Raw genomic sequence first — 68678 nt, forward strand, 5'->3', positions numbered from 1 at the left:
GCAGGTGACACACCTGAGGGAGGGGATGGCATCCAGGGGGACCTGGACAAGCCAGAGAAATGGTCCCAGAGTGTGGAGAGAGAGATAAGGCTAAAAGTTAACATAGAATAGGAATTAGAGAGGAAAACCAGCTGCTGCTTCCCGGACAGCAAAGAGACTCCAGCTGCTGCTTCCCGGCTGGGATAAGGTCACGATGCCCCACAAAGCTCCCCAGGCACCCAGAAACAATTGTAGCACTTCTCATTAGAAACCATCAAACTCCTCCTAAACCTAAAGAAAGAGCATAAAAGAGAGTTGGAAATGGGGAAAGAATTGAGGGAGATTTCCATTGAACCTGCTGGGATCAACGGAGGGGTTGAACCTGCCTTCCTCCCCCTCAGGGACGCCTGTGCTGGGTGGGAAGTGTCAGCTTTGCATGTTAGTCACTGCTTGGAAGGACTAGAGCTGGCTTTTGCTTCCTAATGTATTTGTGGATTGGTTTGGTTTAGAGGTTGTGCTTTGCTTTGCTTTAACAACAATTTTGAGATTGTTCAAAGTGTGTTTTTGCAGCCAGACCCTGTCCCTGACCACCATGAACCTTTAACCTGTGCCAATTTGTATTAATAAAGAGTGTTATTCCTCAGACTGTTGGAGGGAGTAATTTACAAAGGTGCTGTCAGTTTTGTTGATGCTGGAGTAACTGGTGGAAATATCCACTGAGGGGTTTTCCTTTGGCTGTGACGTGTCAGTCCCCGAAAAAGGGCCCTGGAATTCCCCCCACCTGGTGGATCTGTTTGGTGGAGGGTTCCTGGGTGGAATATGGGACAGACTCGATGGGACTGACAGGGTTTTGTTTTTCCCTGGGGCACCAGCAGACAAACAAATCTCCAAGAGTCGGGTGAATTCCCCTTCCCCCCATTTCCCAGCACACACGGGAATCTGCTGAGGTTGGACAAGACCAAGGTGGTGCAGCCGGGTCAGGGCAACCCCCGGGATCGGTGCAGGCTGGGGGAGGAAGGGATGGAAGTCCCTGCTGGGAGAGGGCCCTGGGGGTGCTGGTGGGTCCAGCTCTGGCCTGGGGACAATTGGGATTGTTCAACTTGGAGAAGAGAAGGCTCCAGAGAGGCCTTAGAGCCCCTTCCAGTGCCTCGAGGGGCTCCCAGAGAGCTGCAGAGGGATTTTGGACAAGGACCTGTAGGGATGGGAGAAGGGGGAATGGCTTCCCACTGACAGAGGGCAGGCTTAGGGGGATATTGGGAAGAAAGTTTTCCCTGTGAGGGGGGAGGCCCTGGCACAGGTTGCCCTGAGAAGCTGTGACTGCCCCATCCTTGGAAGTGTCCAAGACCAGGCTGGACGGGGCTTGGAGCAACCTGGGCTAGTGGAAGGTGTCCCTGCCCATGGCAGGGCGTGGCACGGGATGAGTTTAAGGTCCCTTCCCACTCAAACCAGTCCATGATTCCAGGATTCTGTGCTGAGACAAGTCCCTGTTGTGGGCAGGGACTGTAAACCAGTCCATTATCCCAGTCAAAACCAGGACAACAGGACAGACACCTCCTGCTCAGTCTGGTCCCCCCCTCTCGTGCAGCTACTGAGGGACTCTGGGAAGTCGAGGGCACCAGGAAATTGGGAAGGGAGACGTAAATGTGGGGAGAACAGGGCCCCCTTTTCTCCTCTCCTTTCCCTCTGTGAGTCACCACAACACCTCCCTGCGGGTCACAGCCTGAGGAGAACAGCCAGGCCCAAAATCCATTTGGATCCAGAGAGTGGGAAAAATCCCACAGGAGGGACTCCAGGAACAAGAGGAATTTCCCCAGGTGCTCCCAGCCCTGCTCAGGGGGAAGGAAGGAGACAGTCCAGGGGGGATCAGCTGCACCTCAGGCACCCTGCTCACGACTCTCGTCCATCTCTCTCTCAAACACCAAAATGGGGACATTTCCCTCTTCCAATGAGCTGCTGATGCCACAGTTTGGATGGTCCAGAGTGGGACCTTTGGTGTTGAGGGACTGTAAATGCCTCCCTCTTGAGTGGCTTCACCTCCCCTGGGCCCCTCCTCAGTCAGTGTTCCTCAATTATCCAACAAAGGAGGCACGAAGCAGAAAAGGGCAAAAGGAAAATCTTCCAGGTCACTGCCGGCTCCTGGGGAAAATGCAAGGCAAATAGTCAAGTCATTGAGCTGAGATGTTTTCCCAGCTGGCCCACAATGGTCTCTTGTGTGTGGTCAGGGGCCCGTAAGGATGGAAGGTGTTGCGGAACTGTGGCCAAAGGTGAGTGGAGAATTGAGGCTGTGGCAGGTGCCGGGAGCCCCCGCTCAGTGCCTGTCCTTGATCTGTGCCCACGGGGGTCCCAGCCCAGAGGGGCCTGTGAGGCGGGTGGGGAGGGAGGGAGAGTGGGGCGGGAAGGTGCCATCCTGCTGAGGGCCAGCGCTGGGCCCAGGGCAGGGCAGGGCCATCCCTGGGGACAGGGGCACTGGGGCAGCTGTGTGCCAGGGCCAGCCCAGTGTGGAGCCAGAGCCCTGCTGGGCTGCCAGTGCCTGGCCCCCCCTGCCTGGGCCAGCTGAGCAGAACGGGGCCCGGCTGATGCGGGAGGACACGGTGTGCCCAGCTGGGACAGGGGCAGGGCCAGCAAAGGGCATCTGCCCCTCTGGGCTCTGCTCGGGGAGGCCGTGGCTGGGCCTGCACCACTTGGGGGCTGCAGTGCCCGCAAATGGGCTGGAGCCGGGCACTGCCACCACCCCAGCACTTCCCTGGGCCCAGCCCTTGTGTGCCAGGGCCAGCATTGCCCAGTGCTCCCCAGTGCCTGCCCAGACTGGAGATCCCAGTCACCCGCCTGTGCCCATTGCTTGTCAGCCCCTTTATCTCCCAGCTCCCTGTTTCCCTGATCCCGGGCTCCTGGTGCCCCAAGAAGGGGGGCAGTGCCAGCCCCAGGTTCAGTCAAAGAGCTGGAGTGGGAACAGGGACAATTGTGCTCAGACACGCCGGGTTTGGGGCTGGGCTGAGCACTGGGGTGTCCCAGAGGGAAAGCTCTGGGAAGGGATGGGCAGGAGGACATGGGTGGATCAGGCTTTGGGGGCCATTGGAGGATGGATTGTGTTGTGTGGGATTGTCCCCACAGGGTATGCAGCTGCTTTCAGCTCCCTGCCCACCCCCTTGGCACCCCCAGGGGCCTGGGCCCTTCCAGGGGCAGCTGCCCCGTGCAGGAAGCTGGAGGGATGCCGGGGAAGGTGGCTGGATGGGTGCCGCAGGCGGGATGGACTCTGTGCCAGGGCTGGGCTTGTGGCCAGGGCTGGGGGCTGTGCCCAGCCGGGCTTTGCCCCGGGGGCTCTCGGGGAGGGGGCAGGGAGGAGTCCCGGCAGGGATAAATGTGCTCCTGCCCTTGTGCAGCCTCAGCCAGCGCTGCCCAGGCCCAGAGGAAGATGAAGGTCGCTGTGCTCAGCGTGGCCCTGCTCTTCACCATCCTGCTGAGCCCCCCGGCAGATGCCAAGGTGAGGCCCCCATGCCACGGTCATGGGCTCAGGGATGGGCCCCTTCCCAATCCAGGGGCTCCCCCAGCACTCCCCAGCACCCCCAGCCCTGGGCCAGGCCACTTTCTTCTGGCCACAATTCCCTCTCTCCTTCCCCTCCCCACAATTCAACTCCTGCTGCTGCAGCTCCGCTTCCTCACGGGATGCTTGCACCCGGCTCCGTCCTGGCACAGTCCCAACGCTTCCTGCTCTTTCTAACCCCAAATCCCACCTTTTTGGGCCTCCCCATCCCATCCTCTTGGTCCCCTGGGGCATCTCCCCACCATCTCCTCTCTTTCCCAGCCAAGGCAAAGGCCCAACCCAAACTGGGTGGAACTGGGCCAAGCCCCACTGGAGTCCAAGGAGGACAAACAGGCCCAAGCTCCACCCTGGGCTCAAGTGGGACAAGGCCTGGCCAGGCTGAACTGGCACCAACTGGGAAATGCCCTGCCATGGCCCCTTCCCAGGGCCTTTCCTCCAGGCTTTGCCCTCAATGCCTTGCCTTTCCCCCTGCACTGGTGTCCCCAACTTGCCTGGGAGCCGCAATCCCAAAGAGCCCCGCTCAGCCCGGGGGGCAGCCGGGGCTGGAGGGGGTGGGGACACCCGTGTCGCCCCCAGCCCCACAAGGCCAAACCCAACCAAGCCTTTGCTCTCCTCCTGCAGCCCGTTCAGGCCGGCGGCGTCCAATGTGGGGAGGTAAGTCCGGGAGTTGGGGGGCACCCAATGTGGGAATTGGGGGGCACTTTGGGCCCCCATCCCTTCCTGGCACTGGGGACACCCCAGTGACCAGTGACGTCTCCTTGTCTCTCTACAGGCAGGCATCATCGGCGGCCCGGTGGGTACCAGGGCTTGTGCTGGGCCCAGACCCTCCCCTCTGGTGGCCACCACCCTCCAGGCCATCCCAGTGCTCCCCAGTCCACCCCAGTGTGCACCGGGGAGGTCCTTCCTCAGGGCCCCCACTCTATTCCCACACACCCCAGTACACCCCACCACACACACACAGGGCATCATTCCCACACCATTTCTTCCCTTCTTTCTCCTCTAATCCTTCCCCTTTCCCATTGCCCATGACACTCGTGTCCAGAAATCCCCTTCCTTGACCCCTCAGTCCCAAAGCCCCTCCCAATCCCTTCCAGTTCTCTCCCCTTCCCCATTTCTCCTGCCCCCACCCCTGCCCTGCTTCATTCCCTGGGTCCCTCAGCTGGAATCCCTTCCTCCTCACCCGCATCCCCCACAGTCCCATCCCTTCCACACCCCAATGCCCATCCTGTGGGATCCCCAATTCCCCCCACTTCACCCTCTTTGGGTCCCCTCCTTCTCCCCCCACCCTCCTGCAGGCCCTGAATTCCCCTGGCTCTCCATGTCTCCATCCCCACCCTGGGCCCTGCAGGAGCAGGGATCCCGGGGGAAACTGGGTGCAGTGGGGCTGGGGGGAGCAGAAGGGATTTTTCCCCTCAGACCAGGGGCCAACCATGGGCTGGGGGGTCTGGGGACACCTGTGTCCCTCCCCCAGCCCCACAGGGGCCAATCCTGCTCAAACCTTTGCTCTCCTTCCCCAGCCAATCTCGGGACAAGGCGGAGGTGGATGTGTTGGGGTAAGTCCTGGAGTTGGGATGTCCCCAGTGTGGGAAATGGGGGGAAATGTAGTCCCCCCATCCCTCCTGGGCCTGGGGACACCCCAGTGACACCTCCCGCTCTCTCTCCAGGGAGGCATGGATGTCCATCGAGTGAAGAGGTCTGAGGTGGGTACCTCGAGTTCTGCTGGGCCCAGACCCTCCCCTCTCATGGCCACGACCCTCCCTGGCATCCCAGTGTGTCCCAGTCCACCCTAGTGTGCCCCAGTATCCCAGTGTGTCCTAGTAATGCCCAGTGTGTCCCAGTACAGCCCAGTGTGTCCCAGAACCAGCCCAGTGTGTCTCTAACCCTGCCTTTGTCCCCAGCCCCCCGTGGCTGACCAGGTGGAGCTGATGCGCCAGTGACGCTCGGCTGCCTCTCTGCATGTCCAGGTGAGAAATATGGGAGGCTCCTCAGCCCCCCAAAGGAGCCTGGCAGGGCCCTGGGGGGTCCCTGAGCCCTCTGCAGTGGGCAGAGCTTGGGGACAGCAGAGGGACACACAGGGGGCTGTCCCTGCTCCGTGTCCCGGGGCAGCTGGACAGAGCTGCCCCCAAGCCTTGCCTTGCACTGGGGGCTCTGCAGACCCCCAGGCTCACCGGGAGGGCAGGGAGGGGCTCGGGGAGGTGTCAGAGCATCCCGGGCTCAGGGGCTCTGGGGCCACATGGATCTCAGCATCCAATTCCCTTCTCCTGCCCCAGCTCCCTGCAGACAGACGGGGTGGGGACAAGGCCCCTGCCATGTCCCTGTGGACACCGGGGGTGACGTTTGGGGCTCTGTCTTTCAGGACTGGAAGTGGTGGTGACACCCGTGTCCTGTCCCTCTCCAGCGGCATGAGGAGATGATCATCCCTGGAGGACCCCCCTGATCCCCTGGCTGCCCTGGCAATTTCCCTGCAAGAATCAATAAACCCCTGCAGCAAAACAAATGCTCTGTGTCTGTCTGGGTGGGTGTGTGTTCCCACATCCACGGGTGCCTTCCCGTGTCCATGTGTGTTCCCACGTCCCCTGGGCACCCGGTGGTTTGGGGGCACAGCGGGAAACAGGGTCTGACTGGGGCTGTCCAAGCACCGTCCCCAAGGAGCACAGCTTGGTGTCGGGGCAGGGGAGGGTCAGGGACAATCAGTCAAGGCCCCTCAGTCCTTCCCTGTTGTACCCGGACGAAGTTGGGATGTTATTTTTTGGCCTGTGTTTGGCCCTAGCCACCTGCAGTTAGTTTATATTTTCTCCTGCGAAGTCTACTGATAAAGCAGTGAACTTGGCCTTGGAGGGAGAGCTTCTGTGTAAACTGTTTTAATTGGTCCGTTGTGATTGGTCAATTGCTCGTCAGGGGCAGTTGGAGGACAAAGTGATGATGATGGTGCTGAAGGCCATCCCCCAGACTCAATTGGGAAGACCCCTCCCAAATCACTGAGCCTGCGCGGGGGACTTTCCAAGGTGCTCACGCAGGCGCAGGAGGGGTGCACTTACACAACAGAAGGGGTGGGGTTCAGAGCCCTGACGGGGCGGTGCTGGCCACACCTCTCCGGGGCAGGTGCTCTCAAAAAACTTTATAAAAGCAGAGACGCTTCTTGGGGGGGCTGGCTCTTCACGATGGGCCAAGTTGTTTTCAGCGGGGATGCCTGCTTGAAGTGGGAGCCTGCCACCCCCCATGAACCCGCAGCTGCTGCAGAGAGACTTCATTATTGGTTAGGATGGGTAAGACTTGTTTACAGGTGACACCTGGGTGAGTATGGGGGGGAAAGCCTTCTTCCTAGGGTCTTCTATGCACTTCTTCCTCCGCCCCAATCCTTTTCCCTCAGGCGCCTGTTTTGTTTTCTCCCTTTTCCTTGTTTGCCACCTTTTCCTAAAAAATAGCTATTATTTTTGCCAACTAGCAACGATGTTTGGTTTATTCACGTTCCAGAATCTCACGAACCTGTGTTTTTCCCTTTGGTTTAGTCCCTTCCCTGTTACACCTGTGCTCTGGGAGGGATGGGAGAGGGGATCAAAGGAGCCAGCGGGTGTCAAATGCCCCCAGATCTCAAGGGCCAGGCTTGGGGTTGAAGGGATGGAGAGCAGCCCTGCATCCAAGGCCATGGGATAGTGGGGGATGAAAAGCAGGATGGGAGCCAGCAATGGGAGCTCACAGCCCACAACCCCCTGTGTCCTGGGCTCATCCCACAGCGTGGGCAGCAGGGCAGGGGGGTTCTGCCCCTCTGCTCCGCTCAGCTGAGACCCCTCCTGCAGTGCTGCCTCCAGCTCTGGGCTCCTCTGGCTGTCTGCAACGCACCCGCCCGCAATGGCAATGGCTTGGGGGGATTCCCCTGCCAGCCCTGGCATCTCCTGCAGCTCCATGGGCTCCTCAGCACAGCAAAGACACGCACCTCTTGGGGCACTTCCAGAGGAGGCCACCAAGGGCATCCCAGGGCTGCAGCACCTCTCGCATGGAGACAGGCTGAGAGAGTGGGGACTCTTCAGCCTGCAGAAGAAAAGCCTGTGGGGAGATCTCCTTGGGGCCTTCCAGTACTTCAAGGCAGCTTTTTAGTGACATGTGGGCAAAGGGTTCAGTAGGGCCTGTCAGAGTAGGACAGGCAGTGAGGGAGTTAAACTAAAAGAGGGGAGGTTCAAACTAGAGAGAGGGAAGAAACATTTGATGATGAGACTGAAACACTGGAACACATTTGCAGGGAGGTGGTGGATGCCCCATCCCTGCAAACATTCAAGGCCAGGTTGGATGGGGCTCTGAGCAAGGTGATCTAGGAAAGATGTCTCTGCTCCCCCTCCAGGGGATCCCCCGCCCTGTGCTCTTGGCTACCAGAGTGATGGGCAGCTCTCAAAGGATGCAAGTGCCCAGAGAGCAGAGGGAACACACAGGACCTCTGTTAGCAGGGACATCTTCAGGTGAGATGGGAATAGTTTGGATCAACACGCTCAGGCTCCACTGTTTTTCACAGTACTTTTGGAAGTTCTGTGAAACTGTAGTTGCACACAATATTTGGGAGTCTGATAACCACGATGTCCCACAGTGTCACAGGGTCCCCTTGGTGACAGGAAGTCCTCAAGTGTCCCATGCACTTGTGGGGGTAGAGTTTTTGGAGGTGTTCTCTGACCCAATCTTCCTTAAGCAAGGCAAGATCTTCCTTCCAACATTCCTATAGCCTGGTCTCCCAGGCCAGAGATCCCTGAGGGCTGGTCTTGTCAGTGCAAAGGTGTTCGGTAACTCTGCCTTCTCTGCATCCTTGCCATGAGCAGAGCGGCTCAGGGGGCTCCTGTGGGGGTCTCTGCACACGAGATCCCCCTCACACTCTTAAGGGAACTTCCCAGGCTCACCATTCCCAAGACTCCCTGGCAGTCACTCTCCCACCAGCCCAGACTGGCACTGCTGACACTCAGGCCCCTTCCCAGCAGCAGCAGCTCCAGTGACCCGACGGGTCCCCTGTGACTCCCCACACCCCCCACTCTCACAGTCAGACCAGGTTTCCTCACTGCTTCCACCCCAGGTTTCCCATGGCAGAGTCTCATGTCTTAGAAACAATAAAACAATTTATTTCTTGTGAAGAAACACAGAAACAGCCCGAGCTGGTGCCTCAAGGAGGGACCCCCAAAAAAACCTCCATGGGGTTTTATCCCCTCACACTCCAAGCACACAAACTGCTCTTCCTGCTGAGTCCTGGGCTCCTGCCCTGTCTCCAAGTGTCTCTCCCTTGGCTGCTCCAGGGTCAGCAGCTCACGGCCTTTGGGCTGAGGCCCCTCACCCAGAGCTCATCCCACAGCTCCAACTGCAGCTGCTCCCTGAGCCACCTGCACCCACGGGATTCCTCAACCCTGGGCACCACGAGGCTCCTGACAGTGTCCCAGGGTCCCTTTGGTTCCATGAGCCCCCACAGTGTCCCAGGGTCCCTTTGGTTCCATGAGCCCCCACAGTGTCCCAGGGTCCCTTGGGTTCCATGAGCCCCCACAGTGTCCCAGGGTCCCTTTGGTTCCATGAGCCCCCACAGTGTCCCAGTGTCCCTTGGGTTCCATGAGGCCCTGTGGTGTCCCAGTGGCCCCTTGGTTCCATGAGGTTCCACAGTGTCCCAGGGCTCTAAACGGGACATGATGGGGGAGGGGCACAAGATCAGGCTTGTTCCGGGAAATCTGTGGGATAACATGAAAAACTTAGAGGGACAAGGTACCCGTGAGGGCCCCTCTGAGGTGACTCTGAGATGGAACAGCCACACTGGAGCACAGCTGATGTCTCACAGAGGTGAGCCAGGGACTCCTGGGAAAATGGAAGCCAACAGGGAACCATCAGAGAAATCCCCTCGTAGCAAAAGGAGGCTCAAGAGGGAACAAACACCTCAATCAAGAAATTTCCCACTTCAGTCAGCTTGGTGCCAAACTTGTTTTCACAGACAGTTACTGTCAGAGTTGATCATTAGACCACTGAAACTTTAAGTTTCAAACTTAAAAGCTTCAATGAAGAAATCCTGGGGGAAGTAAAATCTGGACACGTGGAATCCAGAATTTAGAGCCCTCCAAGGACATGTGAAGTAACCACAAGATAAAGAAGAGACTAACAAAGAAAATTCATCCTGTGCTGGAAACTTCCGGCCTGGTATAAGTAATAATAAGACTGTTCTTGCAAAACTTGTGCTACAGTCCTAATTGGTTTAGCAGTAGAGTAGAAAGTTACAGTTTATGCAGCCTTTGACCCCATTTTGAAGCAGCCTTTGACCCCCATTTTGAAGCATCTGTATAGTTTGCTGAGGAACAAGAGAACCCAGCAGCTGCAAGGGATAGGGAAGCCCCTGCTTTGAAGTTTGGTGATCAACTCCCTTCATTTGTGGCCAGAATGGGACAGTTCATCGGGTTCCTGAGACTGTCCAGAGACAGGCGAGAGGGGAAGAAAGGGTAAGGAAATGTCATAATCTGGAAAGGAGTCCACAGGGAAAGACTGAGGAATCTCATCAGTGAGTAAATGTGGGAACTGGGGGAAAGCAAAAGGAAAATGCCCAAGGGGGACAAAAGTTCAGTGCCCAAGAGGGGCAAAAATCCAGATAGGGGATGTGGTAAAAAGGGTGACAACTCTTATATTCCTCCAGATAGTCCCTGAGGTAAAACGTTGGAATTTTGTGGTGATGTGTGGTTCAAGCAAATTTCTTCCATAAAACTAGAGCATATGAAAGAAGGAGAGAACCAAAGCAAGAATAAATAGGAAATGAACTCAAAAGAGAGATTATAAGTCAGAATAACAATTTAATAAAATAATACAATAAGTACAATTATACAGACAAACAATTGGTTTTAACCCACAAACCCCAAATATATAACCCAGCACCTTGGGGCATGAACAGAGTGGTGTTCTTTGGGCCCCCTGAGTCCAAAGGAAAAGGTGAGGGGAAAACCTGTTGGTGAGAGTGCTGTTGCAGTCTGGTCAAGAGTGGTGATTGCAGTCCAGCTGAGGGTGGTGGTCTCAGGCTGGTTGAGAGCAATGAGCTGCAGTCTTCCTCTAGATCCCACGAGTGGTAAAAAAGGTTCCAAAACTCCAAGTTTATATATTCTCCAGTTCAGGCAGGAATGCTCAGTCCTTCCCTCAGAGCGGGTATTCCATAAAAGGGTGTGAGGACAGGAACATATTCCTATCTCGCAGGCCTCTTAATGCCTAGTTTATAGCCTGAGGAGTCAGGCTCTATGTGCAGATGGTGTAAATGCTCTATTGATAACAGTTTCTGGGAAATGGCATGGAAGGCTATAGAATACACAGTTTTGGGTTACACCCATCCAGTGATGAACTGGTCTCAGCTGTCCTAACTAGGACATCGGGACACTGCAGAAACTCCTGAAAACAGAGGAACCTGAGACTGTGCAGAACCTGAGGACAGAAAGGAGCCATCGGGACACTGCAAAACCTCGTGGAATGAAGGGGCCACTGCTTCACATCTGGGTCTCGTGGAATCAAAGGAAACCTGGGGCACTGGGGAAACTCATGGAAGCAGGGAGACCCTGGGACACTGTGGGGCCTCACGGAATCGAGGGGCCATGGGGACACTGCAGGACCTTGTGGGGCCAAAGGAACCCTGGGCTGCTGCAGAACCTCACGGAGCTGGGAAGCTGCTGTGTGGGGCCCCCCACGACGAGTGGCTGAGGCTGCTGAAGGAGAAGGTGAATGAAGCCAATTTGCAGAAGTGGAAGCCGTGGGCAACGGCACTGAGCCCCCTTGCCACGGTCAGTTACCATGGCAACCATCATATGTTCCCATCGTGTGCTGGGTTAAAAGTAAACCGGAGGGAGAAATGAACCCACCCGAGGGATTACAAGTCAGACTTACAATTTACTGAGAAGATTACAATAAATACAATGATACAGAGAAAACTGGTTTTAACCCCCAGAAATAGCTGTATAAGCCAGCAGCCTGGGACAAGAACAGAACAGTGCTGAGCACCACGTGGCCCCCAGGGTGCAAAGGACAAGGGAAAGCTGTTGGTGCAGATGATGGTGGCAGTTGTGTTGAGGTAATGATGGCAGTCCTGTGGAGAGTGCCAGTCCCAGTCCTGTTGGAGTTCTGGTCCTCCTCTCCATCCCACGAGTGGTAGCAGAAGTGCCCAAAGCCCAAGAGTAAATGTGCTCAGGTTCAGGTGGGGATGTCCAGCACCTCCCCCAGGGCAGGGAGTTTCACAATGGGCGATTTAACTCTGTGAGTCCCGGGGTATTTTTGGAGTGTGTGATGGTCTGGGTGTTGCAGCTGCCTGTTCTGCCAGTCCAAGGCGGCCCATTGGCAGAGATGACCCCTCAGGCTGGGGGTGAAGGTGCTAATGCCTCTCCGAGGGGAGTTATCCCAACTGAGTCCTGGGTGTGAAGACAAAGGAACACTCCTTGCACAGTTCTTTCCCAGCCAGCTGGTCGGCTGAGGTGTCAGGTGGTCCCTGGGCAGCTGCTGCAACGGATCCATTGTTAAGAGTCCATCAGAAATGCCACAGAGGGTGTAGAATACACAGTTTTGGTTGTAGCCACACAGTGATAAACTGGTCCCGGTTCTTGCAACTAGGAGAGATTGCTAGGGTCGGTTACCATGGCAACCATCATACACTCCCATTGCAATGGTCAGTTACCATGGCAACCATCAGACATTCTCATTGCTATGGTAAGTTACCATGGGAACCAGCACACATTCTCACTGCCACGGTCAGTTACAATGGCAACCATCATACATTCCCATTGCTGTGGTTGGTTACCATGGCAACCATCACACATTTCCATTGCTACAAACAGTTACCATGGCAACCATCATACATTCCGGTGCTATGGTTGGTTACCATGGCAACCCTCATACAGTGCCATTGCTACAGTCAGTTGCCATGGCAAACAGCAGAGATTTTCATTGCTATGGTCCGTTATAATGGCAACCATCACACATTCCCATTGCTACAGCCGGTTACCATGGCAACCATCATACATTCCCATTGCTAGGTCAGTATCCTTGGCAACCATCATACATTCCATTGCTATGGTCGGTTACCATGGCAACCATCATGCTTCCCACTGCTTCACTTTTTTACCATGATAACCATCACACATTCCCATTGCCTCAGTCATTTACCATGGCAACCATCAGACATTCCCATTGCTATGGCCGGTTACCATGGCAACCATCAGACAGTCCCATTGCTATGGCCGGTTACCATGGCAACCATCAGACAGTCCCATTGCTATGGCCGGTTACCATGGCAACCATCAGACAGTCCCATTGCTATGGCCGGTTACCATGGTAACCATCAGACATTCCCATTGCTAGGGTCGGTTACCATGGCAACCATCAGACATTCCCATTGCTAGGGTCGGTTACCATGGCAACCATCAGACAGTCCCATTGCTAGGGTCGGTTACCATGACAACCATCAGACATTCCCATTCCCATGGTCAGTCACCACCAGTGTCCTGGTTAGGGAGCAGAGGGGGCAGTTTAGCGCCTTGTGGGTGTCACCAAGTTATTTATCCTGTACCATCCATGCCATCCCTAGGGCTGTGCTTCCAGCAGGAAAAGCCGGGGCTCTGCACCACAACTGCTCCATCCTGCCCCGCTCTCTGCAGGGCAGGGACTGGCAGCATCACTCCTGCGCTCCCCGTCCTCTGCCCTGCTGCTCCCCCTCATGTTTTCCCCGGATTGGGACGATGGACCTTTGGTGCTGAAAGGGGAAACCACGACGGGCCGTGGTGCTGAACCAAAGCTCTGAGCAGGACGGGGCGGTTGGGGGGCAGCCTCAGCCCCCTCAGCCCTCGGGTTGGGAGGAGAAGAGAGGAGCCAGCGCGGGACTGAGCCCAGGGAGCGGCTGCGCCACACGGCCGGGACGACCCAGCTCCCGGGGCTTGGCTTGTCCTTGGTTCTCCTTGTTGTTGGGCTGAGGGGTTGGACACGTTACCCTTGGGAGCTCCCCCACCGCATTGCCTTTGTCCGCGGGCACCGCACGGACACGTCGCTCAGGGAGCACCCAGCATCTTCTCTGTGTGCCCGGTGGTGACCCCCTTTTGGGAGTGAAACACCTTCTATTTCTGGATACTTTTGCTGCTGATATTGCTGTTGTGACTGTGCGTGTCTTATTCCATTGCTCTGTGCTTTTAGTGAATTGTTATCTCCACCCAGAGTCTCTGATTTTTTGTCCCTCCCTCACCAGAAGGGCCGTGGGAAAGGGAGTGACTTATGTGAATTTTAATTTCCTGATGGTGCTAAAACCACCACACCTGCCATGCACCAGGAAAGATGGAATGATGCAGTGGGTGCTGGGACCTGCCAACATTGGGATGCACATTTAGCAAAGGCCACCTGGTCACTCAGCACTGGGGGATGTGCCAATCGGGCTGGCCCTGTCCAGTCCAAGTTTTTACGTGCCATGGAAAGGGATAAAGTTCCTGTAGTGCACATTAAAAACATGCTGGGAACACAGTCAGGGTTATTCCCGCTTCAGGCAAAGGGAAGTGCACCCGTGGGATTCACGTGTCTCAAGGACACGGATGCGCTTGGTGGGGAAGGAGGGAAAGATGGGAAATCCAGTGTGTGCCTCAAAGGGACTGGATTTTGGGTGAGAATAGCCAAGGAATTCAGTTGTGTTACAGTGGTAACTCTCTAACACTGCATTCTCACTGCTGTGGCAACTCTTTGCTGTGTCGGGGGTATTACAGTGAAAATCACTGAGAGAAATGAACAATGAGCTTGGAGGAGACCAGACAAGCACAGCGGTGATGGAACAAGAACTGGCTGCAAGAGGCAACAATCCCACAGCAGACAGCATTTTTCCTGCCCTGAAAGAGTATTTTGGCAGATGGAGCCTAAAATCCTGGACTAAATGAACTCAACAGACTTTCATAGACTAAGCAATGAGATCGGTGGGTTTATATCAAATGATAGGAAAGGTGATGGTGGAATGTATTGGAAAGTGTGGGATCTGACATGGTGTAAATGGTGTGGAATAAGGGGTGGACACCAGCCTTGTCTTGGCTGTTCTTCCTAGGAGATAGAGTTAATCTTCCTATAGATTAACTACAGATTAATTCTGAGACAGAGTTAATTTTCTTCCTAAGTAGAGAGTTAATTTTCTTCCTAGTACCTGGTGCAGGGCTGTGGTTTGGGTTCCATGGGAGAACAATGTTGATCACACACTGATGGTTTGGTTGTGCTTACCCTCATCAAGGACTTTCCAGCTTCCCGTGCTCTGCCGGGTGCACAAGAAGCTGGGAGGGAGCAGGGCCAGGACAGCCAACCTGGACATTCCAAAGGGATATTCCACACCACAGAACATCATTCCCAGTGGATCCATGAGGAGGGGTTGTGCAGGAGGGGCAGATCACTGCTTGGGGTGTGGGGCACTGGGCAGTGTGTGTGAGCAATCATGCTGAGCATCACTTGTTTCTCTGGGGTTTTATTCCTCTCTCTCTTTCTTTTGTCTCCCTTTTCAATACAGTTATTATCACAGTTACTACACTTACTGTTATTTTCATACTTTACTTTGTTTCAGTTATTACATTTTTCTTATCTCAACGCAGGGGTTTTGCCTTTTCTTGATTCTCCTCCCCCTGTCAGTGCAGGGGGAGGTCGGGGGACTGAGTGAGCAGTTCTGTGGCACTTGGCTGCTCACTGGGGTTAAACCACACAAAAAGGGAATGCACAGGAGTGGAGACCCTGCTGGGATGTGCTTTGTATTCAGGAACTGCCCAGCACCAGCTGGATAGAGAAGGGCCAGACCTTATGTCCCTGCAGGGCTGGGATTCACTCCCTGCCCCAAAGGCCCCCAATGTGTCTGAGGAGCCCTGGGTGGTGCCTGTCACACAACTGCTGGGAATGGGGATGGGGTCCCTGCACAGGCCCTGTGCTGTCCATGGCAGCTGCTGCACTTGTGCTGCAGAGCCCTGGCACCTCCCCTGGCACTACAGGCCCCTCTTTGGGTACTAAATTCAGGTTCAGCTGCCCTGAATTATGTTCAGCAAGGAAGGGATGTCCAGGAGACAACTGCCATTGTACTCTAAGGATGTGTAGAAAATACCCTGATAAAGAACAGGAGAGAGACCTCCCTCCCTGCATTTGGTCAGCTGAGCACCTCTGTGGGCTGCCCTGGACAGGAGGAACAGTGACAGGTTCCCCTGTCCTACATGTGGGCCCCTTCTGCCACTGAAGTTGGCCAAAGCAATGTCCCAGCAGCCTCCAAGAAGATCCCACAGCTGCTGCCCTGTGCCTAGGAACTGCTCCATTGGAGCCTGCAGTTCCCAGCAGGAATCTCGGTCACCTCTGGCCCCTCAGAAGTGACCAGGGATTTGTGTCCCAGCAGGTCACTTCTGGCTTTGGTCTTCATTCATTCCCACAGGAGATGGGACAAGGAGTCTAAGACAGTTTAAATAATTGCATGATCCACTTTGTGGGTACAAAGCTGAATCCTTTGTTTGACACAACTCTAGCTATATATAGGGTTCAGGGAAGGGGGGACACACATTGTATTCACATTTGAGGTTGAGGGTCCAGGAAGTGCAGGGAGATATTTTTCTTCAAACAGATAAACAGATATTTCTTTATCACAATTACAACAGGAGATGGGGTAAACAAGGTGGTAAAAGGATTTTCATGGAGACAGCAAGTCTGCTTAATTAAAAGATAGTATAAAAATATCAGGTGGTATATGTAAAGAAGCTTTCCTTGTCTGTCTTTCAATTCCATGGTTTCTGGCTAAGATAATTTCTTATCTCTGCAGTGTCATCTGCCCCAACAGGAGTCACCTGCAGGTGCCTGTTTTGGGCCCCCTGAACTGGGGCAGGAGGAATCCCACCCCATGGGAGCTGTGGAGGGAGCTGAGTGTCCTTCTGGCCCCAGGTCTGCAGAGCCACAAGGAGACACCTCTGTTGACTCAACTGAGTCCCTTCCCTCAGTGCCGCTGAAGGAGATCCCTCCTGGGCACTGTCTGGGTTTCCTGTCTAATGATGGGACATGAAAAGGGGACTCTTGAACTTAACTCAGTGTCTGTTTGGAGAAATGACCCTGCTGAAAGAAGTGTCTGTGCCCAGCTGAGAGAAGGATCATCATTATTTCCTTCAGCTGTGTCCCAGCAGGGTCCCCTGGAGCCCCAGGGACACTTGGAGGGATCCCTGAAGGGCAGAAGTGCTGCCTGGGGCTGTTGCTGTGCTGCTGAGCTGGGCCGGGCTCCTGGCACACAGGGAGCTCCTGGCAAGCTCTGCCCAGGAGCAGCTCCTCTGCACAGCCCAGCAGGGCTGAGGGCACTGCCTGCAGCACCCAGGGCACAGGAGAGAAGGCAGAGAGATGAGAGGCAGCCTGGGCTGGGAGGTGACTGAGCTCTCACTGTGGGAGAAACCTTCACGGGATTTGAATGATTATTTCTCTGGCTGCAGGAAAGTTCAACTTCCCTTCCTGAAAGCATCTCCTAAAGCTGTCACATCCCACAGCTTCTAGGATCTTTCAGCAGGACTCTCCCAGTTGCTGCAGTGCAGGGGAAGTGGCCATATGGCAGAGCAGGGCAGGAGCTGCAGGCAGCAAGGGCAGAGAGGAGAAGGGAGCAGGAGGTTCAAGAGATCCTGGGGTGGGAGGACAGGGCAGAGCTGCTCAGGGGAGGAACCTTCCCAGCCCTTTGCCATGATCAGGCCCTGGCTGCAGAGCAGTGCAGGTGAGTTCCTGCAAGTGCCTCTCCCAGCTGCCAAATGGCAGCAGTGCCAGGAGCTGCCAGGATGGCTCTGCTGGATTTCCTGGGGTGCAGCAGGAGAAGCTGCTGCAGAGCAGGAATTGCTGCTGCCCCCTCAGAGGCCCAGGGCAAGAAGGTTCCCTGTAGCAGGGCTGGCTGTGGGGTGGGAAGGTGGGGGTGCAGCCAGGGGTGCCCAGGGCTGTGGTGCAGAGCAGGGTCCTGCCCCCAGGGCTCTGTGTGCTGGGGCAGGGACTCTGCTGCCTGCCAGGGGCAGCTCTCAGCCCGGCCAAGGAGCTGCCACGGGGCTGGGGGAGAAGGGGTGGGTGGAAGGACTGACCCCTCAGGGCAGGGCTGGGCAGGGCAGGGCAGGGCCCTTCAGCTGCAGGCTCAGGGCTCCTCACAGCTTCAGCTCCACCTCCTCCATTTCCAGGGGCCCTTCTCAGGAAGCACATCCCCCCAGAACACCTCCCCCTTCCCAGCCACCGCAGGGGTCTGGGATCTGCTCTGCAGCCCCTGCCCAGGTAGAGCTGCCCCTGGGCACTGGGCTGGGGATGGCTCTGGCAGCACTGGCAGGGAGCTGAGCTGGGCACAGGCAGGGGCTGCTGGCAGGAACAGCTCCTCACCAGAGACAGGCAGGCAGGGAGAGGCAGCTGCTGCCACAAGTGCTGGGCAGGGGGATGTGGGCCCCTCCCTGCTGTCCCTGTGGCACAGACCCCTTCCCTGATGATATGGTTTGAAGCTGGCTCCCTGCCAAGTCTCCAAACGCTACCACAAGAGTTCCCGCCCCCCCCAACCCTCAGGGAGAAGAGGGAGAAAAACAACCAAGAAAAACCCGAAACGAGAGAGAGACAGCTCAAGTGAGATATATAAATATATTTACACCTATGTTACACTTATATACAATTAAAATATATACAATTTCCCAAGGGAAAGGGAAGGGGGAAGGGAAAAGGAACAAAACCAAAATAAAATATATATATATATATATCTCCCAATTAGTGGCCCGAGATCTAGTAACTAAAAGAGTTAGCAAGGAAATATCTCACACTTTCCTTGGGACAACGGAGAGTCACTCTGGACTGATCGCCAGCAACCTCCACCTCCCAAGGTCAACAAGGCCCAACCAGGCCTCGCTCCCCAACACGGCAGATCAACAGCAGGGAACCTGCACCTCCAGGCCGCCGGAACGAAAGAGAGCGAAGGCCTCTCCTCCTTTCTTCTTATAGTCTGGCTTACGTAAAAATCGTAGGGAATACTGGCTAAATCTGGACCCTTCCTTGGTTACAAACTGGTCACCAAGGAAGGCCTTGCCCAAACCACCACACCTGAGCAGCTCCTCCCTGGGCTCCTTTCCCAGCCTAAGCAGAGCCTGTGCCCTCAGGCCATGGCCCCTGGGCTGTGCATTGCCCTGCAGCAGCCAGAGCCCAGGCAAGGACAAGGCCCCCATTTCCATCTGTCTCTGTGTGTCCCTCCTCCCTTGGCAGCAGCATTGTGGCATTTCCCTGCCATCCCCTGTTGCCTGGGCTGTTCTTCTTCTCACCATTGGCTTTTCTCAGGCAGTGCAGGGGCTTTGGGGTGGCAGGTTCCTGTCCAGACACAAACCCTTTGGGTGCTGCTGTGGGGATGTCTGTGGGAGCAAAATGCCCAAGTGCCCTCCAGGCAACTTCAGGACATTCAGCTGCTTCCCCGGGTGTCCTGCAGGGTGTCCTCCAGAAGGGCACAGCTCTGCCATAGTATCTCTGTGCTGTCTGGGATCCCCATGGAGAGGACACCTCGATGGTAAGAGCCATAGAAATGCTCTGGGCAGCTGCAATGATCCCTCTGTGTAGCAGTCTGGGAGAAGAAAGAGGAGATCCTAATCAGGCACCCTGAGAAAAGACAAGCAGTCTGTCAATCTGCCCTTTGAGCCCAGATTCCTCTGCTCCCAGAAAGGCCCTGTCTCTTTTTAAGGGAGCTCCTTAGTGTGATCCTCCCTCAGCTCCAAGCTGCCAGCGAGGGGCGGCTGAGAACAGGAGTGATGGCCAGCGTAGTTCTTCTCTCTGCACTGAGACCATCCCTTTGCCTCCCAGGACCCACGAGATTTCACTTGGAGAACATCAGAAATGTCAGGGATTTCAGCCATCCAAATTAACTCCTAAATGTGGCAAGTGAAACTGTAACAAAACTACAGCAAATCCCCTCAGCTCTGCTCTGCAGTTGGGCAAACTGTGAACAGCAGGGCTGGAAACGCTTTGATGTGTCACAGGCACATTTAATCTCGGATCACCCCGTGTTCCGAGTTGCCTCTCACAGCAAGGAGGATTCCTCGGGAGCCTGTCACAGGGTCCCTGCTCTCAAAGCCCCCATCAGCCAGCAAAACCCAGAGCTCAGGGGAGGGGGATGCAGAGAGGTCTTCCTAAAAAGAGAGACACATTTTGCCAATAGAGTCTGACCTGACTCAGTCCTGCCTTTTCCTCCTCAACAGAAAACCACACCCTGAGGCAGCTCAGAGTTGGAGGCAGCACTGCAGGAGGGGTCTCAGCTGAGTGGAGCAGAGGGGCAGAACCCCCCTCCCCTGCTGCCCACGCTGTGGGATGAGCCCAGGACACGGGGGGTTGTGGGCTGTGAGCTCCCATTGCTGGCTCCCATCCTGCTTTTCATCCCCCACTATCCCCATGGCCTTGGATGCAGGGCTGCTCTCCATCCCTTCAGCCCCGAGCCTGGCCCTTGAGATCTGGGGGCATTTGACACCCGCTGGCTCCTTTGATCCCCTTTCCCATCCCTCCCAGAGCACAGGGGAGGTCCAGGTGCTCCAGGGGCTGCCCCGTGTGCCCCCTGCCTGTCCCAGCCCCCAGCAGGGACATTCCATGATGCCCCAACCTGCACTGCTCAGGATGCACATGGAGGGGGTGAAGGGGATCTCGTGTGCAGAGACCCCCAGAAGCCCCCTGAGCCTCTCTGCTCATGGCAGGGGAGCGGCCAGAGAGGCTCCGGGTGTGCAGGGGCTGGAGAAGGAGGGGACAGTGACACGGGAATGCAGGCACGGAGATGGGAACACACACATGGAGATGGAAACACACCCATGGAGATGGGAACACACACATGGAGATGGGAACACACACATGGAGATGGGAACACACACATGGAGATGGGAACACACACATGGAGTTGGGAACACACACATGGAGATGGGAACACACACACACAAGATCAAGCAGAGTAGCTTTGCTGAAGGGATTTATTGATCATTCAGGGGAAATGCCCCTGGGCTCTGAGGGAAATCAGGGGGTTCTTCCAGGGATGATCATCTCCTCATTCCGCTGGAGGGGGACAGGGCACGGGTGTCACCACCAGTCCTGAAAGACAGAGCCCCAAACGTCATCCCCAAAGTCCACTGCAACACGAGAGGGGCCTTGTCCTGACCCCTCTCCCTGCAGGCACTGCTCACCTCAGCCATCCAGGGATGCAGCCACGCCTTTCTCACCAACAAGACCCAGCACCTTCTCCACCACAGGGGGCTGGGGACAAAGACAGGCTCAGAGACACACTGGGTGCAGTGGGATGTACTGGGAGCCTGGGGGAAGAAATGGAATCCTTGGGAAGGTGCACTGGGGTATACTGGGGCAGACTGGGATGGTCAGAAGTGTCATGGCCATGTGAGGGGAGGACCCGACTCAGGCAGAACTCCTGGTACCCACCTGAGCCATCTTCAGGATCCCAACTTCCACTAAATCCACCTGGAGAGAGACCAGGAGCCCTGGCTGGTCACTGGGATGTCCCCGGTGCCAGCGAGGGATGGGGGGACCAAAGTGTCCCCCAGTTCCCAGACTGGATGCCCTCCAGTCCCCCCGGCCCACTCACCTGCAGATCATTTTGGGTTCCTGCCAAGAGTGCCTGGGCAAGGAGAGCAAAGGTTTAAGCAGGATTGGCCCCTGTGGGGCTGGGGGAGGGACACGGGTGTCCCCAGCCCCCCAGCCCAGGGCTGCCCCCGTCTGAGGGGGAAAATCCCTTCTGCTCCCCCCGCTCCCACTGCACCCAGTTTCACCTCCAACCCCTGTGCCTGCAGGGCCCAGGGTGGGGATGGAGACAAGGAGAGCCAGGGGAATTCAGGGCCTGCAGGAGGGTGGGGGGAGGTTGGGGGGGACCCAAAGATGCTGAACTGGGGGGGACTGGGAAGCCCACGGGACTGGGATTGGGGTGTTGAAGGGGCCCTGTGTGGGATGCAGGGGAGGGGAAAGGAATTCAAGTGTAGGGACATGGGGACTGCAAGGGAGAGGCTTGGTGGGGACAGGAGGAGGAGGATGGAGGAGGATAAAAATGAGGGGACTGGGAGAAGGTTGGGAGTGGAGAGGGAGGCAAGGAATGGTCTTGGGAGGTACCAGGGCAGTGGCCTGGGTGAAAGGCAAAGGTCTGGAAAGAAAAGCTTTGGGAATGATCAGTGGGAGGATGTTTGGGGACCCTGGGTAGGACACAGAGCAGATCCTGGGGAGGAGATGCCTGAGGGGACCAAAAAGGATGGGATGGGAGGCCCAAGGGGTGGGATTTGGGAGCACCATTAAAAGAAACAGGTGGGGGCCCTCCCAGCAATTGACAGTGGACCTCCCTTGTCAGGGATTGCTGAATGGCTTCCTGCTGTTGCATCTTTCATTTCTTATCCAAAATCACCCAAATAGTTTTCAAACAGTGCCTGCCAATGGAGCTTGAAGGCACTTGTTCCATCAAAGCCATACCTGTAATTCAGAGGCATAAATAGAGAATGTAGATTTGTCTCTTAAGGTGCTCTCTCATTTCTACTAGATGTCAATTAGTACCATGTAAAACATGATCATTAAAATTGAAAACTCTTACCCTTCTATTTCCCTTTGAAAAATAATTCTGCTCTTAAAACTCTCACTTCTGTTTGATTTTTTAAAATCAAAATGAATGTGTTACTAGTGGACACAGACAGGGCTCCCTCACAGAGAAGCCCATGAAGTATGGGCTGGATGAGCAGACAGCAGGCTGGTTGAAATCTGCTGGCCAGGGTGGTGATCAGGAGTGCAACATCCAGCTGGAGGCCAGTGATCAGCAATTCCTGGTGAACATCTTCATTGATGATCTGGATGATGGGATATAGTGCTCAAGTTTAATGGAGTCGATGAGTTTACATTCCGACTGCAAGGAACATGTTTTCACATCTGAAGCAGGGGATGGGAAATCAGAGACTCACTGTGAACACCGTATGATTTCCAGAGCCTTTCCAGAGCATTTCATTCCAATCTGGGAATTTTGGATTAAAAAATCACGGTGCTCCTCCATTACTCTGGAAAGGGACCCTGGTCTGTCAGGAGTGAGGACATTGCTGAATCTGAAAGCTGGAGAAGACAACAAGAAATGTGTGACCCTCCAGAGGATGAAAGCCCTGGATGAAGTTGTCAACAAGTTCAGACCCAGTGCCTTTCGAGTTTTACGGTTGTGTCTTAACATTTCTTGTAGTTTTTCCCTTGTTTGTCCCCTGAAATTGTTTGATGAAAACTCCCCTTGATGTCTGTATCCTTAGACCCCGCTCCCCGATTGGCCAAAGTTTGCTGCATTGCAGTATTTCCTTTTTTGGCCACCCTTTCCCTAAAATGGATAAACCCTACCCCTTTTTCCCTTATCTAGTTACACTTTGCATGCTGGGGTCCCATCTGGGGTGCCAGGAAGAGCTGTGCTTTGGTACCAGTTACCTCTGAAGCTGCTCGTATGCCTTCATAGGCTGCTAAGATTTCCTTCTCCACAGGGGTGGAATTGGCCTCAGAACCTCTGTAGCTTCGGCTCCAGAAACCCAGTGGTCGCCCTCACGTCTCACCAGGCACCTTTGGCCAGAGGCTCCAGGAGGGACCTTTATCTCCAGCTGCAGAGTAGAGCACATTCTTTACCTCTGGTCCTGTCCTGACTGCTCCAAGAGCCACGGCATGTGCAATCTCTTGCTTGATCTGCCTGAAAGCTTGTTGTTGTTCAGGACCCCACTGGAAATTGTTCTTTTTACGGGTCACAAAGTAAAGAGGGCTCACCATCTGGCTGTACTCTGGGATGTGCATCCTCCAGAAGCCAATGGCTCCCAGAAAACCTTGGGTTTCTTTCTTGTTTGTGGGTGGAGCCATGGCTACAATCTTGTTGATGACGTCTGTTGGTATCTGGTGTCGTCCATTTGCCATTTCAGCCCTAGGAACTGGATCTCTTGGGCAGGGCCCTTGACCTTACTCTTCTTGATGGCAAAACCAGCCTCGAGGAGAATCTGGATGATCTTCTGTCCTTTCTCGAAAACTTCTTCTGCTGTGTCCCCCCACACAATGATGTCATGGATGTACTGGATGGATGGATGGGGGTCACAGCATCTCGGTTCCTCCGATACTGTTGCCTGTGTACAGTTGTCGTGGCCGTTGGCACTTCTTGTCCCCAAAGCTCCAGCGATTCCTTTCGTACAACAAGGGGACCAATGCAGCACCACCTCTCCAATTTTAAGTAGCATTTTCGCTGCCTTCACCACTAGGATCATTGTCGTTGAACAATGTAGGGATGGGTTAGAGCTGATCTTGGAGTCTTTGCTACCAAACCTTGAAGGCCACCATTAAGGAAACTGGCTACTAGGCCGTGGATGTCGAAATTAAGGAAAGGAAGCAATTTGTTCCATCCATCTGAACGGTCCCTTACAGGATGCCCTGGGACAGGCACAAAACCAGCAAGAATCAGAAAAAAATTAGTAAAAAGGCCATTGTTATTATTTTTCTTTCTCCTTGTTCCTAAACAAAGCTATGTTTAGATAAACAAAATCCTTCTTGGCAGCTCTCCCAGGAGTGTCCCAAAACAATGGTGGATGTTTACAAACAAACCTGCTCTTGGCAGCTTTCCCAGACAATGTTCCCACAACAAAACCAAAGGAACCAAAACAATCCCACTTCTGACACCAAAACCATCTGTAGCCGGTTGGAGTTGGCTTCCTGCCAAACCCCACAGACTACAGAAGATTACTACGTGTCAATTTAGGGTAGAACTTAGGTGGGAGGTTCCTGTGCCACAGAGCTCTTGCCCACAGTTTCTCTTGGAAAAGAATGGAGTTCCACAGCTCATTGCTTCCATTTCAATCTTTTTGGCCTTTGACCACTCTGGAAAATCTGTACCAACCTGATGAGCAGAAGTCTTGGGCTTTACCACAGGTGTCTGGGTGGTGTTCTGAGAGCCAGACTTCTGCTCAGTCCCAAACTGATGCCAAGATGTCCCAGGCCAGGTGAATCCAGAAGTGGACTTGCAGCCAGAACTCCGCTGACAGTGCTGCTTGGGACTGCAGATCTGCTTCTGTGGCGCTCCAAAAAGAGCTTGGTGTTGGCCACTGCAAGTCTCTCAGTAGCTCTGAAACATTCACAAGCACACACAGAGTCATCTCTGGCAGGAAGGCTTTTGCAAAGTTCCCCTCCACAGCCTTGGCTACTACTCGACTTCTAAAAGCCAAGGGCATGAAGAGCGTCCAAAACCAGCACATCCTTTGATCTGAGCTTGTTCACAGGGCCTGTTTCTAAGAAATCACACCAAGTGCAACGAGCAGCCAGTGTCACCTCCAGAAGAACTCTGGCCTACCCTGGCCTTCTCAAGGAAAGCTCAACCCTCAGACCCGCTGCCAAAACAGAAGCCAAGAAAGAGCCGCCTTATTTTGGATTCACAGAATCCAACTCTCTTCTCCCAGAGGCCTCTCCTTATTCAAACAGGAAAGGGCACAAGATTCATCTTCTCTGTCACCCACGGCATGAGGAGAGGAGAGACTGGCAAAAAGACTGCCTGCTAAAACAACCTCAACTTGAAAAGACACCAATAATGCCATAGTGGTGCTGCTGTGGGGTTATTGCTGGAACTCTAAAGAGAAAGGAAGACAGGTCTGAGGAAGGGAAGGCTCTGAAGGAACTTTCCCCACAAAGATGCCACGTTCTGCTGTCACACCTGATGCTGGCCAGATGTAGAAAAGGGATTTCCAAGGAAAATGCAGGAGGAAAAAGGAGTCTGTTCTTACCAGTCCAAAAAAGCAGGGACTTACCTTTCCAGTTTCTTGGCGAGGCTTTTTCTGGTTTTGGCTTCCACCAGATACAGCTCTTTGTACTTGTCCACTTCTGCCTGGGTGGATTCTTTTTGAAAAGGTCTTTCTGCTTGGTTGCTTTTTGTCCTTCCCAGTGCACGTTCCAGATCTCTAATTCTGTCTTCTAATTGTTTTTTCAGTGAGTCCACATGACTGCTTCTGATTTCTTCTAAGGTGTCCTGGTGGGCTGCCTGTGCCTGAAGGAGACAGTGCACCTTCAACCACCACAAGAAAAAGAGAGCTCTGCCCAGCACAAAATTGCACACACCCAGTTCCAAGGGCCCAGCCTTACTCAGAGAGGCGGCTCTGCCTCCTCACTCCCAGCAGCAACCAAGGCAGAACCCAGGAGCTACCAGGGCAAACAATTCTTTGCACTGGGAAAGAAGCCCAAATGAGCACTCTGCTTCAAAGCTCCTAATGAAGAGACACTGGGTCTGTAGGGCAGGGCATTTCCAAAAGGATTCTTCAAAGACAAGAAGAGCTTCCACCTCCACCTCCACCCCCTCCCTGCCATCCCTGGAATTTCAGTGACTCCTTTTCTGAGCACCTTCCCCCCTACAAGGACAAAGCAGCACCTGTAGGTCTGGCCATGACAGCTGCAAGTTGCCAAACCCATTCAAGGATGAGCAGTGAGAAGCAGAGCAGCGCACAGAGATCCCCCCAAGCACTGCAAAGTGGGAATCTGCCTTGGGCAGCCTTTGGATTCAGGGACCTGCCAGCACATTCCACACCCATGACAGCACTCCTGCCCAACCAGATTGCCTTCTGCCACTGCCTTCAGCAAAGACAGAAGCTAACCCACAGAATACAGGAGCAAAAGAAAAACACCAAACACCATGGCCACAAGAGAAGTTTAGGTAGTGCCTGTGGACACTGGGGAGAAATTCACTTACTTGCAAAAACTCATTGACTTCCTGGAGTTTTTGTCTTATTTCCTGGTCTGCTTGTTCTTCCACCTCTCTTTTACACTGTTCGAGTTGGCTGCGATCCACCACGTTGGTCTCCAAATGATGGTGGAGTTTTGCCAGCTCTTCTTGCAGCTGGCATTTGTCCATGGCCAGGTTCTCGCACTCCCCACGCAGGGCAGACAGCTCTTCTTGCAAAGCCTGGTTTTTGGCCTCCAGCTGCGTGCACTGTTCACGTTCCCTGTCCAACTGCTGGGAAAGTTCAGCAACCTGCAGACAGAAAATAAAAAAAGGAGCTCAGTGTGGTGTAAAGGAGGTGAATTCTGGGAAAACCCCAAAAGAGGGTGGCCAGGGAGACTTTATTCATCATCTGCTGGCTCAGGACTAGACACAAAGTGCAACCAGGCTTTTCTTTTCCAGCAAGAACAGCTTTCCCATCATTTGCCATAGGATTCCTCAGCTTCCCAGCCTTTTGGAGTTTCTCATGCAAAAATGCTCCAAGGTTCTGGACTCCAAAGGAATGACTGCAAAGGCAGGAAGCCATTCTACAGGGATGCCTTCAAACCCAAGCGTGGCTCTGACAGACGCCGCTTTAGCAATGGATCCGAGTGACGAGCGGAGAAGGGATAAGAGGTTCTGTGCCACTGCTGCACAGGCACAGCAGCCTCAACAGCACTGCTGGGAACAGTCCTTCTGGCTCCCCGCCACAGGATGGGCTGAAACAGCTCCCCGTGAGCAAGAAGGGACAGATTTTCCCCTGGGAGGCCCCTGTCCTCCTTGGGCCCTGGGCAGCAACAACACTGTGGAGAAAAGCCAAACCTCAAGTGCCTCCTGCTCAGCTCGTGCCTGAGACAGGGCTCAGGGGCTGATGGTGCCCTGCCAGTGACAGTGCTGTTCCTCCCCTCTCTGCCAGGGCAGCAATTCATCTGTCACACCCAGAGGACGCTGTCACAGCCTCCCTCCAGCTGCAGCCAGGCCTGAGCTGGGCCCCACTGCTCTCAGCCCATGCACGTGATGTCCTGCCAGGACGGCAGACCTGCCCATCCCTCAGGCCCAGCCGGGGGATCTGCACTCTTGGCTGACCCCGCTCACTCTCAGGGGACCTGTTCTGCTCTTCTTGCTCAGGGCCTGTGGGACGGCTCCCTGGCCCCTCAGCTCACACACCCTGCCAGGCTGGCTGCCACTCCTGGCTTGCCCCTCCTCTGCAGGACAGCCTGGCCTCCATCAGCCCTTACACCTACTGCTTTGCCCTTAACATTTGCATCTTTCCCCAGAAGGAGAACTACCTCTGGATTAGTTCGAGTCATCTCCCACTGGAACAGCAGGAGGAGCATTAAGAAAAGCCCATCACATCCAAAATGCAGCCAAGGGAAAAAAAATCATCAACATGACAGGAAATAGAGGGAAAGCATCTCCCAGCTTTCAAAAGAAGGAACACCACAACCAAAAAGCCCCACCCTGAGAGCAGCTCACCTCTCTTTGGAATCTATCAACTTCCTTGACCTTTTCAGAATATCTCTTCTTCATTTCTTCCAGCTGGGACTGACTTCCCTTCTCTTCATTAACCCGGAGTTTCCTGCTCTCTGTCCTCAGAAGCTTTTCCAGCCTGCACAGCAAATTAGTGAAGAAAAACATGAAACACAGGAAGAACCAGCCTTTCCCCCACGGTCTCACAGAAACAGCACAGACAGCATCCAAGCCTAGAATGGCTTGGCTTGGCAGGGACCTTAAAGATCATCCAGTTCCAAGCCTCCTGCTGTGGGCAGGGACCTTCCACCAGACCAGCTTGTTCACAACCCCATCCAACCTGGCCTTGAACACTTCCAGCCATGGGGCATCCACAGCTTCTCTGGGCAACCTGTTGCAGTTCCTCACCACCCGCACAGCAACCAATTTCTTCCCAGGATCAAATCTAAACCTACTCTCTTTCCGTTTGAAGCCATTCCCCCTTGTCCTCTCACTACCTGCTCTTTTAAATGCACTCTCTTCATCCTTCCTGTAGGCTCCCTTCACACCCCAAAAGGCCAACATTAGGTCACCCCAAAGCCTTCTCTTTTCCAGGCTGAAGGGTTGCAATTGTCCCAGCCTTTTCTCCTAGCAGAGGTGCTCCATCTTTCCAAGCACCTTGGTGGCCTCCTCTGGACTCAGTCCAACAGCTGGAGGTCCTTGCTGTGCTGAGGAGCCCAGAGCTGGATGCAGCCCTCCAGCTGGGCTCTCCCAAGGGCAGAGCAGAGAGGCAGAATGCCCTCCCTCCACCCGCTGGCCACGCTGCCTTGGACGCAGCCCAGGACACAATTGGCTCTCTGGGCTGCGAGCGCACATCGCCGGCTCATGTCCGGCCTCTCCTCCAGCCCAAGGGCTTCTCGGCAGGGCTGCTCTGCCCCTCTTCATCCCCCAGCCTGCACTGATACAGGGGCTGCCCTGAGCCACGGCCAGCAGCTTGCACTGGCTCTTGGTAAACCATCAGCAGATTGCCATGGGCCCACTTCTCCAGCTGGTCCAGGGCCCTCTGGATGGCATCAGCTGTGTCAAACACACCCCTCAGCTTGGTGGCAGCTGCAAATTTGCTGAGGGCGCACTCCAGCCCTTCCTCTGGATCATTAGTGAAGAGATTAAAGAACACTGGGCCCAATCCAGACCCCTGAGGGACACCACTTGGCACTGATGGCCCTCAGCACTCTGAGCCATTGATCACCACCTCTGCATGGCACTGTTCACCCAATTTCTTATCCATCTAACAGTCCACACATCCAATCTGTCTCTCTCCACTTTGGAGAGAAGGATGTTGTGGGGGACTGTGTCAAAGGCTTTCCAGAATGACAGGGAGATGACATGGGTAGCCCTTGTCCACTGAGGCAGTCACTCCATCTTAGAAGGCCACCAGGTCGGTCAAGCAGGACTTGCCCTTGGGAAGCTGTGCTGGTGCTTCCAATCACCTCCCTGTCATCCACGTGCCTTGACAGAGCTTCTAGAAGGATCTTTTCCATCACCTCCCCAGGCACAGAGGGCAGGCTGACAGGTTGGCAGTTCCCAGGGCCCTCCTTTCTACCCCTTTCAAAGATGGGCACAGTGGGGTTCCCTTTTTCCCCTCACCTGGGACTTCCCCTGACTGCCACGACTTTTCAAACATCAAGGAGAGGGTCTTGGCAACTCCATCAGACCCTGGTGGCCAATGGAGGGCAATAATGCTGGCCAGATGTAGAAGATGGATTTCCAAGGAAAATGCAGGAAGAAAAAGGAGTCTCTTATTACCACTCCAAACAAGCATGGACTTACCTTTCCAGTTTCTTGGCAAGGCATCTTCTGGTTTTCACTTCCTCCAGATACAGCTCTTTGTACATCCCCATCCCTCCCTGTGCTGCTTCTTTACGAGAAGCACTCTCTTGTTGGGTGTTTTTGACGCTCTCCAATTCACTTTCCAGATGTCTAATCCTTTCTTCCAACTGGATTCTCATGGATTCACAATGACTGCCTTCAATTTGTCCTAGTGGGGCCTGGTGGGCTGCCTGTGCCTGAAGGAGACAGTGCACCTTCAACCACCACAAGAAAAAGAGAGCTCTGCCCAGCACAAAATTGCACACACCCAGTTCCAAGGGCCCAGCCTTACTCAGAGAGGCGGCTCTGCCTCCTCACTCCCAGCAGCAATCAAGGCACAACCCAGGAGCTGCCAGGGCAAACAATTCTTTGCAGTGGGGAAGAAGCCCAAATGAGCACTCTGCTTCAAAGCTACTAATGAAGAGCCTGTGGACACTGGGGAGAAATTCACTTACCTGCAAAATGAGGCTGACCTCTTGTAGCTTTGGACTTCTTTCCTAGTCAGCTCCTTCTGCCACCTCTCCTGTACACTGTTCTCTTTGGCTGCAATCCAGCACCAAAGTCTCCAAATGGTGGTGGAGTTTTGTCACCTCTTCTTGCAGCTGACATTTGCTCTTCTCCAGTTGTTCACACTTCCCAAGCAGAGTGGACAGCTCTTCTTGCAAAGCCTGGTTTAGGGCCTCGAGCTGCATGCCTGTTCCAGGCTCCATGTCCAGCTGCTGGGAAAGTTCACCACCCTGGACACAGAAAAAAAAAAGAAAAGAAAACTCAGCATGGTCTAAAGGCAGTGAATTCTGGGAAAATCTCTCAAGGGGGTGGCCATGGCAACTGTATTTATCATCTACTGGAAACCAGCCTAGGAAACACTTGAAAGATTCCCCAACAGAAAGAAGAAACTTTACACCTACTTAAGAATTTGGGAGACACTTCTGGCAACAATACTTCTGGGTCCCTTGGAGCTCATGATGAAACTCCTCATTTAGAATCTAAGAATTCCTCCAGTGTCCAGCACACCAAATACCCTCAGGGCTTTTGTAGCAGCTGGGGAAAGGACCAGGCTGCTTTCTGAGCAGCCTCTGCTGAGGAGAAGGCAGAAACTGAGCTCCCCAGGCTCTCCAGGAAAACTTCATCTGGCAATTGCCCCACAGAAATAGGCAACTAGGCTCAAGAGTCACAGAAAGGCAAATTTAGCACCAGCTTACTGAGGCAGAGGCTTGCAGGGCTCTCGGAAGGGCTTCAACGCTCTCGCTTGGCTGCTGGACAGTGCCTTCCAATCCGCTGTTCTCACTTGCAAAGCTTAAGAAGAAATACAGCTCTTATTACCATAAAATCCAATGCCAGACAAACTGTGCTAAGGAACAGAAGCCACAGCAGAAGTGTCCTTCAAAATCCCACTGACTCTCCCCCTGTTTCCACCCAATCCCCCAAAGCCACAGACCCCTCGCTTCACTGGGTTACTCTCTTACTCTTGCGCGTCTTCTTCCAGGAGGTCCTGCAGTTCCTGGGAGGAAGTTATTGCCTCTCCTTTCTTGTCATCCAAGGCAGTCTTCGAGTCAGGAACACAATGCTCAGACTGAAGATGCTTTCCTTCCTCCTCCTGCAGCTGTAAAACCACGGGAAGAATCCACAGTTGTCAGGGGAGCTTTTCCAGAGAGGAGCCAGCTGCTGCTGAAGAACTCAGGTGCTGCATGTCTGTGTGCATCCCCTCTGCCCAAAGAACTGCAATCCATTCAAGACCCTTCAAAGCTTCACTTCTACTCCCCAATGAACACTGTTTTGTCCGTTTTCAGGATGGATAGGAAGCAACAGGCACCCCCAGGTTTCTCCCTGTGGGGACAGGCTTTCCATACCTCCGGCTCAGCCCTGTCCAGCTCCTCCTGCAAGCGCAGATTATCTTCCTCCAGGTGAGCCCCATGGCTTCCAGGAACCACAAGAGCACTCCTAAAGCATGCAACATTTCATCGGAAACATGTCTGACCCTGCATCAGTTTTCCCCTGCTTGCTCCCAAAACAGCTCTTCCCCCCTTTCCTACAAGCTCCGGGAAAGCAAAGCCAAGTCCATGGAAGCACTGGAGAATTTCTCTTCCAAGGGGCCTCCCTAAAGCAGCCTCAACTACCAGCTCAGGCCGTGCTGTTCAGGGCTCCTTGCACTGCTCTTCAAAGTGCCCCCAGATGCGGCTGCACAAACTCCCAGGGCAAGCCCTTCGACCCCCTGACCATCTCCATGGCAGGAAGTTTTCTCCTTCTGTGCTCGGAGCCCCTCGTGTCCCCTGGGACAGTGTTGCTTCTCTTTCCCCCAACGCTTCCCTTCAGAGCACTGAACGCCCCAACTCTGCCGTGCCTCAAACCCCCCTGGCCTGCAGAGCAGCCACGCTGCTGAGCTACTGGCAAGTTTCCCCGGGGCTCTGGCTCTGGGTGGGGGGAGGGCACCACAGACAAGGCTTTCTTGCAGACCTCAGCGGGCAAAGGACGAGAGCCCCTGAGGTACGAGAGCAGCCAAGGGCAGACCTGCATTTACCAGTCCCACGGGGAACTGCTTCCACGGGGCTGCTCCTTCTTTTTCCCAGCTCATTGCCACGCCCCTCGTCTGGGTCACACTTGCAGACTACCCAGAACACCCGGGGGCTGTTTTGACAAAGCCCTCACCTTTCCCCCTGGCCTTGAGCAGGCCTGTCAGCTGCTTTGTTCACAAGGCACTCCAGAATCTCCTCGTGCTGTTGCAAGGCTGCAAGTTTCAAGGGGGTAAATCCCCACTAAAAGGAGAAAGAATCCCCATTAGAAAGACACAGACAAGCTCTGCAGCTGTTGGAAAGAGCAGCTTTAGCCACGTGCCAAGGTTACCTGGTTCTGAGCATCACTGTTGGCATGATGCTCCAGTAACAGCCCTGCTACAGCTGTGTTTTTAGAGAGCACAGCCAGGTGAAGGGCAGTGTTGCCATCAGCGTCTGCCAGATTGGGGTCGGCACCGTGTTCCAGCAGAACAGCAACACATTCCTCCTGCTCCTGCTGGACTGCCTGGCAACAACACACCAAAAGGGAAAGGCTTCCAACTTTTCCATCCCCCTCTGTCACAACTACCTCAGCCCCTGAGTGCTGCCATAGAAGACCATCGTCAAAGATCAGCTAACAGAGGCTGTGCTGTGCCCATTGCAATAGGTGTGTTTCTATGGCCCTGCCCTGCAAGGAATCCTGCCAGACACCTCCCCTTTAACACCCCAGCACTAAGCCCCACCTCCAAGCTCAGAAGGCATTCCACACACCTTCATCAGGGCTGTTCTCTTGAAGTTGTCAGTGAGGTTGGGCTGGCTGTTCTTTCTTAGCAGATATCTGACGACATCTGCATGGCCATTGGCTGAAGCCAGATGTAGAGGTGTCCTAAAAATTAAACAGACGCTCTTAACCCAGACAGACAAAGGACGAGCCCAAGCTGTGTCTGTACCCAGCACCCTGGGGACCCTGCCCGGACTCTGCTCCTGCTGCTGCTGCTGCTGCTGCTGCTGCTGCTGCTGCTGCTGCAACCCTGCCCTGATGAGCCAGAGGGCGGAAGAGAACAGGTGAGGGCCGAGCAGCTGCAGAACAGCCCTGCAGAGAGAGCACGGCCAAGGGGCAGGTGGGCAACACGCGTTTGCAGCAGCGCTGGAGCCCGGCCGGCAGCTCCGAGCAGTGAAAAGCTCAAGAGTTCCCTGTCCCAGCTGACAGGGCAAATGTCACTTTTCAAGCCTTGTCCCTAAGAGAGGGCTGCCGAGGACTACTGCAGCTTGGCTCAGGAGCAGCCAAGGTGTGCCATCAGCGTGGCCCAGAACTCACCGCATCTCCTGGTCTGGCCTGTCGATGCCGACTACCTTGACGTACCAGCGCCAGCGCCTCAGCCAGCCCAGGTCACCGCGGGCGGCCGCGCGGTGCAGCCTGCCCAGCCCCTGCTCCCGGAGCTGGGAGGCGCTGCTGGAGCTGGTGGCAGCCCAGGGCTGCCCACTGGGGCTGCTGGAGGGCGACTGTCGTCGCTTCTTGCTCAGAAGCCACGGCATGGCCCTGCTTGGAGCTCCCAGCAGCAGGAAGGGCAAGAAGGCCCCGGCGGGCTGCCGGGAGCCAAGTGGGGATGAGGAATGGGATGGGGCGAGGTTTAGGGGGAGGGTGACAAAGGGGACGAGAATAAGGACGGGCACAGGGTAGAAAGCACAAGGCAGACGAGGTCGCCCTGCGCAGTGGTCGTGGCCTGCAGCTGCCAAGACGGCGATGCAGGCGCGCAATGCTCCCCGAGCGGGATGTGCTGCTGCTCCCCGAGAGGCTACAGCAGCTCTGAGCGCCGGCTGCGGGCACCAACAAAGCCGTGCCCGACTGGCGCCTGTGGCGTCACAATGGCTGGTGGAAGGCTCAGCACGTCAGCGTGGGGTGTGACAGAGGCCACGGGGCAGGGTGGGGCCGGGCGGGACAGGGCAGGGCGGGGCAGGTGTGAGGGCGGCCCTGCTGGGCCTTGTGGGAAGGAGGCGGCCTGGGCCTTGTGAGGGCGGCCGGCGGGAGTGGGCACTGCCCCGCCTCAGGGCGCCCCGGGGCAGGGCCCGGGACGCTCCCACCGGGCCGCAGGCTGCGGTAGGCGCTGGAGCAGCTCCCGCATCACCCGCTCTGGCTTTTTGCTTCAGCCTGGAGCCGGGCTGCCTCTGGACACACTGCCATCAAATGAGGCTCAGGACGAAGTGGGGCCACCACAGCTCTCAAGAAATGCCCACCCAGCGCTCCAAGCCCGCCAGGCCAGAGTTCCAGGACAATTCCCCAACTCCTTTGTCTTGTCCCTCTTGAAGAGCAGACACCTCACCCCCCTTCCCCTCACAACTGCTCTCTCCTGCTGCTTTGCCAGATGCCAACAGTGAATTTCTGCTCTGCTGCTCCACCAGCCAACAGGCAGCACACAGCAGGGCAGGAAGAAACTTTCAAACACATCTTGTCCCACTTTGTCCCAATGACAACACCAAGTGAAGGACCAGAGGTTCTGCACCAGCTTTCTCAGCAGAGGGACACTACAATGGACCACAAACAGGCTGAAGAAATTTCCCTTTTTCTTTACAGGCTACAAACTGGTCTGCTTCCCACAGGATCAGGGATTTGCCTGTGTTTTAGGGCTACCAGGAGCTCACCCACTATCTTCTGCCCAGAACAAAAAGAGGAGGGCTCGAAAGCACTGCAAGAGTCTGGCAACTGAGTAGCAGCAATAGCTCACCTGGAGGCCATGATCTTAACACCACTGTGCTTCAAGCCTTCCCGGAGGAAGGGCACACATTTGCCTGGCCTCTGGGACAGGCTGAAGATGCAGCTGTGAGCAGAGCTGAAGGGAGCAGAGGACAGCTCTGGCTCGGCCTTCAGGCCTGGCTTCTCTTTCAGCCTTGAAGATGTCTGCCAGACTGATTTGCACTCAGACCAAGGGCAGAGAGAGAAGTCTTAATTCCCGGCCCGGGAAGAAAGCCTTAAGAAGCCTTCAAAAATATGACTCTCCTCATCCCTCCCACCTAGGCCCAAAGAGCTCCAATTCTGTCACCAAACGCAGCAGTTCTCCTCAAATGTCGGGACAGTTGTGGCAGCCGTGCCCTTTCTGCCAAAGTTGGACAGGTCCCCACCTGTCCCAGAGGCAAGCAGAGGGAAGAAGAGGGGACAGCCTTGGGATGGGGGAATGGGAGAAGCAAAGCCGGCAGGGGGAACAGAAGAAAACGAGGACACATCCTGGAGTCTTGATGGCGACTGCCGTTGGTTCTGGCGGAGGAGCCCCTCTATGCTGTGTGTGCTTTGGCACAGGCTGCACTGTGGGTATGGCCCTGCTCTGCTGGTGGCCACTGCTCACCCTCTGCACAGAATCACGGAAAGACTAAGGTGCTCTAGTCCAAGGCCTGTTCTGGAACAGGGTTTCCTAGAGACAGTTGTCCTGATCCCTGAAGGTTGGGAAAAGCCAGGAAAGACATAGGCAAAGAAGACATTCAGTATTTCTGCTTTTTTCCTGTCCTGTGGAACAAGCTGCCCCATCTTGTTGAGGGATGGGCCCACATTTTCCCTGCTTTTCCTTTTGTCACCTACAGACATAAAGAAGTCCTTCCTGTTGTCTCTGACATCACTGGCCTGATTCAGTTCCATTTGGGCTTTGGCTTTATCAACTTCATCCCTGCATGCCCAGATAATATTTCTGTTTTCTTTCTTTGCGTCCACTCTCTGTAAGCTTCCTTTTTGTGTTTGAACAAGAAGCTCCTTGTCAAGCCATCCATGCAGGCCTCCTGGAATTTCTGCCTGATTTCTTGCTTTTTAGAATGAAACTCTCTTGAGCTTGATGGAAGTGATCCTTGAATATTAACCAGCTCTTTTGTGTCATTGTGCTTTGCAAGGTGTTTCAAAGGCTGTTAAACCCAACAAGTATGGAAAGGGGGTTTCGATGAGAAGAAAATTAGTAGGTGCAAAACCGGGATGATGGTTATTAGGATGATTAGTAGGATCAAACCCAGGATGAATGGGCTCTGTCTGTAGCACTGCATCAGATTCAAGGAAATTTACCAGTAACACAGTTCCCTGTGGCACAGCTGCTGGGATGTGGAGCACAAGTCCTCACTGCTGTGTTAACTTATGAGCCTTGCAGTCATTCAGCCCCCAAGGACAGCTCTGTTTGTGTTCACAGAGATCCAATGACAGTAAGAATCCCTGCCCAGCCTAGTGTTCAAAGGAGTTGACAGTGTAGAGATGGGGGAAATACACTGGGGGATTTGTTCCCCAGTGTCACGGGTTTACTTGTTCTAAAAACCCGGACGGGAATTTTTTTTCTCCTGCTGCCTGTGGGGGAGGGATGTTGAATGGGGAGGACAGTTTTCTGCCTTGGGTGATTACCTACCCAAAGGAGCTGGCTGGCAGAACTACATTCCAGCCTGACAGCTCTCTCTGGGGCTGGGGGGGGGCTTTTTTCTCCCCTCCTCTCCTTGGAAAGTGGCACTTCACTTTCTGCCTTAACGGAGGCAAGGGGTGTGTGTGTTGGAAAAAGCTCTGAGGCCGTTTTGCTCTCGACCTGGTCATCCATCTAAGAGAAGGTCACTCTGAACAAACCTACATCCTGAGGACCTCGCTGCCACCGTCCAAGCTCGCTCGGCCCCGGCAGATGAACCTCAGGATTAAAGGGTGGGCTCAGTTCAGCGCACACTGTGTCTCACCTAAAATATCCATTGCTCAGGCTCGAAGGCCTTACCCGCATTTGCAAAGCCCTGTATCACCAGCGCGCTTGTAACAAATGTGGGTGGAGACCTTTCCCAAATCTTCATTTGTGAAGACTGGCCATGATGAGATGAGGGGATTGAGTCCATCATCAGCAAGTTTGCAGATGACACCAAGCTGGGGGGGAGTGTCCATCAGCTGGAAGGCAGGAGGGCTCTGCAGAGGGACCTGAATAGGTTGGAGAGTTGGGCTCATTCCAACGGGATGAGGTTCAACCAGGCCAAGGGCCGGGTCCTGCCCTTTGGCCACAACAACCCCCTGCAGCACCCTGGGCTGGGGACAGAGTGGCTGGAGAGCAGCCAGGCAGGAAGGGACCTGGAGGTTTGGATTGACAGGAAGCTGAACATGAGCCAGAGCGTGCCCAGGTGGCCAAGAAGGCCAATGGCATCCTGGCCTGGCTCAGGAACAGTGTGGCCAGCAGGTCCAAGGAAGTGATTCTTCCCCTGGACTCAGTGCTGGTGAGGCCACCCCTGGAGTGCTGTGTCCAGTTCTGGGCCCCTCAGATCAGGAGGATATTGAGGTCCTGGAGCAGGTCCAGAGGAGAGCAACAAGGCTGGGATAGGGACTCAAGCACAAGTCCTATGAGGAGAGGCTGAGGGAGCTGGAGCTGTTCAGCCTGGAGAAGAGGAGGCTCACGGGAGACCTCCTCACTCTCTGCAACTCCCTGACAGGAGGGTGTAGCCAGGTGGGGGTTGGTCTCTTTTCCCAGGCAACCATCAGCAAGACAAGAGGACATGGTCTTAAGCTGTGCCAGGGGAGGTTTAGGTTGGATATTAGAAAGAATTTCTTTACAAAGAGGGTAATCAGCCATTGGAATGGGCTGCCCAGGGAAGTGGTGATTCTATGGGAACACACACATGGAGATGGGAACACACACATGGAGATGGGAACACACACATGGAGATGGGAACACACACACACAAGATCAAGCAGAGTAGCTTTGCTGAAGGGATTTATTGATCATTCTGGGGAAATGCCCCTGGGCTCTGAGGGAAAGCAGGGGGTTCTTCCAGGGATGATCATCTCTTCATGCCACTGGAGGGGGACAGGGCACGGGTGTCACCACCAGTCCTGAAAGACAGAGCCCCAAACGTCACCCCCAAAGTCCACTGCAACATGAGAGGGGCCTTGTCCTGACCCCTCTCCCTGCAGGCACTGCTCACCTCAGACATCCAGGGATGCAGCCACATCTCACCAACAGGACCCACCACCTTCTCCACCACAGGGGGCTGGGGACAAAGACAGGCTCAGAGACACACTGGGTGCAGTGGGATGTATTGGGAGCCTGGGGGGAGAAATGGGATCCTTGGGGAAGGTGCACTGGGGTATGCTGGGTCAGACTGGGATGGCCGGGAGTGTCATGGCCATGTGAGGGGAGGACCCGACTCAGGCAGAACTCCTGGTACCCACCTGAGCCATCTTCAGGATCCCAACTTCCACTAAATGCAGCTGGAGAGAGACCAGGAGCCCTGGCTGGTCACTGGGATGTCCCCAGTGCCAGCGAGGGATGGGGGGACCAAAGTGTCCCCCAGTTCCCAGACTGGATGCCCTCCAGTCCCCCCGGCCCACTCACCTCCCGCAGATCATTTTGGGTTCCTGCCAAGAGTGCCTGGGCAAGGAGAGCAAAAGTTTAAGCAGGATTGGCCCCTGTGGGGCTGGGGGAGGGACACGGGTGTCCCCAGCCCCCCCAGCCCAGGGCTGCCCCCGTCTGAAGGGGGAAAATCCCTTCTGCTCCCCCCGCTCCCACTGCACCCAGTTTCACCTCCAACCCCTGTGCCTGCAGGGCCCAGGGTGGGGATGGAGACAAGGAGAGCCAGGGGAATTCAGGGCCTGCAGGGAGGGTGGGGGGAGGTTGGGGGGGACCCAAAGATGCTGAACTGGGGGGGACTGGGAAGCCCACGGGACTGGGATTGGGGTGTTGAAGGGGCCCTGTGTGGGATGCAGGGGAGGGGAAAGGAATTCAAGTGTAGGGACATGGGGACTGCAATTGAGAGGCTTGGTGGGGACAGGAGGAGGAGGATGGAGGAGGACAAAAACGAGGGCACTGGGAGATGGTTGGGAGTGGAGAGGGAGGCAAGGAATGGTCTTGGGAGGTACCAGGGCAGTGGCCTGGGTGAAAGGCAAAGGTCTGAGGGGAAAGATGGAAAGAAAAGCTTTGGGAATGATCAGTGGGAGGATGTTTGGGGACCCTGGGTAGGACACAGAGCAGATCCTGGGGAGGAGATGCCTGAGGGGACCAAAAAGGATGGGATGGGAGGTCCAAGGGGTGGGATTTGGGAGCACCATTAAAAGAAACAGGTGGGGGCCCTCCCAGCAATTGACAGTGGACCTCCCTTGTCAGGGATTGCTGAATGGCTTCCTGCTGTTGCATCTTTCATTTCTTATCCAAAATCACCCAAATAGTTTTCAAACAGTGCCTGCCAATGGAGCTTGAAGGCACTCGTTCCATCAAAGCCATACCTGTAATTCAGAGGCATAAATAGAGAATGTAGATTTGTCTCTTAAGGTGCTCTCTCATTTCTACTAGATGTCAATTAGCATCATGTAAAACATGATCATTAAAATTGAAAACTCTTACCCTTCTATTTCCCTTTGAAAAATAATTCTGCTCTTAAAACTGTCACTTCTGTTTGATTGTTTTAAATCCAAATGAATGTGTGTACTAGTGGACACAGACAGGGCTCCCTCACAGAGAAGCCCATGAAGTATGGGCTGGATGAGCAGACAGCAGGCTGGTTGAAATCTGCTGGCCAGGGTGGTGATCAGGAATGCAACATCCAGCTGGAGGCCAGTGATCAGCAATTCCTGGTGAACATCTTCATTGATGATCTGGATGATGGGATATAGTGCTCAAGTTTAATGGAGCTGATGAGTTTACATTCCGACTGCAAGGAACATGTTTTCACATCTGAAGCAGGGGATGGGAAACCAGAGACTCACTGTGAACACCCAATGATTTCCAGAGCCTTTCCAGAGCATTTCATTCAAATCCGGGAATTTTGGATTAAAAAATCACGGTGCTCCTCCATTACTCTGGAAAGGGGACCCTGGTCTGTCAGGAGTGAGGACATTGCTGAATCTGAAAGCTGGAGAAGACAACAAGAAATGTGCGACCCTCCAGAGGATGAAAGCCCTGGATGAAGTTGTCAAGAAGTTCAGACCCAAAGCCTTTCGAGTTTTACGGTTGTGTCTTAACATTTCTTGTAGTTTTTCCCTTGTTTGTCCCCTGAAATTGTTTGATGAAAACTCCCCTTGATGTCTGTATCCTTAGACCCCACTCCCCCATTGGCCAAAGTTTGCTGCATTGCAGTATTTCCTTTTTTGGCCACCCTTTCCCTAAAATGGATAAACCCTACCCCTTTTTCCCTTATCTAGTTACACTTTGCATGCTGGGGTCCCATCTGGGCTGCCAGGAAGAGCTGTGCTTTGGGACCAATTACCTCTGAAGCTGCTCGTATGCCTTCATAGGCTGCTAAGATTTCCTTCTCCTCAGGGGTGGAATTGGCCTCAGAACCTCTGTAGCTTCGGCTCCAGAAACCCAGTGGTCGCCCTCACGTCTCACCAGGCACCTTTGGCCAGAGGCTCCAGGAGGGACCTTTATCTCCAGCTGCAGAGTAGAGCACATTCTTTACCTCTGGTCCTGTCCTGACTGCTCCAACAGCCACGGCATGTGCAATCTCTTGCTTGATCTGCCTGAAAGCTTGTTGTTGTTCAGGACCCCATTGGAAATTGTTCTTTTCACAGGTCACAAAGTAAAGAGGGCTCACCATCTGGCTGTACTCTGGGATGTGCATCCTCCAGAAGCCAATGGCTCCCAGAAAAGCTTGGGTTTCTTGTTTGTGGGTGGAGCCATTGCTACAATCTTGTTGATGACGTCTGTTGGTATCTGGTGTCGTCCATTTGCCATTTCAGCCCTAGGAACTGGATCTCTTGGGCAGGGCCCTTGACCTTACTCTTCGTGATGGCAAAACCGGCCTCGAGGAGAATCTGGATGATCTTCTGTCCTTTCTCGAAAACTTCTTCTGCTGTGTCCCCCACACAATGATGTCATGGATGTACTGGATGTATGGATGGGGGTCACAGCATCTCGGTTCCTCCGATACTGTTGCCTGTGTACAGTTGTCGTGGCCGTTGGCACTTCTTGTCCCCAAAGCTCCAGCGATTCCTTTCGTACAACAAGGGGACCAATGCAGCACCACCTCTCCAATTTTAAGTAGCATTTTCGCTGCCTTCACCACTAGGATCATTGTCGTTGAACAATGTAGGGATGGGTTAGAGCTGATCTTGGAGTCTTTGCTACCAAACCTTGAAGGCCACTATTAAGGAAACTGGCTACTAGGCCGTGGATGTCGAAATTAAGGAAAGGAAGCAATTTGTTCCATCCATCTGAACGGTCCCTTAGAGGATGTCCTGGGACAGGCACAAAACCAGCAAGAACCAGGAAAAAAATTAGTAAAAAGGCCATTGTTATTATTTTTCTTTCTCCTTGTTCCTAAACAAAGCTATGTTTAGATAAACAAAATTCTTCTTGGCAGCTCTCCCGGTAGTGTCCCAAAACAATGGTGGATGTTGACAAAACAAACCTGCTCTTGGCAGCTTTCCCAGACAACGTTCCCACAACAAAACCAAAGGAACCAAAACAATCCCACTTCTGACACCAAAACCATCTGTAGCCGGTTGGAGTTGGCTTCCTGCCAAACCCCACAGACTACAGAAGATTACTACGTGTAAATTTAGGGTAGAACTTAGGTGGGAGGTTCCTGTGCCACAGAGCTCTTTCCCACAGTTTCTCTTGGAAAAGAATGGAGTTCCACAGCTCATTGCTTCCATTTCAATCTTTTTGGCCTTTGACCACTCTGGAAAATCTGTACCAACCTGATGAGCAGAAGTCTTGGGCTTTACCACAGGTGTCTGGGTGGTGTTCTGAGAGCCAGACTTCTGCTCAGTCCCAAACTGATGCCAACATGTCCCAGGCCAGGTGAATCCAGAAGTGGACTTGCAGCCAGAACTCCGCTGACAGCGCTGCTTGGGACTGCAGATCTGCTTCTGTGGCGCTCCAAAAAGAGCTTGGTGTTGGCCACTGCAAGTCTCTCAGTAGCTCTGAAACATTCACAAGCACACACAGAGTCATCTCTGGCAGGAAGGCTTTTGCAAAGTTCCCCTCCACAGCCTTGGCTACTACTCGACTTCTAAAAGCCAAGGGCATGAAGAGCGTCCAAAACAAGCACATCCTTTGATCTGAGCTTGTTCACAGGGCCTGTTTCTAAGAAATCACACCAAGTGCAACGAGCAGCCAGTGTCACCTCCAGAAGAACTCTGGCCTACCCTGGCCTTCTCAAGGAAAGCTCAACCCTCAGACCTGCTGCCAAAACAGAAGCCAAGAAAGAGCCGCCTTATTTTGGATTCACAGAATCCAACTCTCTTCTCCCAGAGGCCTCTCCTTATTCAAACAGGAAAGGGCACAAGATTCATCTTCTCTGTCACCCACAGGATGAGGAGAGGAGAGACTGGCAAAAAGACTGCCTGCTAAAACAACCTCAACTTGAAAAGACACCAATAATGCCACAGTGGTGCTGTTGTGGGGTTACTGCTGGAACTCTAAAGAGAAAGGAAGACAGGTCTGAGGAAGGGAAGGCTCTGAAGGAACTTTCCCCACAAAGATGCCACGTTCTGCTTTCACACCTGACGTTGGCCAGATGTAGAAAAGGGATTTCCAAGGAAAATGCAGGAGGAAAAAGGAGTCTGTTCTTACCAGTCCAAAAAAGCAGGGACTTACCTTTCCAGTTTCTTGGCGAGGCTTTTTCTGGTTTTGGCTTCCACCAGATACAGCTCTTTGTACTTGTCCACTTCTGCCTGGGTGGATTCTTTTTGAAAAGGTCTTTCTGCTTGGTTGCTTTTTGTCCTTCCCAGTGCACGTTCCAGATCTCTAATTCTGTCTTCTAATTGTTTTTTCAGTGAGTCCACATGACTGGCTCTGATTTCTTCTAAGGTGTCCTGGTGGGCTGCCTGTGCCTGAAGGAGACAGTGCACCTTCAACCACCACAAGAAAAAGAGAGCTCTGCCCAGCACAAAATTGCACACACCCACTTTCAAGGGCCCAGCCTTACTCAGAGAGGCGGCTCTGCCTCCTCACTCCCAGCAGCAACCAAGGCAGAACCCAGGAGCTACCAGGGCAAACAATTCTTTGCAGTGGGAAAGAAGCCCAAATGAGCACTCTGCTTCAAAGCTCCTAATGAAGAGACACTGGGTCTGTAGGACAGGGCATGTCCAAAAGGATTCTTCAAAGACAAGAAGAGCTTCCACATCCACCTCCACCCCCTCACCCACACCACTGGAATTTCAGTGACTCCTTTTCTGAGCACTTTCACCCCCTACAAGGACAAAGCAGCACCTGTAGGTCTGGCCATGACAGCTGCAAGTTGCCAAACCCATTCAAGGATGAGCAGTGAGAAGCAGAGCAGCGCACAGAGATCCCCCCAAGCACTGCAAAGTGGGAATCTGCCTTGGGCAGCCTTTGGATTCAGGGACCTGCCAGCACATTCCACACCCATGACAGCACTCCTGCCCAACCAGATTGCCTTCTGCCACTGCCTTCAGCAAAGACAGAAGCTAACCCACAGAATACAGGAGCAAAAGAAAAACACCAAACACCATGGCCACAAGAGAAGTTTAGGTAGTGCCTGTGGACACTGGGGAGAAATTCACTTACTTGCAAAAACTCATTGACTTCCTGGAGTTTTTGTCTTATTTCCTGGTCTGCTTGTTCTTCCACCTCTCTTTTACACTGTTCGAGTTGGCTGCGATCCACCACGTTGGTCTCCAAATGATGGTGGAGTTTTGCCAGCTCTTCTTGCAGCTGGCATTTGTCCATGGCCAGGTTCTCGCACTCCCCACGCAGGGCAGACAGCTCTTCTTGCAAAGCCTGGTTTTTGGCCTCCAGCTGCGTGCACTGTTCACGTTCCCTGTCCAACTGCTGGGAAAGTTCAGCAACCTGCAGACAGAAAGAACAAAAAAGGAGCTCAGCATGGTTTACAGGCAGTGAATTCTGGGAAAACCTCAAAAGGAGGTGCCCAGGGAGACTTTATTCATCATCTGCTGGCTCAGGACTAGACACAAAGTGCAACCAGGCTTTTCTTTTCCAGCAAGAACAGCTTTCCCATCATTTGTCATGGGATTCCTCAGCTTCCCAGCCTTTTGGAGTTCCTCATGCAAAAATGCTCCAAGCTTCTGGACTCCAAAGGAATGACTGCAAAGGCAGGAAGCCATTCTACAGGGATGCCTTCAAACCCAAGCGTGGCTCTGACAGACGCCGCTTTAGCAACGGATCCGAGTGACGAGCGGAGAAGGGATCAGAGGTTCTGTGCCACTGCTGCACAGGCACAGCAGCCTCAACAGCACTGCTGGGAACAGTCCTTCTGGCTCCCCGCCACAGGATGGGCTGAAACAGCTCCCCGTGAGCAAGAAGGGACAGATTTTCCCCTGGGAGGCCCCTGTCCTCCTTGGGCCCTGGGCAGCAACAACACTGAGGAGAAAAGCCAAACCTCAAGTGCCTCCTGCTCAGCTCGTGCCTGAGACAGGGCTCAGGGGCTGATGGTGCCCTGCCAGTGACAGCGCTGTTCCTCCCCTCTCTGCCAGGGCAGCAATTCATCTGGCACACCCAGAGGACGCTGTCACAGCCTCCCTCCAGCTGCAGCCAGGCCTGAGCTGGGCCCCACTGCTCTCAGCCCATGCACGTGATGTCCTGCCAGGACGGCAGACCTGCCCATCCCTCAGGCCCAGCCGGGGGATCTGCACTCTTGGCTGACCCCGCTCACTCTCAGGGGACCTGTTCTGCTCTTCTTGCTCAGGGCCTGTGGGACGGCTCCCTGGCCCCTCAGCTCACGCACCCTGCCAGGCTGGCTGCCACTCCTGGCTTGCCCCTCCTCTGCAGGACAGCCTGGCCTCCATCAGCCCTTACACCTACTGCTTTGCCCTCAACATTTCCATCTTTCCCCAGAAGGAGAACTACCCCGGATTAGTTCGAGTCATCTCCCACTGGAACAGCAGGAGGAGCATTAAGAAAAGCCCATCACATCCAAAATGCAGCCAAGGGAATAAAAACATCCACATGACAAGAAATAGAGGGAAAGCATCTCCCAGCTTTCAAAAGAAGGAACACCACAACCAAAGAGCCCCACCCATAGAGCAGCTCACCTCTTTTTGGAATCTATCAACTTCCTTGACCTTTTCAGAATATCTCTTCTTCATTTCTTCCAGCTGGGACTGACTTCCTTTCTCTTCATTAACCCGGAGTTGCCTCCTCTCTATCCTCAGAAGCTTTTCCAGCCTGCACAGCAAATTAGTCAAGAAACCCATGAAACACAGGAAGAACCAGCCTTTCCCCCACGGTCTCACAGAAACAGCACAGACAGCATCCAAGCCTAGAATGGCTTGGCTTGGCAGGGACCTTAAAGATCATCCAGTTCCAAGCCTCCTGCTCTGGGCAGGGACACCTTCCACCAGACCAGCTTGTTCACAACCCCATCCAACCTGGCCTTGAACACTTCCAGCCATGGGGCATCCACAGCTTCTCTGGGCAACCTGTTGCAGTTCCTCACCACCCGCACAGCAACCAATTTCTTCCCAGGATCAAATCTAAACCTACTCTCTTTCCATTTGAAGCCATTCCCCCTTGTCCTCTCACTACCTGCTCTTTTAAATGCACTCTCTTCATCCTTCTTGTGGGTTCCCTTCTCACCCCAAAAGGCCACAATTAGGTCACCCCAAAGCCTTCCCTTTTCCAGGCTGAAGGGTTGCAATTGTCCCAGCCTTTCCTCCTAGCAGAGGTGCTCCATCTTTCCAAGCACCTTGGTGGCCTCCTCTGGACTCAGTCCAACAGCTGGAGGTCCTTGCTGTGCTGAGGAGCCCAGAGCTGGATGCAGCCCTCCAGCTGGGCTCTCCCAAGGGCAGAGCAGAGGCAGAATGCCCTCCCTCCACCCGCTGGCCACGCTGCCTTGGACGCAGCCCAGGACACAATTGGCTCTCTGGGCTGCGAGCGCACATCGCCGGCTCATGTCCGGCCTCTCCTCCAGCCCAAGGGCTTCTCGGCAGGGCTGCTCTGCCCCTCTTCATCCCCCAGCCTGCACTGATACAGGGGCTGCCCTGAGCCACGGCCAGCAGCTTGCACTGGCTCTTGGTAAACCATCAGCAGATTGCCATGGGCCCACTTCTCCAGCTTGTCCAGGGCCCTCTGGATGGCATCAGCTGTGTCAAACACACCCCTCAGCTTGGTGGCAGCTGCAAATTTGCTGAGGGTGCACTCCAGCCCTTCCTCTGGATCATTAGTGAAGACATTAAAGAACACTGGGCCCAGTCCAGACCCCTGAGGGACACCACTCGGCACTGATGGCCCTCAGCACTCTGAGCCATTGATCACCACCTCTGCATGGCACTGTTCACCCAATTTCTTATCCATCTAACAGTCCACACATCCAATCCATCTCTCTCCACTTTGGAGAGAAGGATGTTGTGGGGGACTGTGTCAAAGGCTTCCCAGAATGACAGGGAGATGACATGGGTAGCCCTTGTCCACTGAGGCAGTCACTCCATCTTAGAAGGCCACCAGGTCGGTCAAGCAGCACTTGCCCTTGGCGAAGCTGTGCTGGTGCTTCCAATCACCTCCCTGTCATCCACGTGCCTTGACAGAGCTTCTAGAAGGATCTTTTCCATCACCTCCCCAGGCACAGAGGGCAGGCTGACAGGTTGGCAGTTCCCAGGGCCCTCCTTTCTACCCCTTTCAAAGGTGGGCACAGTGGGGTTCCCTTTTTCCCCTCACCTGGGACTTCCCCTGACTGCCACGACTTTTCAAATATCAAGGAGAGGGTCTTGGCAACTCCATCAGACCCTGGTGGCCAATGGAGGGCAATAATGCTGGCCAGATGGAGAAGATGGATTTCCAAGGAAAATGCAGGAAGAAAAAGGAGTCTCTTATTACCACTCCAAACAAGCATGGACTTACCTTTCCAGTTTCTTGGCAAGGCATCTTCTGGTTTTCACTTCCTCCACATACAGCTCTTTGTACATTTCCATCCCTCCCTGTGTTGCTTCTTTACGAGAAGCACTCTCTTGTTGGGTGTTTTTGACCCTCTCCAATTCACTTTCCAGATTTTTAATTCTTTCTTCCAACTGGATTCTCATGGATTCACAATGAATGTCTCCAGTTTGTCCTTGTGGGGCCTGGTGGGCTACCTGTGCCTGAAGGAGACAGTGCACCTTCAACCACCACAAGAAAAAGAGAGCTCTGCCCAGCACAAAATTGCACACACCCAGTTCCAAGGGCCCAGCCTTACTCAGAGAGGCGGCTCTGCCTCCTCACTCCCAGCAGCAATCAAGGCACAACCCAGGAGCTACCAGGGCAAACAATTCTTTGCAGTGGGAAAGAAGCCCAAATGAGCACTCTGCTTCAAAGCTCCTAATGAAGAGCCTGTGGACACTGGGGAGAAATTCACTTACCTGCAAAACGAGGCTGACCTCTTGTAGCTTTGGACTTCTTTCCTGGTCAGCTCCTTCTGCCACCTCTCCTGTACACTGTTCTCTTTGGCTGCCATCCAGCACCAAAGTCTCCAAATGGTGGTGGAGTTTTGTCACCTCTTCTTGCAGCTGACATTTGCTCTTCTCCAGTTGTTCACACTTCTCAAGCAGAGCGGACAGCTCTTCTTGCAAAGCCTGGTTTAGGGCCTCGAGCTGCATGCCTGTTCCAGGCTCCATGTCCAGCTGCTGGGAAAGTTCACCACCCTGTGCACAGAAAAAAAAAAGAAAAGAAAACTCAGCATGGTCTAAAGGCAGTGAATTCTGGGAAAACCTCTCAAGGGGGTGGCCATGGCAACTGTATTTATCATCTACTGGAAACGAGCCTAGGAAACACTTGAAAGATTCCCCAACAGAAAGAAGAAACTTTACACCGACTTAAGAATTTGGGAGACACTTCTGGCAGCAATACTTCTGGGTCCCTTGGAGCTCATGATGAAACTCCTCATTTAGAATCTAAGAATTCCTCCAGTGTCCAGCACACCAAATACCCTCAGGGCTTTTGTAGCAGCTGGGGAAAGGACCAGGCTGCTTTCTGAGCAGCCTCTGCTGAGGAGAAGGCAGAAACTGAGCTCCCCAGGCTCTCCAGGAAAACTTCATCTGGCAATTGCCCCACAGAAATAGGCAACTAGGCTCAAGAGTCACAAAAAGGCAAATTTAGCACCAGCTTACTGAGGCAGAGGCTTGCAGGGCTCTCGGAAGGGCTTCAACGCTCTCGCTTGGCTGCTGGACAGTGGCTTCCAATCTGCTGTTCTCACTGGCAAAGCTTAAGAAGAAATACAGCTCTTATTACCATAAAATCCAATGCCAGACAAACTGTGCTGAGGAACAGAAGCCACAGCAGAAGTGTCCTTCAAAATCCCACTGACTCTCCCCCTGTTTCCACCCAATCCCCCAAAGCCACAGACCCCTCGCTTCACTGGGTTACTCTCTTACTCTTGCGCGTCTTCTTCCAGGAGGTCCTGCAGTTCCTGGGAGGAAGTTATTGCCTCTCTTTTCTTGGCATCCAAGGCAGTCTTCAAGTCAGGAACACAATGCTCAGACTGAAGATGCTTTTCTTCCTCCTCCTGCAGCTGTAAAACCACGGGAAGAATCCACAGTTGTCAGGGGAGCTTTTCCAGAGAGGAGCCAGCTGCTGCTGAAGAACTCAGGTGCTGCATGTCTGTGTGCATCCCCTCTGCCCAAAGAACTGCAACCCATTCAAGTCCCTTCAAAGCTTCACTTCTACTCCCCAATGAACACAATGAACACTGTTTTGTCCGTTTTCAGGATGGAGAGGAAGCAACAGGCACCCCCAGGTTTCTCCCTGTGGGGACAGGCTTTCCATACCTCCGCGTCAGCCCTGTCCAGCTCCTCCTGCAAGCACAGATTATCTTCCTCCAGGTGAGCCCCATGGCTTCCAGGAACCACAAGAGCACTCCTAAAGCATGCAACATTTCATCGGAAACATGTCTGACCCTGCACCATTTTTCCCCTGCTTGCTCCCAAAACAGCTCTTCCCCCCTTTCCTACAAGCTCCGGGAAAGCAAAGCCAAGTCCATGGAAGCACTGGAGAATTTCTCTTCCAAGGGGCCTCCCTAAAGCAGCCTCAACTACAAGCTCAGGCCATGCTGTTCAGGGCTCCTTGCACTGCTCTTCAAAGTCCCCCCGATGTGGCTGCACAAACTCCCAGGGCAAGCCCTTCGACCCCCTGACCATCTCCATGGCAGGAAGTTTTCTCCTTCTGTGCTCGGAGCCCCTCGTGTCCCCTGGGACAGTGTTGCTTCTCTTTCCCCCAACGCTTCCCTTCAGAGCACTGAACGCCCCAACTCTGCCGTGCCTCAAACCCCCCTGGCCTGCAGAGCAGCCCCGCTGCTGAGCTACTGGCAAGTTTCCCCGGGGCTCTGGCTCTGGGTGTGGGGAGGGCACCACAGACAAGGCTTTCTTGCAGACCTCAGCGGGCAAAGGACAAGAGCCCCTGAGGTACGAGAGCAGCCAAGGGCAGACCTGCATTTACCAGTCCCACGGGGAACTGCTTCCACGGGGCTGCTCCTTCTTTTTCCCAGCTCATTGCCACGCCCCCGTCTGGGTCACACTTGCAGACTACCCAGAACACCCGGGGGCTGTTTTGACAAAGCCCTCACCTTTCCCCCTGGCCTTGAGCAGGCCTGTCAGCTGCTTTGTTCACAAGGCACTCCAGAATCTCCTTGTGCTGTTGCAAGGCTGCAAGTTTCAAGGGGGTAAATCCCCACTAAAAGGAGAAAGAATCCCCATTAGAAAGACACAGACAAGCTCTGCAGCTGTTGGAAAGAGCAGCTTTAGCCACGTGCCAAGGTTACCTGGTTCTGAGCATCACTCTTGGCATGATGCTCCAGTAACAGCCCTGCTACAGCTGTGTTTTTAGAGAGCACAGCCAGGTGAAGGGCAGTGTTGCCGTCAGCGTCTGCCAGATTGGGGTCGGCACCGTGTTCCAGCAGAACAGCAACACATTCTTCCTGCTCCTGCTGGACTGCCTGGCAACAACACACCAAAAGGGAAAGACTTTTAACTTTTCATCCCCCTCTGTCACAACTCCCTCAGCCCCTGAGTGCTGCCATAGAAGACCATCTGCAAAGATCAGCTAACAGAGGCTGTGCTGTGCCCATTGCAATAGGTGTGTTTCTATGGCCCTGCCCTGCAAGGAATCCTGCCAGACACCTCCCCTTTAACACCCCAGCACTGAGCCCCACCTCCAAGCTCAGAAGGCATTCCACACACCTTCATCAGGGCTGTTCTCTTGAAGTTGTCAGTGAGGTTGGGCTGGCTGTTCTTTCTTAGCAGATATCTGACGACATCTGCATGGCCATTGGCTGAAGCCAGATGTAGAGGTGTCCTAAAAATTAAACAGACACTCTTAACCCAGACAGACAAAGGACGAGCCCAAGCTGTGTCTCTACCCAGCCCCCTGGGGACCCTGCCCGGACTCTGCTCCTCCTGCTGCTGCTGCTGCAACCCTGCCCTGATGAGCCAGAGGGCAGAAGAGAACAGGTGAGGGCTGAGCAGCTGCAGAACAGCCCTGCAGAGAGAGCACGGCCAAGGGGCAGGTGGGCAACACGCGTTTGCAGCAGCGCTGGAGCCCGGCCGGCAGCTCCGAGCAGTGAAAAGCTCAAGAGTTCCCTGTCCCAGCTGACAGGGCAAATGTCACTTTTCAAGCCTTGTCCCTAAGAGAGGGCTGCCGAGGACTACTGCAGCTTGGCTCAGGAGCAGCCAAGGTGTGCCATCAGCGTGGCCCAGAACTCACCGCATCTCCTGGTCTGGCCTGTCGATGCCGACTACCTTGACGTACCAGCGCCAGCGCCTCAGCCAGCCCAGGTCACCGCGGGCGGCCGCGCGGTGCAGCCTGCCCAGCCCCTGCTCCCGGAGCTGGGAGGCGCTGCTGGAGCTGGTGGCAGCCCAGGGCTGCCCACTGGGGCTGCTGGAGGGCGACTGCCGTCGCTTCTTGCTCAGAAGCCACGGCATGGCCCTGCTTGGAGCTCCCAGCAGCAGGAAGGGCAAGAAGGCCCCGGCGGGCTGCCGGGAGCCAAGTGGGGATGAGGAATGGGACGGGGCGAGGTTTAGGGGGAGGGTGACAAAGGGGACGAGAATAAGGACGGGCACAGGGTAGAAAGCACAAGGCAGACGAGGTCGCCCTGCGCAGTGGTCGTGGCCTGCAGCTGCCAAGACGGCGATGCAGGCGCGCAATGCTCCCCGAGCGGGATGTGCTGCTGCTCCCCGAGAGGCTACAGCAGCTCTGGGCGCCGGCTGCGGGCACCAACAAAGCCGTGCCCGACTGGCGCCTGTGGCGTCACAATGGCTGGTGGAAGGCTCAGCACGTCAGCGTGGGGTGTGACAGAGGCCACGGGGCAGGGTGGGGCCGGGCGGGGCAGGGCAGGGCGGGGCAGGTGTGAGGGCGGCCCTGCTGGGCCTTGTGGGAAGGAGGCGGCCTGGGCCTTGTGAGGGCGGCCGGCGGGAGTGGGCACTGCCCCGCCTCAGGGCGCCCCGGGGCAGGGCCCGGGACGCTCCCACCGGGCCGCAGGCTGCGGTAGGCGCTGGAGCAGCTCCCGCATCACCCGCTCTGGCTTTTTGCTTCAGCCTGGAGCCGGGCTGCCTCTGGACACACTGCCATCAAATGAGGCTCAGGACGAAGTGGGGCCACCACAGCTCTCAAGAAATGCCCACCCAGCGCTCCAAGCCTTCCATGCCAGAGTTCCAGGACAATTCCCCAACTCCTTTGTCTTGTCCCTCTTGAAGAGCAGACACCTCACCCCCCTTCCCCTCACAACTGCTCTCTCCTGCTGCTTTGCCAGATGCCAACAGTGAATTTCTGCTCTGCTCCTCCACCAGCCAACGGGCAGCACACAGCAGGGCAGGAAGAAACTTTCAAACACATCTTGTCCCACTTTGCCCCAATGACAACACCAAGTGAAGGCCCACAAGTTCTGCACCAGCTTTCTCAGGGGAGGGACGCTACAATGGACCACAAACAGGCTGAAGAAATTTCCCTTTTTCTTTGTGGATGTATCAGGGTTGTATTAGATGCTGATACTTTTGGTCTGTTTTTGGCCCAGCCACCTGGGACAGTCTCTCCTTTTCCTGCCAAGTTAGGAGAAAACAAGCACTGAGAAACGGGAACTTGGTCCTTGAAGGAGGCGTTTTGTACAAACTACAATTAATTGGTGTCTTCTTATTGGCTGATGGCCTTCCAAGGGCATTTGAAGAAGAAAGAGGAGGGTGATGAAGTATGGCCCCAGACTCATTTAGAAAAGACCCCCTGAAGTACAGTGTGCAAGTGTGGGGGGAATTCCAAAGGACACACGCGTGCGCAGAAGGGGCACCACTTCCAGAACGCTGGCAGGGACTGAAGGCCTCTGGCTGGGTGGTGCTGGCCACACCTGCCCAGGCAGACCTCACCAATTAATTGGGTAAAAAGCTGATGGCTCGTGCTCAGCAGACACAAGCTTCACCTGAAAGGACAACGTTGCCTGTTGCGGGGACGCTGCGACCTTGTAAGCCTGCCGACTGTCCCAGAGTGCAGCTTCTGCTCTGGGCAATTCTGGGCATTCTGGGGAGGTGAGATAACTTCAGAAGCAACACCTGGGGGACTGGGGGAGTTGTACTGAGGGCTTATTTTTCTCCTCCTTCCTCTCTCTTGTTTTTTTTCGTTTTGTTGGCCACCTCTTGATAATAAATATTGGTTTGGTTGAGTTTTCAACAGTGGATGGTTTCAGTTTCAGCATCCTTCCAAACTCTCCCTGATACAACTGCTAAGAAATTAATTAAAAAACAAAACATAACAAAAGAGCCCCCCCCAACTACAGGAGAACTGTTCCATATTCAGTAGTACCTGCACAGATAGGACCCCAGCTGGCAATAAAGCAGGATTCATTGGGTCCAAAAAAGAAATAGAAGGAAGTCAGGACATAACCTATAAGGTCTGAAGAAAGGAAACCCTCATCAGTCATAGAATCCTAGAATAAATAAATCTTCTCCAGAAATGGGACTACCCAAAACTTTCTCAGTTAGAATAGAGCTTTGCCCAAAAGCTGGCAACCTAACCCCAGAATAGCTCTGGGTATAATAAGAGACAGGGTGCTGAGAGTGTTCCAGCAGGTGAGGGAAACAAGGGGCAGCAAATGAAGTTAAGAAGTGACAGTCCCCAGCTCCGGGAAGTCTGAATTTTTAACTGGACATCAGCTTCCCATTGTCACTGTTATGTGCTATCTATGCATCAATAGGAGGTTTTGTGAGGGTGGTTTCCAGAGGAAGATCCAAATGAGCTGACACTTAAGGGACCAAAGAGCCAAAGAGCCTCTGTTCCCTGCACAGTGGAGCTGCTGGTGCAGCCTCAGCAGCCCAGGCAGAGGTGGAAGGAAACAGCTTGCAACTAAAGCTGCAGAAATGAACAACTTCCATGAGTTGCCACCAGAGCAATGGGACATTTGGGATGGCTTCATCCTGGAAAGGAGACCTTCCCTATTTCTGTGGGCAAAGAACATACAGGACAGGAAAAAATAGCACTGTAGTTCCATTACAGTGTCAAACCACCAGATAATGGAAGCCACGAGCTTGTCCCGTGGTGCTTGTTCAGGGGTGACAGATGATGTGACAGCAGCTGTGAGTGACATCTGGGTGGCTCTGGCCCGCTCCTGCTCCCACTGTGCCCTGTCCAAGCTCCAGAGCCACCTGAAGGCCACAGGGAAGGGCCCTGGTGAGGCTGTGCTCCTCACCTTGGGCAAAGTGGCCGCAGCTCCGGCACGGCACTCTCGGCCCCCTGGTCTGGGCAGGGGTCTGCGGTCATGGGGAGGTCCCTCCCCTTTCCCAAAAGCTCCCTGTTGGACTGGGGGTACGAAGTTGCTGTGCCTCCTTGCTCTGAGCCAGGGCCAGCCGGCTGCTCTGCCTTACCAGCCCAATCCCAGTTCCTGCAGGGTGGGAACCCGCTGGGAAAAACCTGCAGGGTCTCTGCCCCCCTCTGTCCTCCTCATTTGCCTCAAGGGCTCCTCTGGGTCCCCCTTAGGAAGACAGCTCTCCCCACACCCCTGGCTCATCCCTCATGGCCCAGCAGCCCCAGCCTTGCCAGGGAACAGCCCCAGCCTCCTGTGTCTCTCCCTGCTCCTCTCAGTGCCTGTCTCTGCCTTCTCCGCAGCCCCCGGTGCATCCCCTTCCTGGGAACGCCGCTCCCGCCCTGCTGTGCCCAGTCGGGTGTGGAGGGGCCGGATCCTGTGCCCGTCTGCAGTGCTGAGTGTCGGCTCCTTGGCCGGGATCCCGGGGATGGGGCTGGAGTGACCTTGGATGCCTCCCTGTGATCTCAGAGGGAACATGGGGAGTGTCAGCCTGCTGCAAGGTCAGGCTTTGGAGATCCCCAACTGCTGTGAGTGAGCAGGAGGAGCGGGGGAAGCCTGGGAGGTTTCTGTGGGCAGGATGTGGCAGTGCTGCATGTGGAGGAGCTGCAGGGTCCCTTCCCCAGTGCTGCACACAGGAACTCCTGGGTCCCCTCCCATGGCTTTGTTCCCTGGCTTTGCTTTAGGGTTAAAAGGGTGAGTACATGAGAGGGGAAGTGCAGGGGTGCAGTGGAAGAGGCTGGAGAGGAACAGCCACTTAGGAGGAAAAGGTGCAATGGGGAGGAGGAGAGAAACAGGCAGGGGTTTGAATCCAGATACCTCAGGGCACAGGCTGAGCTTGGATCCAGAGCTGGTCCTGGGCTGAGCCTGGGACTGCCCAGAAAGCTTGGCTTGGGGGAGGGTGCAAGGAACCTTCCTCACTGCAGACTCTCGAGTGCTCCCTTTTCTCTTCTCCTGGCACAGTTGTGAAACAATGGTCCAAATATGTCACCCAGGAGCAACACCCCTTCCCTGGCAGCCGGGAAGTGCAGCTCTGTGAAGACATTTACCCCCTCTTCCATTATGTGCTGGTCAATTGGCTGGGCTGCCAGGAGGAGAGGAGAGAGCTGCTGCTTCCCACGCCTTGGGCCACAGCTGGGATGGCCACGTCCGTGGGTCCATCTGTGCCTGGTGGCACGTGAGGAGAGGGGGGCTGGGAAGGGCCGTCTGGGTGACAAAGCACCCCAAGCCAGGAGCCTGCCAGCACCGTGCCCGAGGCTGGGGGCTCCCTGGAGGGACACAGCCCAGTCCTGGGCCCCTTCTGCAGGGAGGCCTGGGGGGCCAGCATGGGGAAATGCTGCTTTCTCTGCTCTCCAGGGAGCCCTTCTCCTGCAGGCCAGAAGGCAAAGGGAAACCCCTCCCAGCAGGGAGGACAGACCGACCTTCAGCCCTCCCAGCAGAGCCTCTTCTTTCCCTTTCCAGGACAAGCAGCACGTCCTCAGGGCTGGCACTGCCATGACACAGCTCCTTCTGCACGAGGAGCAGCACTGAGAGCAGCCCTGGGAGCAGCTCCTCTGGCTCCAAGACCAGGAGGGCCGAGACACCCCCAGGTCGCTGTCACGGGTGGGAGTGGAAGGCTCAGACAACATTTATTACAGAAGCCCTGCTGGGGAGTCACAAGGGGCACAAAGGACCCCCTTGCTTTCTAAAGTCCTTCTCAGAGAGGAGTCTCGGTGTGCCTGGATCCAATCTTAGCCTCGGATCATGTCAATGGTTTAAATCTGAGGAATTACAGAGGTGGGATTGAACCACTTCTGTCCTGCAGGTTTGAATGATGACAAAGTGAGACTATTTCTATAAAATGAATCATTTATTGATACAAATGATCAGACAAATCAACAGGTGAACAGAGAGAAGATCTTAATCATATTTACTACACAATATAAAGGCTAAGACTACTACTAGCACAGGGTAGGATAGGATAGTGCACTCTATTGAAGCAGTTACTGAAGCAATTATACTCAAGGTAGCAGAAGGGAAATAATCATTAAGTAGAGATTGGATGTAACTCACCCATACCAACGCTTGTGGGGAGAACTCTTTTGCTCAACCTCAAGGAGTATCCTTGGGGGGCCCCCAGCCCAAGGGAGGAATCTCCACACATACACCCCAAGAAGGGCTATGTTTGAAGAACCTGACTGCAGAGAAGTGGACTGGACTTTTATAGTATAAAGTGATTGACTGCTAGTCACAAATTTACAGGCCAGCCACCAGCTTATCTGCCACACCCAACTTCAAAAAGCAGGATGTGTTTGGAGTTTGGTGAACCAGGCTGGTTTTAGCCTCATTCAACACCAAACCCCACCACCGTGGCACCACCAGAACTCACCACAGCCAGCTTGCATGAGAGCCTGCACTGTGGGTATTTTCTGATGGGCTTCTGGGCCTTCTCGGGGTAGGCCCCCCTGCCACAGCCCCCCCTGACTACAGTCAGTCATCTTTACCTCATGAAGTGGTAGTGCAGGTACCTCTTGCCTCCATGCTATAAAAGTGTCCGCTGCAGATGTGAACCTTATGGCTGAGTATGGTGAGATACATCAATCTCCTAAGTTTTACTGCCTTACTTGAACTCCTGGACTTTAAAAGGGGCCTAGATCCCATTCCCATTTCTTGGGATGGCACATGTGTGAGCAGTTGTTTCCTTTCCCCCAGGCTGCCACAGGGGGAATTTTTGCTGAGATGCAGGAAGGAGGAGGTTCCCCAGATCTGCCTCACCACCTGCCTGGAATGAGCTCTTTCCTCTTGCAGATTCCTCCCTTCTGGGCTCATCTCAAGTTCTCACCGTCTGCACAGGGGGGATTTTTTGTCCAGTGGTTCTCTTACAGCAAGTTCCTTCTGTGGCTTTGACAGGGTTTGGAGACAGGCAACTGCACTGAAGTCCTTACCCCACCCCATGGCTCAAACACTCTCTGCCAGGGACTTTTCCTCAGTTCACGGGTTTTCCATCAGGGTGATGTGCACGTAGACAAGACAGAGCAGAAAAGACACAAACAGCAGAAACAACAACAAGAGTAATCATACCACAGACATCAGCTGTTCCAATCATGAAAAATGTAAATCCAATTGCAACCATCAACCCAACCCTCATCAGCCACTGCTCCCACCCCGCCAGTCCCAAGGATTAGAACATGGACATCAGCCAGGAACTGGGGCCAGTTCCTTGAAGCCAGTCCTTGGGTTGGAGTGATTGCAAAAGTTCTGAGGTTGGATCAGCCACTGCTTTCGTTTTGGTTCAGGTTTTTCCAGTTGATGCCGTTACATTGTGAATGGCAATACAACATTCAGGAAGATTTAACATTCCACACACCCCTTGTTCCTTTAACAGTAACATCTCTAACACCAACCCATTTTGTAAAGCCAGTTTTGACACCTGCTGGACTCCCAAGTTCAGCTCTCTGAACACACACCTGGCCCAATTACTGAGGGCATGCACCTGCCCTGGGGTACTTTCCAAGGCCCACTGGTGGTGTGTTAGAACTAGAGGAGGTGTAAAAAATACCCAAAGATGAAAATCTATCCTTTGCCTGACTGTATAATAATCTGGGGCACGTGTGTCAGTGATCCAGTCTCAGCTTTGTTCAGGACAACTCAGTTCCTGCCCTGTCCTTCCTGCCCACGGGTCAGGAGAGACACGATTTGGGCAAAGGGATGGCAGCACTACCCCCCACCTCAGAGCAGAGTGATGAGTCAGGAACACCCCCAAGCTGACCCAAGTGGGGCACCAGAGTTGCTTGTCTTGCAAGTCCAGGGGTCTCTCAAGTACATTTGGGGCTTGAAATGAGTCCCAGAATTCCACAGCAAGTACTGATTTTTCAATCCCATCGAGGGGGATCCCAAACAAACACACCTCACGTATAAGACACGTATTTTTCAGCCAAGACTCAAAGGGCATCTCCAGGTCTCCCAGTAAATTGGTTCCCTTTGCACACCAGAACAAGTGTGACTGGGTTTGTAAGGAGGTGTGTTCATATAGTTCAGAGGCTTTAAAACAGGGTTCTCTCTTGGCCACATCCACATCGAGTTGGAAGAATTTCTAGGCAACGTTCCTGCCCCACTGGGTAATTCTACACACCATGAAAAATTAACTTTTGGCATACAAAGTCCTCATACAAAATATAAAAGAGTGTTCATATAAGCACATCTTTACATCAGGCCTATGCTCCATTCTCAGGGGACAGAGCACAGGGGAGAGCTCTGTCGTGATTTAGTCCTGACACAAAACAAAAAGCTGTGGCTTTACTGGTGGTGGGATCATAAATGAAATTAATTCCCTTTCAAATTTAACTGTATTATCCCCAGGTGCTTTTCCTTTTTTATTTTTTTAATTCTAGTGGGCAAATTCCCCTCATCACATTCCTTTACAATTGCTGCTACAGTAAATTGCACCCAAAGTTTAGAAGCATGTGGGGTGCACAGTGGACTAGAGTTACCATACTGATTAGCAAAAATGAAAGAAGAGATGCAAAGTAAAAAACCTGCTTAGGACACAGGGTAGGAAACCCAACAGTACATCAGACACGTTCAAGTGAGAATACAAGTGTTTCCAAAACTGGTTACAGGTCTTGGGAGCTGGTAAAAGACCTTCCTGTATTTTATCCATGTCCCCTCTGCAGTCCGTGGCCGTCCCTCCTTCTGGTTTAGGAAGGGGGACTCAACCATTCCCATGTAATGTTTTCTTTTGTTTTGTTAAGATTATTTAGTTCACTCATTAACATCTCTGAAAAATTTAGCCAAATCATAATAAATCTAAATCCTTCTGAAGCAGAATGGGAAGGTTAATACATATTTATAGAATTCCAAATAGGCATAAATTCTTGTACCAACTCCCAGGCTAAATTTGATTGAGTTTTCTGAGACAAACTTATACGTCCATAAGACAAAAACTTTCCCCACCCCATTCTTTTTAGTAAAAAGACAAAATAAACTTAGCAAAAATCAAACTGGCAATACACAGAATGGTTTGTCCTATAAAATCCTCCTAATATTTTTAGTTCTCAACAAGTTGCTTGCCATGGAAACACAAACAAATCACAAACATTAATAAACTGACAGCACAAGCAATTATGGGGCAGTTAAAAGTTCCATCGGTTTCAGGCAGCTGGGTCTCACCTGTCAGCAGGTTCCTAGGAAAAGAAAAGGGAAAATTTGGCCTAATATAGACCAATCCTGAAAAAGAAGAAAGAATGTCTTGTCTGGCAGGATGCTACTCAAGCAGCAAGTAACCAAAGTTAAAAGGGCCTAAGGGAAAAATGATTATCCCATCTTGGCTGGCTGTGAGCCTTCTCGGGGAAATCCGCTGGCAGCTGCCCTGCTTGCAACTCCTTCCTCTCATCTTCAGTGGGGGCAGTGCTGGCATTCCTGGAAAGAGAAAACAACACAACCTTCCCCTATTTTTCAGGGGGGTCCCCTCTGGTTGGCAGAGCAGCTGTTAAAGGCCAAGCATTGGTATTCAACTGTCTGTAATAAACTGCCCAGGGAGGAGAATTAGGAGGGAAGGCTGAGACCACTCCTCCAGGGCTGAAGCACGGGTGTGCTGCTACTGTGGCTCCTGGGTTTGCAACATTTAATGCTGCAGCTGTCAGTGGAGCCAAATTAGCTGTAACTTCAGAAATTCTATTTGGTATTGCAGCAAACCCCAGCACTGTGAGAGCACAGTCCCTGTGTTTCCTTTAGGGTTAAGATTACCAGATTTCCACTTTTCAACCAGGAGCCATAAAGTCACCTCAGCAGTTTGGCAGATCCCACTTACTCTGTTTACTGCAGTGATTTTAACTCTTTGCTACCCGGGAAGCACACCTGGCCTCTCAGCATCCCACTGCTTTAATGCTGACCAGATTTCAATCTCACCTCATTTATGGCCAGACCTTCACATCTCCATAGCCGTGCCTGGCACCATTTTAGTAGCAGTTTGCTGACCCTGACAATCGTTTGTGGTTTCAGTTTTAATTAAGGGTCGTAATGTTACTTCCTCGTCATCAGCTGTCAATGCAAACGTTAGGTTTTGCTCTTTATCAGAATAACACTCATTCACCATCTCCCAAACTCCTCCACTGAACACAGAAGGTCTGAGTCACAGGTTCTACATCCTGCAATTCTTCCCTGGGATTCTCTCTCATGTGCATTCCAAAGCTCTGGGGGAAGCTTTCCAACACGGTGCTCACCAGCAGCAGCCCCTCCACCTGCATCTCTTCTTCCTTCTCCTCATTTAACTGAAAGTACAATTCCTTCACCAGATCTTCTAAAGAACGTATTATTTCATGTTCAGATTTCTGAGTGACCAATCACTCATTATCCCAATTTACTCGTGCCAGCTCCACCCCAGGGTGGACCCTCTGGGTCTGGAGGGTTCCCGCTCTGCCCGGTGGGGACACATCAGCTCCACGGTTCAGGTGGGGGAGGGTCCCCAGAGGGGACCTTGGCCAGGGCTCAGCACCAGGCTCGGAACTGGTGCGGACCAGGGCAATCCGACTGTTTAATCAAAGCCAAGCATCGCCAAGGCCCACGGTGGGGGCTGACGCGCTGGGATTTCTGCCCAGAGCTCTCCATGGCAAAGGGAAGAAATTCAGTGAAGTGCAGGTAAACGGCGGGAGTAACTATCGCTCTCCTAAGGTGGAGCAGAGTTACTGACTGGGCTCAGCCGCAGTGGTCGCACCTCCTCGTGGTCCCGCTGGATGCCCTTTACAGGTAACTAAGTCGGCCTCGGCCCCATTTCGGAGGAGGGGTTAAAGCCTCTCTCTCCCTGTCGTCTGGAGTCACTGCCCAGCGAGAGTAATCAAATGAAAGTGATACAAATTTTTGATAATAACTTACAGAAGTTATTTACCCAGAACCTTGCCCACGGGCTCAAGTTGGGCACAGGTTGACAGATATTGAGGGGTACTGTTAACCTTGTCATCTCTCACTTGGATGGACAAACTACATAAACTGACAAAATGGGCTGGTTGATGAGGCTTATGCATGTACCAACAGCCACTCAAACTGATCCTAATGATTGGAAACCTTTTGTAGCCAAATCAGATGAAACATCAAGTCCCTTAGTAACAACATCAGATGAAACTGAATTGCAACAGTTAAGAGTTCTCTAGCTCAAAGGAGATAGAGAACTGGCAGGCCACTCAATCTTTAATACAAGGGGATAAACTGGATTTACTTCCAGAAGTTTACGAGTCATTTACACCAGACTCAGTCAGAGAAAATAAAAACAATCTCTCTGACACTGAAAATGAAAACAATGGAGATGAGGAGGACTGTTGGAGGATGTTATAAGTAAACCAAGGAAATTTGCTGTTCAAGAAATGGGTTAATTAAGTTGTTATGTTATTAAAAGTTATGAGTAGAGTGATTATGGAATCCTTAACCATAAATTTGACTATTGCAGAACACAACGCAGAGTAATTCAGTGTTTTTGAAGTTGTTTGTTACAGGCATATTGATATGGACTAATGTAAAGGGGCAAGCCATGAGGAGTCATGAGGAGTCTTGTGACTAGATGACATCACCCTATGGAAAGTTCCAGAACCACGACCTCATAGAGACTAATAACTTTAACCTCATTGGTGGAAGCCCCTCAGCAACGGCCGACTCCCGGGATTAGAAGGACCAACCACAGATCTGCCCGCGAAAGAGGAACCAAACAGGGAGCAGCTTGCGAACCCCCAACCAATGGACTATTGACATGACTCAGGGGGGTGGTGTCAACCAAGGGTATAATTGCTGCTGTTTCGGTTCCCCATTTTGCTGACTGTGGTGGAGCAAGGGTCTCCCCGGTCGCCCGGCTGGCCGCTTTTGCTTGTTAGCATTAATAAACCTTTTTACCTTGCAATCGAAATTATAGCCTCATTTTATCTATATCAGAGGAGAAGAGACGGAGTGGCAAAAATATGAAGCTTGGAGAAAGATTTATGACCCATAAATGGACATTTTTATACGGGATTGGACACTGTTATACTGGATGTGACATTCCCCGAACTTGACAGTTTTACCCCACTTTCCCCCAGTTTATTGTTATATTGTTATATGATTGTGCATACTCCCAGTTGTTGTTTTTAAAATTATCCTCCATATTGTCTCCTTCTTCCCCTCACAGTTTTCCCGCCTTAACCCTGTTTTCCCGCTCCTCTGCCTGCCATTGGCTGATGTTTGGTGCAGTGCAGAGGCAGCTGCCATTGGCCCATTTCCCCAGTTACACCCTAAACTCCTCCCCTCCTTACCCAGTTACCCAATCACATTCATCCCTGAGTTGTCAGTCCTATGCTCCTCCCTAGCCCAGACTCCACCCCTAAACCTACCCTATATAAGTTACTGTTTCCCTAATAAAGTTTGGCATTGCTCCTCAACCTCTACTGTGTCAAGACCCTGATTTGCAGTGCCCGATCCTATTCCTTTTCCCGTGGGTTGTGGCAAGTGGCGCCCAACGTGGGGCACAGTAGAAGTCTCCTGTATCAGGAGAACTCCTGTGCTGCTGCTGGGCTCAGACGACTCCAGGAGCGGAGCTCGTCCCGCCGACCCTCCTCTGCATAGCTGACGGCTGTGGACTTCCATCGAGTCGCACGGGTCGCACGCCTGGAAAGGTGAGCTGCAGGGGACATTCCTAACACCCTCACCCAACACCTCATCTCCGTAATCAAAACTAAAAAGGGAGGAATAACATCCGGAAGTGTGGTGAGAAACCCGATTAACATCATGGGGCTCACACTTCCCACCTCCCAGAAATTTGTCTACCGCCGCCTCAAAGACTTTGTGATAGAGCACGGTCACCCGCTGGATAAGAAATCAGCGAAAGCCCTCGCCAGATGGCTTGACCGTCATGGTCACCAAGTTAATGACAACACGACATTTGATAAGTGGCAAGCCATCGGATTCCAGCTATGGCGAGAGAGCGGCAAGGGTGACCGGCTTGCTAAGGAGGCGCTGATAGCCTGGAGGCTTGTTCTGATGGTGCTTCAGCACCAGATGATGAACAAGAACATCAGCAATAACAACCAAGGCGCTGAATCCTCCAAGTTAATAGAAGAGAACAAACCAGACACGGACAAGGACACTAAAAATACTGACACGGACACTCTTCACTCGGATAAGGACACCGCAAGTTTCCACCAAAATGGCGGGAGGGAAAAGAAGGACATCGGCTCCAACGCACAAAATGGCGGGCGGGAGACGGACAGCGAGTCCCAAGATGGCGGGAGGGCGCGAAGAAAAGGATTGCGTCGATCTCGAGATGGCGTCGAGGAGGCGGGGCCCCGGGTTTCACGGGAAAAATCGACGCGGGAAAAGCGGAGGCGGGCTCTCGTAGCTCCACCCACAGCGCCGCCTCCGCCCCCGTATACGCGCGCACGGAGCCCCTCCCCAGACACGCCTTCCTCCACGCCCACTTCCGCCACTCCAGTCTCCTCCCCGGAACCTTCTCCCTCCCAGAAACCACACGGTGCAGTGGGCGGGGCAAGGGCAAAGGCCCAAGGTAACATCCGCCAAGATGGCCACGCCCATAAGGCCCAGGCCCCCGAGGCCTACTCCGCCTGCCAGTACCCCCACTCCGATTATCACTGGGTGCCACACTCCTGGGAGGAACCATCTGACGCTCCGGATATCTGGAGAGCCTTCCGGGAAGAGGCGGCATCCGCCAAAGACACAGAGTTCTTAAGGGCCTTTCCTGTATATTATGAAGAGGGCAAACCACCAGAATGGCGTCCAATTTCATACCCCATGTTAAAAGACATAAAGAAAGCTATCGTGGAGTATGGGTTGGGCGCCCCCTTTACCACTGGGTTACTCAAGTCCTTTTTCTTAGCGTACACATTAATTCCATTCGATGTACGGGCGGTGATGGGAGGATTACTGACAACCGTACAGGCCTCAGTCTTTGAGGCGGAGCGGAAAAAGCGAGTAGTGACCTGGGTGAATGACCGAATGGAGAGGCGAGGTATCCCCCCACGGCAAGCCAGACATGCTTTATGGTGAGGGAGATTACGCTCGTAGAGGGGATCAAGCACGATTAGACCCTAAATTGTTAGATAAATCTAAAGAATTGGCATTAGAGGCCATAAAGAAGGTGGCCGACGCTTATGTGCCGACCCCCTCCTTTACCTCGATTAATCAGGGCGTAAAAGAACCATTCACAGAATTTATAACTCAGCTGAAAGAGGCTATTGCCCGGCAAGTTCCTCAGAAAGAATGCCAGGAAATTTTGTTTAATAAATTGGTTATCGAAAAGGCTAATGAGGACTGCCAAAAAGCACTTAAGCTTTTAAAAGATCCCACTCTACTAGACATGATAGAGGCATGCAAAAATATAGGATCGAACTCCCATAAAGCACGTCTGATGGCTGCCGCTTTCTCTGGTCCCAATCATTGTTTCGAGTGCGGGGAGAAGGGACACTTTAAAAAACATTGTCCGAAGTTGTCTCAATCTACCCCTGACTTACCCAACACTTTATGTCGCAGGTGCGGGAAGGGACGGAACTGGACTTCCAGTTGCCGATCCCTCACAAATATCAACGGAGAGCCTCTCCCTCCGCGCCGTTCACCTAGGCTGCGAAAGCGAGTGACCTTCTCGTCACTGCCGGACCTTCGGTCATGTGAGTGTGGGCCGTCAGGAAACGGGGAGCTGAGCGCTCGGGGGAGTGCGATGACACAAGTTGCCCCCCACGTGCGCTCGATTCTGCGCCAGCCATCGCGCCCAGCTACCCCGTGATTCGGCGGCCGCTCCCTGACCCGGTCCCGGTGGCGAGTCAGTGTTCTCCACTCCCCTGGGTCATCCTGTCGGCTGTTCACCCCTCCCTTCACCTCAGCTCATATGAACAACTTGCCAGAGTCGAACCATCAACAACAGTTGACCCTGACGCTACTTACTTGGTCACTTCACATTTCTCAGCAGCGGATAAGGGCATTATGGTGGTACCTACCCTTCTGACTGGGCTTACAGGCACTAACATCGCTGTCTGTTTATATGTTCAAACCCCCCTGTGCAGCTGGAGGACCGCTTTCCCGTGGCCAAGATGATCTCTATGGACGACTTGCTGCGTGCGCTGTCCTTCGACAAGGAGCAGAGGAGGAAGGACAACAAGGAAGTCCTATGGTCAACTACCGTTGAATCCTCTCGCCCTCTATTGTTTAATCTATTATTCACAGCCGAGACATCCGCAGCGAGTCAAAGTAGAAGGTCTCTTGGACACGGGAGCAGACGTTACCATCGTTGCCTCCAGGGACTGGCCGCACGGGTGGCCCGCACAAACAGCTTATGTGCAAGTTAGCGGTGTGGGGGGGACCCAGTACCCGGTCAGAAGTAAGGAGGTACTCACTGTTTATGGGCCGGAGGGCAGACCAGCATCCCTCCAGCCATACATTTTGAATATACCAATCACACTGTGGGGACGGGACGCTATGGAGCAGTGGGAGCTCTCTTTGAGAACCCTGTCTCCTGAAGAAAATTTTTAGGTGGGGTCACTGAAGTGAAGCAGCTCCCCAAACTGAGCTGGAAAACTGATGTGCCAGTTTGGGTTGATCAGTGGCCCCTACCTCGCAAAAAGCTGCGATTCTAAACAATTAAGTGAATCAGGAATTGGCCAAAGGACACCTGGAGTCTTCCACCAGTCCCTGGAACACTCCGGTGTTTGTCATCCAAAAATCCTCAGGTTCCTGGAGATTTCTTCAGGACCTGCGAAAAGTAAATGAAGTCCTGGAACCAATGGGAGCCCTCCAGCAGGGAATGTAATCTCCATCTATGCTCCCTGCTGAATGGCCCCTAGTGGTCATTGATATTAAGGACTGCTTTTTTCAAATATATTTAAATTCGGCTGATTCGGTCCGATTTGCATTTTCTGTCCCTGCCATCAACGCTTGCGAACCCCACCGCAGGTTCCAGTGGAAGGTGCTCCCCCAGGGGATGAAAAACTCCCCAACACTCTGTCAGATGTATGTGGCAGAGGTGTTGCGTCCAATTCGGCAGAAATACCCGCAATCAATCATCTTCCATTATATGGATGATGTGTTGATATGTGCCAAATCCCAACTGGCAGTAGATAAGACCCTAAATTCAACTATTTTGGCTCTAAAAGATAAAGGATTGGAAGTATCCCCTGAGAAAGTTCAAAGGGAAGCACCTTGGAAGTATCTTGGACTTAAAATTACACAAAGAACCATCAGGCCTCAGGCCATCGAGATTGACAAACGAGTCCAGACATTAAACAACCTCCAAAAACTACTGGGTGTGATCAATTGGATCCGACCTGTGCTGGGGATCACAACCGATGATTTGCACCCACTGTTCAAGCTGCTCCGAGGAGATGCTGATCTGTCCTCCCCTCGTCGTTTAACACCAGATGCCATGAGGACCCTATCCACTGTTGAAAAGAAGGTATCTGAAAGACAATCGTATAAGGAGGACGGAGGGACTGCCATCCTCCTTGGTAATTATAAGAGAAGAAAGACAGCCTCTCGGCCTTCTAGGCCAGTTTACTGGTCATAAAAAGGACTTCTGCTTGTGGGAGTGGATATTCCTCCCGCACCAATTCGGTAAGACGATCACCACCATCTCAGAAATGATTGGCAAGATAATATTTAAAGCCCGCACTAGGTGTTTAGAACTCAGTGGTGAGTAGCCGGATTTTATTTACCTCCCACTGACTTCCGAACACCTAGAACAACTGCTGCAAACTTCCATCGATTTTCAAATTGCCATCGGGGGCTACCCGGGAGAAATTTGGCTACACCTCCCGGCGTGCCCATTTATCCAGAGATTAATCAAAATTCCGCTAAAGCTAAAAATTGTTCAATCAGATCTACCCATAAAAGATGCTAAAACCATATTTACCGATGGCTCTGGGAGAACTGGCAATGCGGTTGTAATTTGGCGAGAAAAAGATAATTGGCAACATGATATACATAAGGTACAAGGTTCTCCCCAAATTGTGGAACTTTCGGCAGTTGTGCGAGTTTTCCAAATTTTTAGTGGTGAGCCAATTAATATAGTCTCAGATTAGGCCTATGTTGTTGGTGTGGTCAAGCGCATTGAAAATTCGTATCTAAAAGACGTGTCCAATCGGAGTTTATTTGAATTGCTGACTAAATTGTTATTTTTAATCCAGAACAGACAATTCGGCTTCTTCATTGTCCACACCAGGTCACACACCACTCTACCAGGTCCTGTGGCGGAGGGAAACCAGCTTGCTGACCATCTGGCAGGTATGGTGGTTACTCCCAATTTACACCAACAAGCAAAAATTTCTCACGAGTTTTTCCACCAGAATGCACGGTCGCTACAAAAACAATTTGGCCTCAAATTATCGCAAGCAAGGGACATTTTGAAAACGTGCCCTGATTGTCAGATTGTCACGCCAGTCGTCCCGGAAGGAACCAATCCGAGAGGTCTTTCGGCGTTAGAAATCTGGCAATCAGATGTCACGCACATCCCTGAATTCGGCAGACTAAAATATGTGCATGTGCCTATTGACACCTTCTCAAAAATGATCGTAGCCACTGCGCATGTTGGTGAGAAGAGCCGTGATGTAAAGACACTTTCTGTCCGCATTCGCGAGGATGGGTGTCCCAAAGCAAATAAAAACAGACAACGGGCCCTCCTACGTGTCTGCGGACACGAAACGGTTTTTTGAACAGTGGGGAGTACACCATACCACTGGGATCCCTCATAATCCCACGGGGCAGGGTATAGTGGAACGTGCCCACCAAAATATTAAAAATTTGCTGAAAAAAACAAAAAAGGGGGAGTATTGGCCTGTCCCCCCAAGAGAAATTAGATAAAATTATGTATGTTTTAAATTTTTTGAATATGCTGGAGGAACAAGACACTCACGCAAACAGAAGTCCAGCAGGTCGCCATTTCGGATTAAGTTCTACCGCAGTAACCTCTCAGAAGGGTAAGATCATGTACCGGGACCCACTAACCGAAACATGGACGGGCCCTTTCCCCTTGGATCACCTGAGGGAAGGGCTACGCCTGTATTTCAGGTCCAGATGGGCCAAAGTGGGTCCCAGCCAAGAGAGTAAAGATTCACCACGACTGAGCTGCGCAAGAACCATCATGTATCCACTTCGTTTCCTTGTGATCTCCAGCGTCATCATCCTCGGACTCATCCCTCTCTGCAGCATGACACCTCTGCGAGAGTGGATGAGTCAACCCACTGAAAATCTATGGGTAACGCTGGCCAAGGCCACCGGCACGGACACCTTGTGCCTGGCCTTGACCAGCGCAGGCAGTCCATTCAGGACATGCCTTGTGGGAATCCCAATTACTCCAGCTGAATGGGATATGTTTCTATCTCAAACTCGGGTCAGAGGACCCCTTCCACTTAATTCCCCCAACTTAGCACAAGCAATCTCAGCACTTACCTTTGTCGACATCCCATTTCAAGAAATTGACCTCCTCGGTTCCTTACCTACTATGACTTGTGTTATCTTCCATAGGTATACCCAGCCGGTTTTGTTCACCCCCCACAACGTGACTGCCTATAGATCCATCTACCGAGGGACCACTTCGCCGTGGTGCAATAACTCGTTGGCCACCACCATACCAACGGAGCATGTGCCCAGAAACATGCGACTTCCAAAAGGGTATTTCCTGTTGTGCGGAGATCGGGCGTGGCCTGGCATTCGGGCCTATCCGGAAGGGGGTCCCTGCACGGTAGGAAAATTAGCTCTATTCAACCCAGCGAAGTTTCAGTTGCAAAATCAATTCGTCCTCTCAAAAAATCGAGTTAAGAGGTCCCTCTCATTTGCGATGGGTGCACCCCTTCGATTTCCTGGATCTAAACCCGCAGTCCCTAAACCCCAGCCTAGACCCAAAAGTACTCCCCCACAAATTCGACTCCAAAATTCTCTCCCTGCACCACATGTGAATGTGGGAAGGCCACAGTATTGGCCCACTCCTCTGCCCTTCCCAGAGGACTGTGACTCAAACATTCACATCTGGTCCAGGGTGAAAAACTTCTGGGCATCCTTCCCTATCCCCGGGATAGGGACAGCACATGCTCTCTCCTTGCTCACACAC

General features: G+C 53.3%; 2 protein-coding genes and 5 long non-coding RNA genes across 9 annotated transcripts; all 7 read right to left on the reverse strand.

Annotated features, from left to right (window-relative positions):
- Positions 1-20421: 20421 nt before the first annotated feature.
- LOC135405919 (uncharacterized) lies at positions 20422-20795 on the reverse strand. The gene is made up of 2 exons (XR_010426094.1): positions 20650-20795; positions 20422-20557 (listed from the first exon to the last, which is right to left on the reverse strand). It is a non-coding gene; the product is annotated as an uncharacterized LOC135405919 (long non-coding RNA).
- A 1345-nt stretch (positions 20796-22140) lies between these two features.
- Positions 22141-23308, reverse strand: LOC135405931 (uncharacterized). The gene is made up of 3 exons (XR_010426106.1): positions 22910-23308; positions 22411-22555; positions 22141-22299 (listed from the first exon to the last, which is right to left on the reverse strand). It is a non-coding gene; the product is annotated as an uncharacterized LOC135405931 (long non-coding RNA).
- Positions 23309-24414: 1106 nt separating this feature from the next.
- Positions 24415-29556, reverse strand: LOC135404823 (ankyrin repeat domain-containing protein 26-like). The gene is made up of 4 exons (XM_064639554.1): positions 29469-29556; positions 27666-27798; positions 26152-26462; positions 24415-24661 (listed from the first exon to the last, which is right to left on the reverse strand). Exons 1-4 carry the CDS (start codon positions 29537-29539, stop codon positions 24415-24417), a joined length of 762 nt encoding a protein of 253 aa, XP_064495624.1. The 5' UTR covers positions 29540-29556.
- A 448-nt stretch (positions 29557-30004) lies between these two features.
- Positions 30005-31031, reverse strand: LOC135405933 (uncharacterized). Its single transcript, XR_010426109.1, has 3 exons — positions 30974-31031; positions 30710-30803; positions 30005-30244 (listed from the first exon to the last, which is right to left on the reverse strand). It is a non-coding gene; the product is annotated as an uncharacterized LOC135405933 (long non-coding RNA).
- Positions 31032-37676: 6645 nt separating this feature from the next.
- LOC135405922 (uncharacterized) lies at positions 37677-38382 on the reverse strand. Of its 3 annotated transcripts, none has more exons than XR_010426099.1 (3): positions 38148-38382; positions 37901-37966; positions 37677-37808 (listed from the first exon to the last, which is right to left on the reverse strand). It is a non-coding gene; the product is annotated as an uncharacterized LOC135405922 (long non-coding RNA). The 3 variants fall into 3 exon arrangements; XR_010426098.1 differs by having other exon boundaries at positions 37901-38022; positions 38148-38381; XR_010426097.1 differs by lacking the exon at positions 38148-38382 and having other exon boundaries at positions 37901-38064.
- Positions 38383-39385: 1003 nt separating this feature from the next.
- LOC135405916 (uncharacterized) lies at positions 39386-40496 on the reverse strand. The gene is made up of 3 exons (XR_010426090.1): positions 40178-40496; positions 39678-39823; positions 39386-39566 (listed from the first exon to the last, which is right to left on the reverse strand). It is a non-coding gene; the product is annotated as an uncharacterized LOC135405916 (long non-coding RNA).
- Positions 40497-42321: 1825 nt separating this feature from the next.
- Positions 42322-50780, reverse strand: LOC135404824 (ankyrin repeat domain-containing protein 26-like). Its single transcript, XM_064639555.1, has 12 exons — positions 50563-50780; positions 50040-50154; positions 49622-49795; positions 49427-49533; positions 48633-48723; positions 48240-48376; positions 47976-48069; positions 47127-47510; positions 46735-46970; positions 44931-45063; positions 43389-43728; positions 42322-42335 (listed from the first exon to the last, which is right to left on the reverse strand). The coding sequence occupies exons 1-12, from the start codon at positions 50778-50780 to the stop codon at positions 42322-42324; spliced, it is 2043 nt and encodes a 680-aa protein (XP_064495625.1).
- Positions 50781-68678: the final 17898 nt, after the last annotated feature.

Source organism: Pseudopipra pipra, chromosome W (genome assembly GCF_036250125.1).
Source record: "Pseudopipra pipra isolate bDixPip1 chromosome W, bDixPip1.hap1, whole genome shotgun sequence".
Classification (NCBI taxonomy): Eukaryota; Metazoa; Chordata; class Aves; order Passeriformes; family Pipridae; genus Pseudopipra; species Pseudopipra pipra.

What these genes read in the sequence shown, in the direction of transcription:
- LOC135404824 (XM_064639555.1), bottom strand. Translation starts at nt 50,780, where the DNA reads ATGCCGTGGCTTCTGAGCAAGAAGCGACGGCAGTCGCCCTCCAGCAGC. An exon ending in CCCTGCAAGCCTCTGCCTCA is followed by an intron (nt 47,511 to 47,975) that starts GTAAGCTGGTGC and finishes TTCTGTGCACAG; the next exon opens with GGTGGTGAACTTTCCCAGCA. An exon ending in GCAAAGAATTGTTTGCCCTG is followed by an intron (nt 46,971 to 47,126) that starts GTAGCTCCTGGG and finishes TGTCTCCTTCAG; the next exon opens with GCACAGGTAGCCCACCAGGC.
- LOC135404823 (XM_064639554.1), bottom strand. Translation starts at nt 29,539, where the DNA reads ATGGGGATGTACAAAGAGCTGTATCTGGAGGAAGTGAAAACCAGAAGA. An exon ending in CTTGCCAAGAAACTGGAAAG is followed by an intron (nt 27,799 to 29,468) that starts GTAAGTCCATGC and finishes TTTGCTGTGCAG; the next exon opens with GCTGGAAAAGCTTCTGAGGA. An exon ending in TTGATAGATTCCAAAGAGAG is followed by an intron (nt 26,463 to 27,665) that starts GTGAGCTGCTCT and finishes TTCTGTCTGCAG; the next exon opens with GTTGCTGAACTTTCCCAGCA.